At 46.3% G+C, this 71553-nt stretch overlaps 1 protein-coding gene and 7 non-coding genes across 8 annotated transcripts; 6 read left to right on the top strand and 2 right to left on the bottom strand.

Moving 5' to 3' along the window:
• The first annotated feature begins 24689 nt into the window (after positions 1 to 24689).
• Positions 24690 to 24761, top strand: trnaw-cca (transfer RNA tryptophan (anticodon CCA)). Its single transcript has one exon. It is a non-coding gene; the product is annotated as a tRNA-Trp (tRNA).
• A 201-nt stretch (positions 24762 to 24962) lies between these two features.
• On the top strand, positions 24963 to 25044 carry trnas-cga (transfer RNA serine (anticodon CGA)). Its single transcript has one exon. It is a non-coding gene; the product is annotated as a tRNA-Ser (tRNA).
• An 832-nt stretch (positions 25045 to 25876) lies between these two features.
• Positions 25877 to 25950, top strand: trnat-agu (transfer RNA threonine (anticodon AGU)). The gene has a single exon. It is a non-coding gene; the product is annotated as a tRNA-Thr (tRNA).
• A 1985-nt stretch (positions 25951 to 27935) lies between these two features.
• trnav-aac (transfer RNA valine (anticodon AAC)) lies at positions 27936 to 28008 on the top strand. The gene has a single exon. It is a non-coding gene; the product is annotated as a tRNA-Val (tRNA).
• Positions 28009 to 28464: 456 nt separating this feature from the next.
• trnaq-uug (transfer RNA glutamine (anticodon UUG)) lies at positions 28465 to 28536 on the top strand. Its single transcript has one exon. It is a non-coding gene; the product is annotated as a tRNA-Gln (tRNA).
• A 775-nt stretch (positions 28537 to 29311) lies between these two features.
• trnak-cuu (transfer RNA lysine (anticodon CUU)) lies at positions 29312 to 29384 on the bottom strand. Its single transcript has one exon. It is a non-coding gene; the product is annotated as a tRNA-Lys (tRNA).
• Positions 29385 to 29915: 531 nt separating this feature from the next.
• On the top strand, positions 29916 to 29988 carry trnak-uuu (transfer RNA lysine (anticodon UUU)). The gene has a single exon. It is a non-coding gene; the product is annotated as a tRNA-Lys (tRNA).
• Positions 29989 to 45640: 15652 nt separating this feature from the next.
• LOC133451755 (protein NLRC3-like) lies at positions 45641 to 54421 on the bottom strand. The gene is made up of 7 exons (XM_061730896.1): positions 54323 to 54421; positions 52723 to 52839; positions 52007 to 52085; positions 49780 to 49987; positions 47755 to 49537; positions 47379 to 47496; positions 45641 to 46219 (listed from the first exon to the last, which is right to left on the bottom strand). The coding sequence occupies exons 1-7, from the start codon at positions 54370 to 54372 to the stop codon at positions 45641 to 45643; spliced, it is 2934 nt and encodes a 977-aa protein (XP_061586880.1). The 5' UTR covers positions 54373 to 54421.
• Between the last annotated feature and the right edge of the window lie 17132 nt (positions 54422 to 71553).

Genomic DNA, 71553 nt, shown 5'->3' with positions numbered 1-71553 from the left:
AAAGAGCCCTGCCTGGCCTGATTTCTCTGGACCAGACAGGCTTTATGGCTGGAAGGAATTCGTCATTTAACACCAGACGACTTCTTAACGTTATCGACTCCCCCAACCCTGTCCTACCGGAAGTAATCATCTCGTTAGATGTTCTGGCCTATGTTAGGATTTCTGTTGTTTATTACCTTTGTAGCACCTTTTATATAACAATTGCCAACAGAAACGCTTCGCCACTTTGAATTGTTTATTGAATTATGTTTACTGTTACTGTATGTGAACTGGAAAAGAAAAAAAACAAATAAAAAGATTTGTAAAAAAAAAAAAAAAAAACATCAGACAAGACAGATCCTGCTTTTCGGAGCAAACAGAAAATGTATATGTCAACCAGGTACCACAATGACACAGAGTTCAGACTACGTCGCATACAACGCATTAGCCAGCACAGAGTAACCAAACTGGCCACAAATGCTGATTTTGGCCTCCATTACAAGTTGCAAAGATCACTGAGGATACAAAGAAAATACAGACGGCTTGTAACCCATCACCAGCAAACTCCCCAGCGTGTGATCAATCCTCTGACGGAAGGCAGCCATAGCTGCCTTCCGTGAAACCATTAGACATTGACCCACGTATGTTTGCCCAGTCTGTAACAGAACAATGTTTCCTAATCAGGTCAAGTTATGCAGAAGGGGCAAATATAACAAATACGCTAAAATGGCAGCAGCCTGCTCGACAGGAAACTACGTTCACTTTTGTGACACTGACTGCTCTTCCCCTTGCTCTGCTCGACAAGAGAGTTTGCAGGAGTGGATCTGCCACACTTGTGAAAACCACCTGAGCAGAGGTAGCATGCCACGGCACAGGGCTGTGCACGGAGCTGTTGTGTGTGTTCCATCAGAGGTACAAGCAACCATTAACAGTCTCCCAAGGCCCAGAAGTGAAGCACCGCTACTGCAAGTAAAACTAAAAAGACACACTAAATACAAAGGCTACCAGCATTTTTACACCATCAACATGAAGAATGTGCTAGCTGGCCTGTCCAAACTCAAACAGCAACATTCAGAGTACAAAGATGTGTCTATTGATGAGAGTGCCAAGATGAGTCAGTTAATGGAGAAGACTCACAGCACACACTGCAGCTGCTGTGCAGCCAGAGCAGGAAACGGACATGGACGTAGACCTAGAGGAGGATGAACCAGACCAGTCCAATCCAGCAGCTCAGGTGGAGCAGAGTCATCAGACAAAGAAAAGGAGGACCTGAGACCTGGTCTGGCTCTGGACACCTGCATGCAGCCACCCGACATTGCACAGGAAATCCTTTCGTATGGTGAAGGAAAATTCAGCATTGCATCCCAAGGCAACAAACCAGTAAGTTTATTTGCCATACCAAATTTAGAAGCCATGGCCTTTCCTGTGCAGTTTCCAACAGGAGAGAACACTCTAGATGAAGCCAGAACCGCCCGACTGTCCCCCAGCATGTACTTCAACACTAGGCTATTTGCTTTAGATACACGGTTAGCCAGTGACCAAAGCCGCCTTTTCTTTGCAGTTTGTCACAGAGACACACTTGGCTACAAACAGTATGAGAGGAGAGGCTTATTCAAAACAGAGTAAGATTCATGCCACCCCTCAGAGGCTCCAGCTTATTGGGACAAAACACTGAAGGATCTCAACGCCATGCTTAGGCAGATTGGGAAAACCGACATTCTTCCTAACGTTCTCCGCTGCAGAGATGAGATGGCCTGATTATATTTATGTTTATGTTCATGTTCTGGATCTCTGGAAAGCGTCTAGAGACAACATCTGTTGTATTAGACGCTATATAAATAAAATTGAATTGAATTGAATTGAAGTTGTAGAGCTCATTAAGGCTCAGCAGGGTGAGCTCGGGGACTTTTCGGAGCTCGATTGGAACGCCAAATGTGACATTCTGCGCAGCAACCCCATCACAGTTATGCACATGTTTGAAAAGAGAGTGGATGCTCTGATGAACATCCTCATCCTCTCACCAGCACAGCCCATTGGTGAAGGAGAGGATTACTTTCACTGTGTTGAGTTTCAAGCCAGAGGAAGCCCACACATTCACATGCTGGTCTGGATCAAAAATGCACCCAGGTTTGAAGAAGATTTAGACACCGGTGTCTGCAATTTCATTGATAAATACATAACATGCACGATGCCTGACCCAGAGACAGACCCAGAGCTGAACAAAATTGTATCCGAGGTTCAGGTGCACAGCAGGAACCGTTCAAAGTCTTGCAAAAAAGGTAAAGTTGCCTGCAGATTCGGCTTCCCTAAACTGCCCATGGAGGAAACACTCATCACCAGGCCAGAAGTAAACTTCACACCACCAAATACAGACGTAGACCCAGCTGTAGAAGCTGAACAACTAAAGCAGCATAGGCAGATGATTGCAAGGATGCAAAGCGAAGCCAAGACAAAGCTTAAGCCAGTCAGGGACTTGCTGATGAATCCAGACGCCTCAATCAGCAGCTTGTCAGACCTGTTCCACCAATGCAACATGACACATGACGAGTTCCTGCGCTGTCATTCGTCTGACAAGCAGCTATGTAGTCACGCTAAAGCGTGATACAAACGACTGTTGGATCAATAACTACAATCCAGATCTGCTGCGAGCCTGGAATGAGAACATGGACTTTCAACATGTTATTGATGACTATAGTTGTGCCATGTTCATGATGTCATGTGTGACCGAGCCAGAGCACGAGATGATTGACTTCCTCCACTCGGTCATCAAAGAAGTAAAAAAATCCAACGTTAATGAGCGTGATGAAATGAAGCAAATCATTCAGGCGTACGGTAAACACAGAGAGGTCAGCGCTCAAGAAGCCGCGGCGCGTGCTTGCAGCTTGCCTCTAAAGAAGTGCTCTCGTTCCGTTGTGTTCCTCCAGACTGCTGAGGACGGTCTGAAAATGAGTCCCCCCATCAGTAGAAAACATGGAACCAGGTTCAGAGGACGTGTGGATGTCGGGGCTGCCTGAAAAATACGTGGACAGACCTTTCGCACAAGGGTTTGAACTTGTGTCTCTGGTCATGTTTGCATCAGCTTTCAGGGTCGTGTATGGCAAGCAAACACAAGGCAAAAACGTCATTCCCCTCTGTGGCAGGGTGGAGTAGCTGCAGCCACTCAGGCTGACGGGACACAGGTGTGTCCCATCAGCCTCTCCACCCTGCCAGCCTTGATAAGGAGGACTGGGAGACTGCAGCTGGGTTCGGACTGAGAAGCTGCTGCAGAGAAGGAGAAGCTGCTGATCGTGAGGTGCTTGTGCACTGTGTCCTGGGTGTGTTCTTAATAAAAGGGATCTGCACAAAACTCCGTGTCCTCCTCTCTATCCTGTCGGTCGGGCCCCGTAGCACTCGCTCTGCTACATTGGCGCCCAACGTGGGGCCCGACGGGATGGAGAAGGGAGGCACGGAGCGGGCCCTGGAGGCGCTCGCCCATGCCATGGCGGACCTGGCCGCCCTGCTCCGTGACCAGGGCGAGCAGCAGCTGGTGAGGCTGGAAGCGCTCGTGGCCGCGGACCGACCCACCCCTGCGCCATGCTTAAGGTTCGCTGCAGCAGCGCGGGAGGGGCTGGCGGCGCCGCAGCTGAGAGGCCGGGAGGCAGAAGCTGCGGGCTGCCAAGTGACGGCTCCCGAGACGGCTCCCGAGACGGCAGGACCCCCGGAGCGGCCCACCCCGGCTCCACGCCTGAGGTTCGCCGTGGCAGCGCTGGTGGCGCTGCAACCGACCGGCCGGGAGGCAGTGGCTGCAGGTCGCCAGGCGACGGCTCCTGGGGCGGAGTCGGAGGCGGCTGCGGAGGCGGAGTCAGAGGCGGACCAGCAGGGCTGCGCCGTGGAGGAGGCGGATTGGCAGGTGGCACGGGGCCGCGGCACGGAGGAGTTTAGATATGATATTCAGATTTCCATGACTTCTGCAACAGTGTTTCCTCCAAAATCCTGGCTGGTTAGGAGGGTGTAGAAACCGCTAGCTCTGAGAGCCTCCTGACTAATGGAACAGGGCCTATTTTGTGTCTTTTTTTGCATAGTTCACTAACGCCTTTAGCTAGGATTCTGAAATTTGTATATGTTGTTTGGGGGCATCCCCTGAACAGACAGACATTAGTTTGGTGCAGATCAGACCTGTACTTTTCGATGGGCGGGGCTTTGAAACGTCACCTTTTCCAACATTCGAACGGACACCGTTGCCACAATATTTGGCCAAACCAAGTAAAACTCGACCTGTGGCCTCCATATGGGGCCTAGATTGGGCTTGCCAAGTCTCAACTCTGTGAACCTTCTGCAATGCCAACTAGCTCTGTGGAAGTCGTACAGCCACGGGACCAAAAGATCCTAGCAAAGGGCCTTCTGCACTGCAACATAGTCAAAAATCAGCTTCCCAGCTCAAAGCGTTAGTGAATTATTCCAAAAACACACAAAAAAGGCCCGAAAAAGGCACCACACACGGTGACCTTTGGCACTTCCGAAGGTCGCATGGGTCTGGACCTCGGCACAGTGGATGAGAGTCACCTCCTGATACAGAGTCTAGAATTTCAGCCTCTTAGCTCAAAGCATTAGTGAACTGTTCAAAAAAAGACACGAAATAGTCTTCGCAGACCGAAAAGCGTGACCTTTGACACTTCCGAAGGTCACACAGATCTGAAAATCCGCACAGTGGATGAAAGTCACCTCCTGATACAGAGTCTAGAATTTCAGCCTCGTAGCTCAAAGCGTTAGTAAACTGTTCAAAAATAGACACGAAATGCTGCTGACGCCCCCCCCCCGGATGTCCTTAACATGAACCTATTGTATTATTGAATTATCAAGGACACTTTCGTGTTTTTGTGTTTAGAAATGTTAAAATAGTTATATATAATAATAATAATAATAATAATAATAATAATAATAATAATAATAATAATAAATAATACATTTAATATTCTAAAGTCACACTTAAAAGTAACTCCACTTCTCTGTCACTCCAAACGAAAGACTCGTTCCGTCTTCATCAACAAATGACACGTGTAACTTCCAGTAAAGCCTGAATTATGGTCCCGCGTTAAATCGACGCAGAGCCTACGGCGTAGGGTACACAGCGATGCGTGCCGTACGGCGCGTCGCCGCATACCCTACGCCGTAGGCTCTGCGTTGGTGTAACGCGGGACCATAAATCAGCCTTAACTGGAAGTTACACGTGTCATTTGTTGATGTTTTTCCAGGATTCTGATTGGCTGGCATGATGCTCTCAGTGGCTTAGCTGAAACTAAAGGTTGATGTCTTTAGACACCGATTTAATTATCAATCACTTTTAATTAACGCTTGCTCACATTCACATTCTGTTTAATTTTGGAATAAATAGTTAAAACGATTTTGTCAAGCAAAGCGGACTGGCGTCGTCTCTATAGCAACGGTAGCTGAGGATTACCATTAACCACATCCGGGTCCCTACCTACTAACAACCAGCCCCGTGATTGGCTGAGACTTACCAAGCGTAAAAATCATTACTGGGCTACATTAAGTGGCTGGTAACTACTAGCAGGTTACTAGCCCCCCACTAGCCTACTTATGGGACTAAATAACGCCTCATTCAATGGGCTGACACCAGTCAACGGCCCACGACCGGGGCATCTGTCACGTGTCCAGGATCCCCCTCGTCACTATGACGTAGAGGGAATTCCCAGAGGGGGTTCCAGAATCTTGAAAGTCCGTGACTTGGTCGCAAAAGGAATAGTCAGAAAAATGTATTTATACAATTCAAGGGCTATTATTGTAATCCCTCTACGTTTTTGTACTTTGGAACAAGTAGGCAGGGTACGTTTTTATCTGAGAGGAGTCGGGAGTGTAGTGTTTGGTTGTCATGGTGATTTGGTGATTACTTGCCCTGGGCGTCAAGTAGTGCCGCAGCGTAAGCGTCCTTGTTGGACGCATCGGGGGTAGCGGAAAGGTGGGGGGAGGATATAAAGCGAGACAACGGCTACTAGTCCCCTATTTAAGTTTTTAAAATATATATACATCTCCCAAAAATGTCAGACAACTAGTAGGCTACAAGCCCTTTAGGACTACGCTTCCTCCGAACCGTCACCCAGCGGTCCTGACTGGCCGGCTGCTCGGGAGCTGCAGGGGAGCGGCTACCCTCAGCTGCTATGGGCCGGTCCGTCGCTAGCTTAGCCTGGTTAGCTGAGGAGGCTCTCGGACTATGGTTTAGTTGGCCGAACCGGACCTCTAACTGACTGAGCCTTGCCTTCAATCCTGCAAATAAACTACATTTTAAGCACTTACTGTTTTCACTAAAGGAGGCAGAGGAATAACTAAACATTTCACACACTGAGCAGCAAAGAGGTGAAACGGTGGGAGACGGAGAGGCCATGCTAAGATGCTAACAGAGGCTAACGGACAGAAAATGTATCGGTGATTGGTGACAGTGAAAGTTACGGAAGAGAAAATAAGCGAGTGTTGAAATAAAGACAGAACTGTACCAGATATAGTGATATTTTACCAGAAAACAATCTAAATTTTAGACAAAAAAAGTCGGGAGAGATCTGAGCCTGCACGCCGTGAGACGGCAGCAGACCGCAACACCAGGAAGTGACGCGATGCGTGACGCAATACGTTACCCAACCAGCACCAATTCCACAACAGCAACAGACAGCCCCAATCATGCACTTCTCAACTCCAGAGATCAAGAGCCCAACTGTTAATGCTTGGAACACCTTTGCACCTGAGGTAGAATTGGACAGCTTGGAGTGTGTTGCTGAGCGTGAACCCTTGGAGACGGAGCAGGAAGAGACAACATCTCCGACTATCAAGTCCACAATGATGGGAGGGGCTTCGTGCCAACAGTAGATGCACCAGAGTCCAGACTTCATGATAAAAATGTACCAAAGTCTCAATGAAACGCAGGCATCGATATTTTACGGAGTGCGTAAGTGGTGCTTGCAACGTGTCTGGGGACACGACCCAGAACCATTTCATTACTTCTTGTCAGGAGGAGCTGGCTGTGGAAAATCACGTGATGAAGTGCATTCATCAGGAGGCAACGAGGATTCTGCATGAGCTCCCCAGATTCATATCCCAGCATGCAGTGCTGCTGACTGCATTCACGGGCACAGCAGCCTTCAACATCTCGGCCAAAACGTTGCACTCCATCCTCAAGCTCCTTTATCCTTATCAGGGCCTTGGAAATGCACTTGATGAGGTCCGAGCGACACGGTCCAACGCTGAGAATCTCATCATGGACGAGATATCCATGTTTTCTAAAGAGATGTTTGCCTACGTCCACTGGCGGCTTCAGCAGATAAAAGGAAACAGGAAACCATTAGGAGGAATGTCTGTCCTTGCTGTAGGCGACTTTTACCAACGGCCACCCCTAGGTGAAGCCAAACCACTGTGTGTGTACGAAGAGACTGTGTTTGATCTCTGGAAGGATTACTTCACAATGGTCAACCTGACAGAGATCATGCGACAGAAAGATGATCTAGTTTTGGCTGAACTCCTGAACCGCCTCAGAGTGAAGCGAAAGGAAGATCCCCTGAGCAATGAAGACAGAGAGTTTCTCACACAAGCAGTGGTTGATATCAAGGATTGTCCAGCAGACTGGCTACACATCTACGCTACAAACAAAGAAGTCGACTGTCACAATGCTGCTACTGTAGCCGCCCTCCACAAGGACATTGTTGAAATTGCAGCCGGCGACTACAGAAAGGACTAGAGAACAGGCTGCATGGAAATTCTGTCTGAGAACATCAAAGGAAGCAAGAGAGACTTGCCAGATCACATAATGGCCGCTCAAGGAAGTGCGTTATGTTGATCAGGAATCTGGACATGGAGGACGGGAGTGTTAATGGGACATTTGGAACAATCTGGCACATTGTGATGACTGAACGTGACTCAGAAGCCGTGAGGCTGATTGGTTTGTAGCTGGACAATCCTACAGCACGACAGAAATTCTGTAAAAAGATCCAAGGTCCCTCAGACAACTTGGTGTACATGGAAAGATCTGAGGAGAACACGAGCAGGAAAGGAGTCATTCGACGTCAGTTTCCCATCAAGTTGGCCTTTGCATGTACAGCCCACAAAGTGCAAGGCAGGACCATGACGTTGACGTCGGCCTCAAACGTGTTTTGGAACCAGGAATGGCTTATGTTGCTCTGAGTCGCACAACTTCACTTCAGGGTCTCGCCATTACGGACTTTGAAGAGAAAAAGATATATTCTGACCCTGCAATCACGACAGCTCTGGAAAATATGAATCAAGCATCTTTCCAGAGTGCCAGACCACTGTTGAGTCTTTTTAAATCAATGGACCAAACTCTAAAGACTTTGACAATCATCCACCACAACACGCAAGGACTTCCATCTCACATTGTGGACCTAAAACTACATGATGAATTCGGACTTGCAGATGTGTTGTGCCTCACAGAGACACATCTGTCCGGGTCCTCTGAATCCCCAGGTTTCCATCTGGAGGATATAACATGTTCACAGCAGCAGACGGCTTTCTTTCAACACCTGTGTGAACATGGTGGAGTTGGTGTGACTGTAGCAGCAACGTTCAGACAGAAACTCGCAGATACATGTACGCTGTCACTGATTCAGAGTTTGTTGTTGTAAACATTGAGGCTCCAGTCAAAGTACTAATAGCCACTGTGTACAAACCTCAAAGTTTCCGGTTAGAACATTTCTCTCCAAACATGAAAAGTCTCTTGGACGCATTGGAATTGCTAAATCACCAGCCCATCATTATTTGTGGGGACTTCAATGAGGATCTCCTGGGCAAAGCAGCAAAAAGCCACACTCTCCCCAGCAAGGACCGGAAACCCCCCCAGCAATCACTGTAAACATAAAACAGCCCTCATGAAGCAAAGAAAGAAGCTTGCAAATACTGACGTATTCATGAATGAACACCTCACTAAAAAGAATGGCACCATTGCAAAAGAGGCTCGCTTCCAGAAGAAGCAAAAGAAAATACAATCAACCTGGACATGGAATTGTGCTGTGTTCATAAAACTGATCTACACCCGAGGAAGGAAAGATCATAAAGGTAAAAGAACTCAGCGACCTGGACAAGTACAAATAAGGAAACACTGATGACTTTACTAAAAAAACAAATGAAAAAAACTCTAAAACTACATGGATATTCTATTCTTTTTTTTCCTTCAATATGCAATACCTGAACTGAGCTTTTTATTTTTTTGCATGGACTCTTTCTCCATGACTTGCTTCCAAATGCATGGATTCTGCACGCATGTTTTTTATTCTTTAAGATGCGCATATCCTATTTTTCCCTCCTGCATGAGACAATTATCTGTTCTGTCTTTGTGTTGTGGACTAAATGTATGGAAGCATAACCGCACCGCGGGGACCGCACTGACTTTTGTTTAGTTTTTTCTACTCATCCTCTGGATGCTCTGAGGGATAACGGCGCTGCGATTAGTTTTCTTTGTTACTTTTCCCCTGTAGGCTACCCTGTGTTAATTTATTTTTTCCTTCGCTGGACTTTGTTTGACTTGTTTTTCTGTTTTTGTTTTTGTTGATGCGGTTATCAACCAGGCATTATTGAGAGCTAATTGTGACAAAATGTTGCTGTGATTTTCAGCGTGAGCCTCTTTCAGGACAGCCCACAGGAGCCTTGAAATTGTGTATATGTAGAATCATAAAAAGTTTGAATTACTGCTTTATTCCCAATATTTAAAATTATGTCTGTACCCTACACACATTTCCATTCACTGCAAGGCTTTTTCTGTCCTGAAATAAAATGAAAGAAGGTTTTCTTTCTTCCCCTATAGTGGCGATGTTATGTCCATCTATCCATGGACCTTACTAACTTGGTTTTTCCTTCTGACTCCTCTCTCCCCTTATTTTCTGTCCAACTCCACACAGTTTTTGGCTAACATGACTGATATTGAGATGCAAAGGATGGAGTCTGGTCTGTAAGGATCCTTCTTTGTGTCACACTAACTTTGTATTTTCCTCCAATCAAACTCAGCACAAAATGAAAATGATTCAGCTCAAATCAGAGAAATCCACCAGGTTTACGTGGTTATCTTGTTTCTGTCTGCAACCGTCTTTTTAGGATGGTAGATGTCATTGTTGCAGGTTTTGGTGTTCAAGTCTGTCAGGCACTCAGGCCGTTGAGACTTCTCAGCAGAGTTCCAAGTAAGTCTATTTGTTCAAATATTTATAAGAATTGTTTAAAAAAAACAGTCTCCTTTTTTCTGTTATTGATTTTCAAGACACACCAATTGAAAGTATATCTGGGAGAAAAGCCTTTGTTTAACATCTTATCCATCCAGAAGCTACACCTGGTAGGGAAGTTTGAGAATCTTTTCAGGAATCTTGCAATTTTAACCAATCACTGCAACTTTTCTGCAAATTTGATCAATAACCGTTGTATTAATAATGTTGATATAGTTTATCACTTATCACAGATGTGCTGTGTACATACAAATCAGATCTGTGTGTGTGCATTCCATTTATTTACATGACGTGGAGGATGAACTGCATTTAAAGTTATTCTATGCAACTTCCTAGAGCTAGCAAGATTTGAAAGTGGCACTTCCTCTAAGCCCCCTGCATTTAACACCACACGCCGCTCATTCCACGCTGTTTGCTGTTTGATTGCGTCACCACACGTAGTTATTAATGCCGCGTTCCATTTACCTCGGAAATCGGAACTGGGAACTGGGAAAGGCAGCCATCTTGGAATGGTAACTCGGGGGTGGTGAAGCTTCTCCCACTTTCCCAGTAGGAAATCCCACTGAAAATTCCCACTGGGAACTGGGAAATTCCGACTTCCGAGGACAAATGGAACGCGGCATTAATGTTGGTTTTTTCCCCACTTACAGGACCTTTTCTCTCCCTCCCGTCCGATGTTCCGGGACCTATATAATAATAGGATATTATTTATTTCTGCCACTTTATTGTGGTTTTTGTGGTGAAATGAGGAGGAATCATAGAGATAACTTCTCATGTCAACTAACTGGATCAGCCGTTCCTCATCATGACTGTTTCCTACAGCGCTTTCAACCGGCTTTCAACACGAGTGACAGGAAGAAAATAGAAGAACATTTAAATATCACAATATCCCACGGCCCACTTAAAGCACTGGTAAAAGGTCAATCCCGTTTTTTTAGACTTATTATTGTCGCATCCCACGGCACAACAGATAGACGGCATGTTGGAAGTCGGTCCTCAAGATGGCGCTGCGAGTACTGTGTGACGTCACATGATATCGATGAATATACTGGGGTCCGTGGCAGAAGGGAGGGGGGGAGGGTTACACTGGGACACTGTGAGCCCAGGAGGACCCGTGGGAAGTGAACACGTCGGGCTGCTGGAAGCGAGTGCGCGCATGGGACAGGGCGGGGGGCCGTGGTTTAAAATGAAGACTGATTGGTTCTTTCCCTTCCTGGACCTGGACCAATCCGTATCATTCGGACCGAATGGGCGGGGTTTAGAGGTGCCTCTTTCAAATCTTGCTAGCTGATCAGGGATCAGGGATTTGTTGCATAGAATACCTTTAACTTGCCTTGTTGTCCTTAATGTGGACACTTGCTCTTTTCTCCGCCTAGTGGATGAATTATGCTATTATAACAGATGTAATGTATCTAGCGATGGACGCTCTTTCTGGGGGGAGTTTGCTGTTTTTCATTGTCGTCACTTCCGTAAGTGCTGACTAAAGTCTTCCTCGTAGTTTAATGTTGAGCGTGAGAGGTGAAATAAACTCACCACCCTTAATGTTTCCCAACCAGCTGGTGTGCATTATCATGTTGAAGATGGTCACGTGACTTCTCTGATAGCGGGGAAGAAACCCCGGTAGAGCAGTTTGATCTGGATGATGATGACGTGACAATCAGGACCGTGATCATTTGGCTGGAAGACGTGGTGGACTGGAAACATATGTTTGAAACATGTGTTGCTTTGGGTAGATTAGACTATTCTTTTATCTACACAGGATAAGAGTGTACATAGATGTTGGCAGCAGACTGCCTGATGACGATTCCTTTTTGGCGAGAGTGGTAGCAACTGGCTTTACATCAGATGTCGTACTGACGTCACACAACTCACTCATTGGCTTCTTGTTGTGGCTCCAGTTTCATTTCAAGGAAAAACTTGATGCCGTGGTGAAAGGAGAGCTCTTCTCATATGTGGCCACAGTGATTGTTATGGCCGATGTCATCACCATAACCAGGTGAGATGTTGGTGTGTGTGGAAAAGTTACATGTAAAAAACTAACAAAATGGAGGCCAAATATAAGCTGCCTGGACTGTGGCTTTGTTGTACAGTAAACTGTTTGGCATTTGTGACTTTTTACAGATTTTTCTTTCATTGATTTCTTGTATCAACATTCTTTCCTATGTCCTTATTGCATTGTCACATATCTCCTTTAGCACATGTGCTCCTGCTCTCTGTATTGTCTTGCTCTGTTTTAAAACTCTCCAACTTCTCAGATGAAGACAAAGGCCCTGACTGTCTGCCAACACATCACCACTTTCTTTGTGGTAGAGATGGTATTGAAGTTCCTGACTTTGAAAGTGGCATATTTCATAGATAAAAGCAACCTCTATGACTCTATCACCGTTACCGTGAGGTAGAATTCAAATCATTAATACATAACCTCATGGTAATGACTTTTGATTTGCTTATTGATTTCTACAAATACAACCCTACTTCTCAAAAAGTTAGCATTTCTATGTGTAATAAAAACATCAACAGAACTTGGTGGTAAACAGGCTCCTTGTTGAAATCTATTGCTGATGCTCTAAACTTTGTGGCCATCATTGCTGTAGGAAGAATCTTTCTCCTCTCGTTCTGCTGGGCATTGTGATTGACAGTTTCCACATGCAGGTATGGACCAGTCACATGTTTCCTTCCTGTTTTACTGAAACCCTGAGTCAACGTGGTTTTTAAATATGGGATTCAGAAGCACCTGCATACACAACTATAAAACATTCCCTCTAAAAACCACGGTGAGGTCTGGAGACTCCTAACCCCCTCCAAATTCCTTTTGAAACACGTCAGATGGGTCTTGAGCTTCACCTGAGAAAATGTGCTTTGTCATTTCCCAGTTGTGTAGTTATCAACGATTAACTTCAGAGACTCAAGATGCTACTTGAGGAAACACTCCTGCTTTTCCACACATATTGTCACGGCTCAAAGACAGAGAACCCAAATGCACGACACCAAACACAATCAGAGTCCAAGAGGCTTTAATCAGGGTCAAAGGCAGGCAGGGGTCAAAACCGGGTAGTCAGGCAGATCAGGCAAACAATCCAAGGGGGTAGGCAAAAATCCAAAAACCGGAATCAGGCAGGGTCGCAGACAGGCAGGCAGGCAGGCAGAAAACTGATCAAAAATCGGGAACGCTGGAAAGTGAGGCACAAACACTCGACAATCTGGCAAACTAGAAGGTGGAAATGGGCCGGTATATGAGGGGAACTGCTGATGAGGGAAACCAGGTGTGGAGCTGGGCTGGGGAAGCACAGGTGAAGGGAATGACAGGAGAGTGAGTTAACAAGTAAAAAAACATATCCAACTGAGAAACCATGACACATATGCCTTTGTTTATGCTTTTCCAGGGTCTGTTAATAATGGATTTGGAGTCTTTGGATAGCCAGCAGAGTCCAGCAGTGATGCATTCGAGTCTTTGGATATCCAGCCGAGTCCAGCAGTGATGAGTCTTTGGATAGCCAGCCGAGTCCAGCAGTGATGAGTCTTTGGATAGCCAGCCGAGTCCAGCAGTGATGCAGTCGAGTCAAGTAAACAGGATGAAGAGAATACTGCTGGTATTCAGGAGGATGTAAGTTAAAGTATTGATTTTTCAACATTTACACACCTTTACAAGCTTGAGGTCTTGAATGGTACAAGAAGTAGATGTTCTAATAAACTCCCATAAATACATCTTACCAAAACTCACTTGAATTCCAAGAGGAGCTTGTTGTGTTTGTGTGGTTTTTCTTTTTAATGCATGTATTTATTTATTGGGATGATTTTGGACCTGCAGAGATCTTCAAGATGGATCCACAAGGCACACCAGTGGTATAAGGAGCGTCAAAACTGCTCCCTCTTTTTGTTTCCCCCATAATAGGGAAGTTGATGATGCTAATACAACATGACTGACACATTTACATGATGCTGAATCCAATTCCTTCAGCCAAGGGGGGTATGAAGACTGTTAGCAGCAGTGCTGGCGAGAGTGGTAGCAACTGGCTTTACATCAGATGTCGTACTGACGTCCCACAACTCACTCATTGGCTTCTTGTTGTGGCTCCAGTTTCATTTCAAGGAAAAACTTGATGCCGTGGTGAAAGGAGAGCTCTTCTCCAATGTGGCCACAGTGATTGTTATGGCCGATGTCATCACCATAACCAGGTGAGATGTTGGTGTGTGTGGAAAAGTTCAATGTAAAAACTAACAAAATGGAGGCCAAATATAAGCTGCCTGGACTGTGGCTTTGTTGTACAGTAAACTGTTTGGCATTTGTGACTTTTTACAGATTTTTCTTTCATTGATTTCTAGTATCAACATTATTTCCTATGTCCTTATTGCATTGTCACATATCTCCTTTAGCACATGTGCTCCTGCTCTCTGTATTGTCTTGCTCTGTTTTAAAACTCTCCAACTTCTCTTCTCTCTTCTTTGATTTGCTTATTGATTTCTACAAATACAACCCTACTTCCAAAAAGTTAGCATTTCTATGTGTAATAAAAACATCAACAGAACTTGGTGGTAAACAGGCTCCTTGTTGAAATCTATTGCTGATTTTGCTGAGATTCTATTATTTCTGCACTTCACATATTGAAATGTGGTTGTTTGGCCCTCAGTCTTGTGGAAAACGCATTGGTTGTGAACCCTGGTTGACTGTTGAGTATCTTAAGTCCAGTAAAATGTTTGTATTGATTACATTATTAGTATTATTTTGCTGTTGAAGAACCATTTTGTCTGTTGACATGAAACAACAAGAAAACCTGAACATTTCAGTTTTGTGTTAGGGAGTAAGGAGCAAACAGAAAGGTTTATCCGGCTCACATCGGTGCACGAAGATTTGTTCACGGGGGCCAGGAATAGTGCCAACGTGGCATGGAGGTAAGACAATAAACTAATATTTACATCTTGTATTTAAAAGTTAGTTTAATTAGCCCCAATCATATACAAAGGCTAAAATAAAAAGACAATCCAGTAGAGAAAAAAACACATCCAATGATTATTTGGGGGATTTTGTGTCTGTCTTGCTGTCACCTTTTCCAATATTTGTGTCCTTGTGTTAACATGATTGATTTGTGTTTCCCTTTTTTTCTCGTTTCTCTCTGTGTTGAGGAAAATTCTGAAGAAAATGGGCCTTCAGGGGAAGGTGACTCCCCTGCAGGCTAAAAAAAAGTGGGACAATCTAAAAAAGAAATATAAAGTATGTACATGAGATCTGGAAATTGAATTATTTGTTTTACCCATGCAAGTTAATAAACACTTGGCTGAAAAGTGTTGCTGTTGTTCACATGATGATGTTGTTCTCCGTATTAGGATTGCAAGTGTCCAGGGACAGGCGAGGGTGTGAGTGGGAAACCCACCGCTGCAACTTGGCCCTTGTTTGAAGTCATGGATGAGGTATTGGGACAGAGGCCTCTGTGCCCCCCCCCCCCCCTGTCCTGATTAACTCCATCCATGAGGACACACCGGGGCCAAGTGCAGCGGTGGGTGACCAGGAGGAGGAAGAGAAGAGGAGGGTAGCCGGCCAGGGCCTTCAGGAGCAGCAGCAGCAGGGAGGAAGAGGGGTAGGGAGAGCGACATTCTGGAGCTCATCAAGGAGGACATGAGGCTGCAGAGAGAGGCGGAAGAGAGGAGGGCACAAGAGAGCAGGGAAAGAACTGACAGACTTTTTTCGCCGCTCGAAAATTTTTTAAATAAATAGTTGCTGTTGTTTTTTTGTTGTAAATGTTAATTTGTTTAATTGTTAGGTTGTTAATTTTTAATTTGTTAATCAATTAGTTTGTTAAACAGTTCACTTTTTACATGTTAATTTTGTACAGTTTTTTATTTTTCCAATTTAAGTTATTACCTTTTAAGAAGTTTATTGAATAAAAATATTGTTATTAAAAATATAATTGTACACTTTATTTGTTACTATTTACAGATAAAGCACAACAGTAGAGATCAACTATTTACAATACAATAGAATACAATAGAAAACAATAGAACAATAGATTTACTTTGTTTTATTAGATTTGTCTGAACATTCACAACTATTTTAAGTACTATTAAAACAACTATTTACAGCTAAAAAAAAAACAAATATAAATGAATAAATACAAATACAAAAAATAATATATAAAGAAAATGAATATAGAAATGTGAATGTTGTTGCTGAGCAGGAGTCCGTGACAAGCTGCTGGGCTTGATGGGAGGCCACAATGACCTGGTGTCTTCTTCTGCTGGCAGTGGGACATCATCTATGGTCTCCAGAGTGTTTGGGGGTGCATGTCTCCACTGTCCACCGCATCGTCCATCAACTGGGTTTGCAGGGCTGACGCAATCGACGGCTGCCATGTCACTGAGATTTCTTTCAGAAAGAGGCGAGAATGAAAGACCGTGCATACAAAATACTACTTCACAACCTTATTTACATAAAAGAAATCCCATCACAAATTATTTCAACAAACAAATCTGTCTACAAAACAGTTTAAATAGGAATAATAGCTTTACAATGATTTCACCTGCCTTCTAAAGATAATCATGGTCACATGGCAACTCCTCCAGGGCAGACACCTCTGCAGACAGCTGGTCCCGCCACGGAGCACCGCTGACCCTCCAACCCATTCTCCCCCTCATCCTCCACAGACTCATCCTCCAGGGTCTCACACACAGAGCGGTCAGAACTCAGCGGAGCAGGCTGACTTCTCCTTCTGCAGAAGACTATTAAACTCTGTCCCCGTCTTCTGTCCTCCTTTAACTTTTCCAGCTCGATCAACAGATCCGATGTGATCAGGTTCGATCACAACATCGGGCACGTGAAAAAGGAAATGGCAGAAAGAGGTCTCACACTCCCGTTACTAAGTCCACTGCTTGATTCACCAGCGAGCACTGTGCTGCAAGGTTCTGAGGTGGGAATCTGTCACGAAGCTGGTTGTGTCCTGCATAAACTTCATCCGAGCAAACGGACTTAAACACCGGCAGTTCCAAGCCTTTCTCTCCAAGCTAGAATCAGCCCACGGAGACGTGCTTTACCACACTGAAGTCCGCTGGTTAAGCCGGGGCAGAGTTTTGAAGCGTTTTTACGACCTGCTACCCGAAATCGACGCCTTTCTCCTAACACAGGGAGAAACTGGCCCACAGCTGATCGACAGAATGGAAATGAGACCTCGCCTTTTTAACAGATGTGTCAGAAATTTTAAACGGCCTCAACTTGCAGCTTCAAGGCAATGGAAAACTAATTTGTGACATGTATTCCCACATCAAAGGATTTGAGCTTAAACTGGCGGTGCTTATTGGACAGGTGCAAAAACACGACTTTACCATCTCCCTAGCAACCCTCTCCCTGCCACTCAAAGCCTCTCAACTGAGAAACCAGCGGTTCCGTTCCCAACCGAGAAGTGCAAGGACGCACTGGAAACACTGAGGGCGGAGTTCGGTGTTCAGTTCCATGAGCTTCATGTCCCCGCTAAAGAAATCTGCATATTCCAGAACCCTTTTGCTGCCGACGTTAGCGACTCTGCCTTCTCTTCAGTTTGAACTGGCGGAGTTGCAGACCTGTGATGTGAAGGTTAGTGGTTAAGATTAGTGTTAGGAAAAGGAACGTGTCCCCGTAGACAGGAGGTGTCCGGTCTGTCCGGGCAGCTCCCAATGACGCTTGTTCACTCATTCATCACCATTAGGATGTTTTTAATTAGGAAGATGAAAAAGTGATTAATAATCAATAAAACAAATGTGTGCACAAAGAAACACTGGCTCAGATGTGAAGCACGTCTGCACTGTCCGAGGAGCGAGAGCAGAATGAATATGATATATATTAGTATAATAATATATTAATGTAAGCTCCTCCTGCTCTCCGTCACCGGCTCTTAGGTTACTGAAAATTGGTTTTAAATAAATGTTCAAATGAAATCACCAATGAATAAAAAAATGAATGTAACAAAAATGCTTTCCAAAAAGAAGGAAAGAAATCCTATTTGATGTTTTGAAAAAAAATCTAATAATTTTTATAAAAAAAAAATGAAAGGAATTTTAAACTCATTTAAATGAAAAAGAATTAAAGAACATTTTATGAAATAAAATAAACAAAAAGGTGTTTTTAAATCAAAAACAACTAAGGAAGGTGTGCCAAATGAAAACGTTTGGACCCCAGCGTGGCGTAGGAACGTCTGTCAGTGTCCGGTTTGTCCGGGTGGAAGGTTAAAACAAGCTTTTTTTGTGCTGAAAGAAAAAAAAAAAAGAAAAATAAATAAAATTTGTTGAAAAAAAAAAGTTATATTAAAGATTGTGTTTATTACAAGCTCTGCGTGACGTGTTTGGGTCCTGGAAAGAACCTTGTTCAGGCTGGCTGGTAAAGTTTTAGAGAGTATTAAGTAGCTCAGAGATTCTGCTCAGTTGTTCTCAAAGTGAGTGATGTGAGGAGCTGCTGATTATAGAATATAATAGAATAATATAATATATAATATATATAATATCCTGCTCCGGAGGGGAGGAGGCCTCCGGTTAGTCCGGCTGACAGAAAAAACTATACAAGTAAAAGGAAAAATCATTAAAATACAAGAGAAACATGCACAAATGAATAAGATAAATATAAAACAAATAAATTTAAATAAAACAGATAAAATAAAATAAATAATAAAATAACTAATTATATTATATATTAAGATGAAATGAATAGAGTAGAAAAACAAGACAATAGAATAAATGAAATAATTGAAATGAAGGAAAATCAGGTAGAGGAGAGGAAAATGAAATAAAATGTCTGAATAATGTGTGAATTGTTTCCAGTGTAAAGCAATAGTTGGGGAGAGAGAGATGCTTCCTCACCGACTACCAGCAGCAGAATGAGCTTCTCCTGCTGGCTCCGCCTTTTATACTCTCCTGCTGGCTCCGCCTTTTATACTCTCCTGCTGGCTCCGCCTTTTATACTCTCCTGCTGGCTCCTTTTATACTCTCCTGCTGGCTCCGCCTTTTATACTCTCCTGCTGGCTCCTTTTATACTCTCCTGCTGGCTCCGCCTTTTATACTCTCCTGCTGGCTCCGCCTCCTTTACCTTTTATACCTTGTTTTTAACATTTTTTTTAACTTTTCAAACATTCCCAATAATTTTGTCTTAACCATTTTAACCCCTTTCTAAATGTAATATATGTATGTATTTATGTATTTATTTATTTATTCACATATATTTATTATTTTGACTCTTCCTCAAAGTCCCTCATAGTGTACCAGGTTATTCAGCTTAAAACAAGCTTTTTTGTGCTCTTTTAGAAAGAAAGAAAAAAGATGAAAAATAAATAAAATTTGTTGAAAAAAAAAGTTATATTAAAGAAATCATTAAAATACAAGAGAAACATACACAAATGATTAAGATAAATATAAAACAAATAAATATAAATAAAACAGATAAAATAAATAATAAAATAAAAAATTATATTATATATTAAGATGAAATGAATAGAGTAGAAAAACAAGACAATAGTATAAATGAAACAATTGAAATGAAGGAAAAAAAGGTAGAGGAGAGGAAAATGAAATAAAATATCTGTGAATAATGTGATTTGTTTCTTATCCTTTATCTTATAATTTATCTCTTATCTTTTTATCCTGTAGTTTTTAATTTAAATTTTCTTGATCTTGATGTTTTATCTTTGTGTATGTGAAGCGTCTTTGAGATTTTTTAAAAGCGCTCTATAAATAAAATGTATTATTATTATTATTATTATTATTATTATTATTATTATTATTATTATTATTATTATTATTATTATTATTTATTTTTTATTATAATAAAATATAACTTAAATTAGAGTTAGGCTCCAAACCAGAGTTTACGGCCAGGGTCAAGAAAGGAAAGGGAGAGATGAAAGTCAGTTCTTTGGTGTTTCCTCTATTTGTTGTCACGACACAACACTGAGGTAAAAACCCCCACCAGGGGAGACACAACACTGAGGATAGATATATATATATATATATACACCGTGTAAATATATATATATATATATATATATATATATGTAACTGCTGTGTACCCGTCCCACCAAGAATCCACATTCAGGCTGGACTGGATGATGAGGCTTTTATTTTGGCAGCTGCAATGATCGAGACAATACACACACACAATGTGGTTAGCACCTCCACTGGTTTTCAACATCATTAGCAGCATGCTGGAAACTGCTAACAGCATATTAAATAAAGTGCATTTCAAAAGAAAAATCATAATAAATAATAAAATCGACATACATTTTAACAAGATACTTTTATCAGGTGATCGTATAGTGGTTTTAAGTTTTACAATAAATTTAACCAAACATATTTTTAAGTTTCATTTCAACCAACATCATCCTTTTTAAATATTTATGAAAATAGAAAAATATTATAACAAAAAAATTGGCAGTTAAAATAAATAACCAAATTGCCTTAAACCAGCAAACACATCAGACTACATGAATAACAGCAATGATATTGCTTAACAGTATGAGCCTGAAAATGTGACTTAAAATAATATAAAACGGAGCAGAACAATTTACCTGCAATGAGCGAGACAATACACACCAAAACGATGTGGTTAGCACCTCCACTGGTTTTCAACATCTATGATACAAAATACAAAGTTCGGCAAAACCAAGGTAAGTGACGGCAGAAACAAAACAAAAACACACCGAAATGGCAACTTGTTAGTTAGTTACATGACTGTGCATGGTAAAAGATTTATCATGTTAATTTTAATGCAGTTAATAAACCTTTTTGCAGAGCATCAAAAACTCGTGGCTCGGGCCGCTCGGTGGCGCAGTGGGTTAAGCAGCGGGCCATATACTGAGGCTACAGTCCTCCTCCTGCAGCGGTCGTGGGTTCGTATCCAGCCCGCGCACCTTTGCTGCGTGTCTTCCCCGTTCTCTCTCTCTACCCCTTTCCAGTCTGCATCTCCAATAAAGGGCCACTAGAGCCCAAAAAAACCTTTAAAAAAAAAAACTCGTGGCTTACCATTAGCAGCAAGCTGGAAACTGCTAACAGCATCCGGTTTCCGGTAATAAAAATAAGAGACCTGAACTTTACTTTGTACCAGCAGATGGCGCTGTTGGACTCGTCATTGCAGGACACATCCACAGATTATATAGATGTTTCCCTGCACCAACACAGCTGATTCTAATTAAAGGTCCTAATTAGCTTGTCACCAAGGTCTGCACAGTTCTGTTGATGACACAGGTACTTTTATCACGGTGTGCTGAAGCGAAATTCAATACTGAGGGTAAGATGGTTTCCTGATTGCTCAGACACAAACGAATTAATTAAAAATATCTATGCTTCATATAAGTGACCAAATATGCACTCATGTTTTCATAATGTTACCCAGTAACATTCGTTGTGTATTGTTTTGTATGTAATTGCTTATTTTATGGTGTAGAAAAAACGTTTAGCATGTTAGCTCGTTATGCTAACGGCTGTCACATAAGAACCCACTGACATTCTGAATGCTGTGTCTGAACAGGAGATGACCACAAGTTGTACTGTGTCTGAGCTGTGGTTGTGTGTCCCACTGTGTTTTCTCAGGTATGTTCTGTGCATATGTGCAATACTGTTTAATATTGTTTTTGCTGTTATGTCTGCAAAGTATGCAGACTTGGAGATGCAAGTAGCAATGACATTACATGTCTGATGACATTCCAGGGTTAGATTAAATAATTCTTAATTATGACAATGTTAGTATAGTGGGCAGTATCTGGGCCTGGGGTTCGATTCCCCGATGGAGAGACCAGCTATTTGGTACAATGGACATACATGACTGATACAAGTGAACAAAGGTCAATAGGATGAAAATGACTCCTCCACACACCAGTTGCCGTTGGCCTGCTAAAAAAGCTTTAATTGATGAAGTTTATTCTAAGATAAAACTGTGGATGTTCTGTTCACTCGTCAGTCCTGATCCAGAGGTCCAGCTTGTTAGACTCAGACCAGAGACCTTATGCATTTGCGACAAACCAAATAACCACTACACTACAGAAACTGTGCAGCAGGTTATTGATCATGATTCAATTCATTCAATCATTTAGTTTCTATTCCTCCTTAATCTTATACAAAACCATCTAGACAGGTATGTAGAGACATAGATAGTAGGACATTTTGCACTAGCTAGCTATAGGCTAGCTTTAGGAGCATAGCAACCTGATAACCGCCAGGTCTACACAGATTTTGACGTAGTCAAGCTGAACTTGAGATGCTCCAATTGTCTCATAATGCCAAGTGGACGAGAGTAGGTGACATAATCACCAGGTAGTTGGCTTCCAACTGCACCAACTCCTAAAAAATGGACACCTCCGAAATAGCCAATTTGTGAGCATCTACAATTGCGAAAAACTAGAAAATCACAAGTTTAGTCACATGTTGTCCTTTAACTGTCTGGGTGGTGTCCAGAGGAGACCAGACGGAAAACTGGTTTCTCATGAGACTCTTAATCTCAGGGTCGTGGGTTCGAGCCCCACGTTGGGCTGAAGTCACATTTATGAAGTTTGTTTGAAGTGTAGAGTCCAGGTTGAAGGCTAGCAGAAAGGAATCACCTCCACTGCTGTTCTGGTCACTGAGATGGATTTTATCTGCCAACAACGTTTAATGGAGAAAAAAAGGCTTGTTAAATCTACGATGTCTTAACCTCAGACAAGACTGTGATTTATAACTCATCCATCAGGGGCCTCATTTACAAAGAGTGCAATGCACAAAAAATGTCCGTACACCACTTTCTACGCTCGCGGTCTGATGTTCAGAAAGTTACTTGAATGTGAGAAGTTGTGGTGCTTCATGCACCGATCAATTCCGGCGTTTGCACATTTGTCAAGTTTTTTCTGGTGGCGACACTCACTGGCGATGCAGTGAAGTTGTCATGAAGTCACATGTGTCCCTGATGGTCTAATGGCTAGGATTTGGTGCTTTCACCACCACGGTCCAGGTTCAATTCCCAGTCAGGGAAGAAATGTCTGTTTTTCTCCTTCAGTTGTGTTTATTTTTTGTGCATCTGTCAGATGGTGGCTGCCTCACCTCTTCTTGATTCTCACAATGTATATATATATATATATATATATATATATATATATATATATATATATATATATATATAAGCCATATGTATACAACTTGAATACAACTTGAATACACCTTACGGTGATACTTGGACACGTCATCAGTGATTGACCCGGGGTCACAGGGTGTTTCTGGTCTTTAACAATCATACATCCTCCCGGGCGACCCAGCCGGGGGTGATCAATCCCCGGCTTGTGTCCAAGTAGCGCACCACAGATCCCCCCTACGGATCCACAGCACCACAAGGCCTTTTCTGCGGCCTCGAGGATGTTCTTGGTGGCTCTCCTCAACTGCAGTCCTCTAACTCCAAGGAGTTTGAGCACTCTCTGGAGTGAATGTCCTGCGAAACCTCTGCACTCAATTTCAACTGGCTCGCAGCGGGCTCTCCAGCCATTGCTCCGGCACTCTGTGGTGAGCTCAGAGTATTTGGCCCTCTTGCGCTCATTGGCCTCACCAATCCGGCCCTCCCAGGGGACAGTCAGTTCCAGCAGGACCACTTACTTGGTGGACTCCAAAGTTAATACCATATCTGGGCAGAGTGAAGTGGCAGCTATCTTAGCTGGGAACTTGAGTTTCCTTCCCAGGTCAACTTGGAGCTGCCAGTCACGAGCGGTAGCGAGGAGTCCTCCTGCGGAGTTTGGCTGGTGTTTTGCATTCTGCCCAGCTCTAACAAACGTGATTGACTGCTTCGGGGCGACCTGGGTCTTGCTGTTCTGTATCGCTGTACAGATGGAATCCACCAAGGATTTTAGAACTTGGTCGTGGTGCCAGCGATACCGCCCCTCTCCTAACGCCTTTGGGCAGCAGCTCAGAACGTGCTCCATGGTGCCCCTCCTCTGGCACAACTTGCACTCAGGCGTATCTGCCAGGCCCCAGGTGTGCAGGTTGGCCGGGCTTGGGAGGACGTCGTACACTGATTGAATGAGGAACTTTGTGCGCAGAGGTTCAGCTCTCCACAGTTCTTCCCAGGTGAGTTTGCGAGGTTCTGCATGCTCCCACCTTGTCCACGCCCCTTGCTCTGACATGCCGGCCATCTTGCTGCAGCGTTCCTCCTCCATCTCAGCACGTAACTCCTCTTGGACCAGTTGGCGCTTCTCCTTTCCACGAGCGTGGTCGTAGCGTGGCTTGGGAAAGCTGCCATGGCCTGCCCTCCCAGCTGCCATGGTTCCAACCAAGGTTTTATATATTTAGATAAGTCAGTCACACCTTGTTCAAACACTGGATGTAATTAAAAATAAATAAATGAACAAAGCTCCAAGTGTAGAACATCTCATATATTTTACATCTATTTTTCTCTGTATCATAGCAACCCACTGAACCCCTTGATGGACTGTCTCAGAACTTTAAAACATGGATGAAGCTTCATGAAAACAAGACGGAAGTTATTTGGTTTGGAAGGTGTGCCCGCTATGATCAGATTGGTGTACAACCTCAGAGGATATCAGAAAAGGCTCTGTGGTGCAATGGTAGTGCGTCTGACTCCAGATCAGAAGGTTATGTGTTCAACTCACATCAGGGTCATAATGAACCTTCAGTTTTGTTTTATCCATCCTCACGAGTTCACCAACCAGACAAACTTTAGCTGCAACAGAAAACTTTGATATGTACCTGGAATTATGCAAGTCTGCACAATCACCTGCCTTGAAGAAAGGAGGAACAATCTTTAAATAAAAGGAATTGCATTTGTTTATCTGATTCTGCAGATTCACACCTTTTAGAGTGGTTGTTGTGGCCGAGTGGTTAAGGCGATGGACTCGAAATCCATTGGGGATTCCCCGCGCAGGTTCAAATCCTGCCAACAACGATTCATGTATGAATGTTAATCTTAATCCTAATCTCAGGGGTGTGGGGTTGGGCTGAAGTCACATTTATGAAGTTTGTTTGAAGTGTAGAGTCCAGGTTGAAGGTGAGCAGAAAGGAATCACCTCCACTGCCGTTCTGGTAACTCAGATGGATTTTACTGGGTGAGACTGGTGACATCATCAATGACATCACATGTATTTGATGACAGTCCAGGGATGGATGAAATTATTTGTATTTATAACAATGTATCTGAAGCATGTAATTGATTTGTTGTTATCAAATGTAGCAACAGCGCCCTCTGCTGTTTATATTGAAACGTAAACATTTAGTTTAACATTCTGCAGTGTACAACATAATCTCAGGTATCTGAGACTCTATGGAAACCATCCCAATCTCATGCACAGTGCAGTAACATCAGAAATTATAACCGGTGTTGTAGTTTGTTAAGGATCTGGGGCCTCATTTATAAAAGAGTGTGTAGGGTTCATACTAAAAGTGTACGTGCGCTCAAAAGCCGAAAATGGCGTGCGCACAAAAAAATCCTGATTTATAAAACCGTGCCATCTGCGCGTAATGTTCTCTTTATAAATCAAAGTCCAGCTGGAAGGTTGCACACGTGTATTCGCCTCCTACCCCGCCCCCTACACCTCATCTGCTGAAACCACGCCCACAACTAACTCCGCCGGCTGGAGCGTCCGCCATTGTTTGGAAGCGGTGGATCGTGTGGCTGTTTCAACGAGGGACAGTAATAATGAGGTTTTGCATCGACATTTACCCTCATAAAAGGATCAGTACCAACAGCATGGACCCGGCAACTCAGGTCTTGTGTTGTGGGCCCTGTGGCTTAGTTGGTCAAAGCACCTGTCTAGTAAACAGGAGATCCTGGGTTCAAATCCCAGCAGAGCCTCTAAACTCAAATGTCTTGAGATGAGATGAGAGAGTAGCTAAACCAAAGTGTCCTCTAAAATGTGAATGTGAGTTAGGAGACCAGATCTAACTATCTGAAGGTTAGCATTAGCATACCGAGGAGAAGGTGAAATATTTAACCAACCATGTGGAAGACCAGACATTGGATACATTTTTCCACAAAGTCTGTGTTTTTTATCATTACAGGAGTGTATATATTTGTATATATTTAATTTATTTGATGAATTGTCTCTTTGTAGGCCATGGTCTCTGCAGGGTCTCATATGTAGAGATCTTTATGATTGTTCAGATGCTGCTGTGGTAAGTTTGTTCATTCAGTTGTTCAGTGGAACAGGTTTGTGTACTAAATATCTCACAGTGAGGTGGAATAAATAAATAAGGTGGGTTCATTCAACTGATACTTCAGTCATTCTAAAATGTGTGAATGAGTTTTAAAGAGACCTACCACCACCGACGTAGACACAACACCTGGGCCTTAAAGCTCAAATGAAGGTTCCCATGTTCACGTAGGACTGTGGCCCAACACACCTATGGAAACATTTACCGGTAAAATCATTAGTATTATTGATACCTGTACTGGTCTGGAGTGAACCCAATCGCAGCACAGATGAAGCAGGTTGTTGTATTTAAACAGTGTTTATTTGGAGGTTATAGCAGGTCAGAGCAGCAGCAGGGACTGGATCCAGAGTTGGATCAGTTCCTAGAGGATGTTAGCTGGTGTCGTGCAACAAAGGGAGTGCTGGTTCACTTATTACACAGTTATTCATAATTATAATTATAATAATAATGAAAATGACATATCAAATTGAATCATCAAAATGAAAAAATCCAAACGGGGCACAGGCAACTTATCAGGAAATAATAATAAACAGCACAATCAGTCTGAATGTAGCTGTTATTCTCTGCGTGCCAGACTGTTGCCAGGGTTGGTGCTATAGAATAAGAGTGAAGGAAGTCGTCACTACACACCTACAAAATACCTCTTTACTGCTATTAACGTTGTGATGTTATTGTTTGGACACATGCAGGTCACTCAGATTCAAGGTCTGATGCTCGACATCTGAGATACCGAGGTTTTGTATGAAAGCTTTGATTCTGTCTCTCTCCATTTGTTGTTTTTATTATCATGTCATACATGTTTCCGCCCAGTTTGGAACAGGGGACCTTTCGCGTGTTAGGTGAACGTGATAACCACTACACTACGGAAACAGACATGCTTTGAAAACGACGGGCATAAAAATAAAAGTCCTGTAAAAAACTCTGCTACAATTCTTGACAGTAAGATGGATACTGCAGGTTTTCTCCTGGCTGCTCTCAAAGACTCATGCTGATGTTAACCATTACACCATGGAACCCACTTCTGCTGTTACTGATAAAGTAAAACCAACCATTTTAAAATAAAGGCTCTAAATTGTCTTGTTCTAAAGATTCTCTCTCACACACACACACACACACACACACACACACACACACACACACACACACACACACACACACACACACACACACACACACACACACACACACACACACACACACACACACACACACACACACACACACACACACACACACACACACACACACACACACACACACACACACACACACACACACAGCTGACAGGTTGTTGTGGCCGAGTGGTTAAGGCGATGGACTAGAAATCCATTGGGGATTCCCCGCGCAGGTTGGAATCCTGCCAACAACGAGTAATGTTTGAATGTGCAAGACGACTGCCCAATTTGCAGTTATTAACCATATCCAGTACTGTCCTTCAAAAGTAATCAGTTGGATTCCCTTGTGGTACATTTTGTATTTTCTACCCAGCATGGTAATACCCATGGATGATTTTTAATTTTACCACAACAGGACAAATTATATGAAGTCATACATTTATTTCTAACATGAATGATTTGAAGATAGGATTTTTTTTCTCGTTACGCCCGCCATTTTCAAAGCATGCAAGTTTCTGTAGTGTAGTGGTTATCACGTTCGCCTAACACGCGAAAGGTCCCCTGTTCAAAACTGGGTGGAAACATGTATGACTTTGCAATATTATTTTGTTGATTTTTCTCGTCATGCCCGCCGTTTTCAAAACATGTCAGGCACTAGCTCCACCACCAGACCCCAGCAGCATCACCACCAGACCCCAGCAGCATCACCACCAGACCCCAGCAGCATCACCACCACACCCCAGGAGCTTCCACCACCAGACCCCAACAAAAACTCAACAACCTCAACAACCCGGCTCACCTGGAGTCACCCAAAGACCCGGCTCACCGTCCGAACCCGGGGACCCGCTTTTAAGCCCCCGACCGACCACTGGAGTGAAAGAGCCAGCCCTTGGGCCTGGAGGACCAGGGCCCTGGTACCCTAAACACCCAGACGCTCCTAGCACCATGGACAGCACTCTGTCAGATGCTCAGGCGCATATTGCTTTTCACTCATGTTCTGGTTTCAGGACCACCATAAAACCACAATAAAAGCTGAACAGGGTTCCATGGTGTAATGGTTAGCACTCTGGACTTTGACTCCAGTAATCTGAGTTCAAATCTCAGTGGAACCTGTCAGTCTCCCACACAACCAGGTACAAAGGTATCAAGGTTTTACCCACATGATGTTGTAGTATCAATCCACGAGGCTCCACCTCAAAAAACAACACGGGGAAATGGAAACATGGACACCATTAGACCTGCTTTAGGGGGCTGGAGTTACCCTAAAATGTCCATAAGAACCCTTAAATATGTGATGAATGTATCTAATATCATGAGTATGTTCTTGAATGATGTTTAAGCAGTTTATACAGTCGTTTTCAGCTAGTGATGCTAAGGATGGTCACTGATCAATACAAAGGATCATTTCCAACAGTTGTTTCCCTTCACAGTTCCAAACAAATCTGATCAATTTTAAGAGATAATCAGAAAGAAATCAGTCTTAGAAGAGATCTGCTTCATTCATATCTGAGAGAATTGTGCTGGGTCACATGATGTCATTTAAGCTGGTTAGTTAGTTGACAGAGTTGTAGGATTTTTGACACTGTCAGAAGATTTGAAAGGAACGTTATTGAACGTTATATTGAACGTTTCAATATAAACAGCAGAGGGCGCTGTTGCTACATGTGATAACAACAAATCAATTACATGCTTCAGATACATTGTTATAAATACAAATAATTTCATCCAACCCTGGAATGTCATCAGACATGTGATGTCATTGATGATGTCACCAGTCTCACCCAGTAAAATCCATCTCAGTGACCAGAACAGCAGTGGAGGTGATTCCTTTCTGCTAGCCTTCAACCTGGACTCTACACTTCAAACAAACTTCATAAATGTGACTTCAGCCCAACGTGGGGCTCGAACCCACGACCCTGAGATTAAGAGTCTCATGCTCTACCGACTGAGCTAGCCGGGCTTCAGGTGCTGTTTCGAGACGGTAGAAAGTACCGGGATAGTGAGATTTAGAAAAAGGTGAGTGAAACGTTGCGTGAAGCAGCATTTGTAGGAACACCAGACCAGATCAAGCTCCGCTGGAAGACGCTGAAAAAGGAGAACTACAGGACCAAGAAACAAAACGGTACCAGCGGGTCCGATTATCCGCCGTGCTGCTATAATAATTATTCTATATACCATTTTATATACATACATTTTGCTGAATCCCCACACAATCACTACCTCATGTCTCCTCTTCCCTGTATTTGGTAAAAATCAACAAGATTATAAATTGTTCTCACAGATTTCATCTCTCCACCGGCTGGGTTCAAATAAAACAAAACCTGAAGGTAAAGTGTCACCTGCAAAGTTTAAAGCAGAATTGAGCAGCATTTCCTGTCATGTTTAAGAGGAACAACCACTGAAAGTTCCTCCAGGACTTTTCAAAACCTCTGAAATGCCTTATATTTGAAAAAACATGAAGAAAAAGATGAAAAAAAACACTCCAAATATGACCTGAGTAGCTCAGCTGGAAGAGCATCAGACTTTTAATCTGAGGGTCCAGGGTTCAAGTCCCTGTTCAGGTGGATTAACTGCTGACAGCTATTTCTGACTGTTAAGTAATGACATGGTCCTTTTCAATATTCATCTTAAACTATTAAAAAAACAAATGGAGGAAAGACAGAAACAAAGTTCTCATGCGAGACCTCGGTATCTCAGATGTCGAGCATCAGACTCTTAATCCGAGGGACCTGCATGTTTCCAAACAATAATGTAACAATGTTAATGGCAGCAAAGTGGGACTTGTTCACTCTGAGCCAGGACAAAAACTAGTGAAAGTCTAGATTAAAGATAACGAGGAGGAAGCCGGAGAACAAGCTGCAGCAGAACAATGTGAGAGATGTCCGATCAGGGAGGAAGAAGAACAGGCTTCAGGCAGAAGGAGATCCAGATAGATGGAGGTCTCATCTTCCACCTCATTCATGGTTTTGCTACTGCTCCATCATCGTCTCCTACGGCACCAGGAGATGCTGGACCCGTCCACCTCCCACCTGTCTGTCTCTAGCATTCTCCTGGTACTTCACCGCATGTTTAGCTGAAACCCAGCTGCTATCTCCACTTCAACAAAACACAAACACCTTTTATGTGATTCTGATCAGAGTATTGTTGTCCATGTAGACATACGTGTTGACTGAGAAGAGAAGGGCTTTCAACAAACACAGCATTGACACAGCTAATAGATGACTGTCTAATGAATGTTGATTCTAAGAGAATTGTGGGGTCTGTATTGCTAGATTTTTCTGCCGCATTTGACATTATTGATCATAATCTTCTGCTTGAAAAACTCTTGTGTTATGGTTTTACCTTACCTGCATTGAAGTGGATAAAAAGCTACTTATCCGGTAGATCACAGAGAGTATACTACAATGGGAGTCTCTCAGATACCAAATATATTTACACTGGAATCCCACAAGGAAGCTGCCTGGGGCCTTTGCTGTTCACCATATTCACAAATGATATGCCATTGGTCCTAGACAGGGCCAATATAGCCATGTATTCTGATGATACTACTCTGTATATGTCTGCTACTAATGTTGAAGATCTGTCTGTAGCTCTCAACAAGGAACTACAATATATATCAGAGTGGTTGGTGAATAATAGGATGGTCCTGAACATCTCAAAGACCAAATCTATTGTATTTGGATCACAGCATATGCTCAAGTCAAAGCCCAAACTGTGTCTGCATCTGAGAGATGTGGAAATTGAGCAGGTAGATGAAACAAAATTACTTGACACTAGACAGTCAATTAACATGGTCCACTCATATTGAAAACATAACTAAGAAAATGGGAGGGGGATTATCGATGATTAATAGATGTGCTGAATTTTTAACTCCAGCATCAGCTGTCCAGGTCATACAGGCACTAGTGATATCCCACCTTGACTACTGTCCAGCTGTGTGGTCCAGTGCAGCTAAAAAGGACTTGCGTAAATTGCAAATAGTCCAGAATAAAGCAGCTCGCCTTGCTCTTAAATCCACTACTAGATCTAATACACAATCACCGGAAGCTGTCATGGCTGTTTGTGGAGCAGAGATTAGCTTCTAGTTTGGCTGGATTTTTTAGGAACATTTGTTCAAATAAAAAGCCAGAATGCTTATACAGAAATATTAATTACACTAGTGATAGACACAGACATAACACTAGACATGTTGCAATGGGTCGATTCACAATGCCTAAGCCGAGAACTGAGGCAATGAGGAACACAGTCATGTACAGGGCAATGACTTTCTGGAACTCTTTGCCAGCATGTATTACAGAAAAAATAACGATAAAAGGCAGTTTAAGAAACGACTGAAGGACTTTCTTATACACAATGAAAATATTGTAATTTAACTTTTAACTTTTTTTATGCTGTAATGAATTGTTCTCTCTTGCAATATTTGTATTTTTATTTTTAATTAAATGTTTTTGTATGTATTTTGTATGATACTTTGAGGACCCCAGGAAGAATAGCTGTTGCCAAGTGTAACAGCTAATGGGGATCCTAAATAAACTAAACTAAACTAAACTCTGTCTTCTCAATATCAGATCACTAACCAATAAGGCCCTTCTCATCTCTGATCTCATCACCGACAAAACTCTGGACATTCTCTGCCTCACAGAAACGTGGCAACAGCCGAATGATTTCACCCAGTTAAATGCAACCACCCCACCTGGCTTTTCCTTTTTTAGTAAACCCCGCGCCACTGGGAGGGGGGGGGGGCCTGGCTCTCATCTACCGTAACAACATAAAAGTCACTGCTCTCACTGTCCCCCAACACTCCTCCTTTGAATGCCTAGCTGTAAAACTCTCTGGACCAAAACCCATCATCATTGTCACCATCTACAGACCACCAAAACCCTCCGCTGTTTTCCTTACTGAATTCTCATCACTGTTAACATTTGTATGCACAATGTCCCCTACTGTTATCCTCCATGGCGACTTCAACATTCATATTGACGACCCATCCTGCACCCTGGCAAACGACTTCACATCACTCCTGAACTGCCTTGGTATCACACAACACGTCAACCTCTCAACACATAACAAAGGTCACATTCTCGATTTAATCTGCTGCACAGACATAACTCCCGCCAACCTGACTATCATGGACTTCCCCATCTCGGACCACAAAGCCATACTTTATGACATCCATACCCAACTTCACAAAATCAAAGAACAACGGATCATCTCCTTCAGGAACATCAAACACATCAACCCCACAGATCTCTCTACCCTTATCAGCTCCTTCCCCAATCCCCCCTCATCCTCCTCCCCTGCTGACCTGGTAAACCACTACAACAACTGTCTCTCCTCCTCCCTCACTGCCCTGGCTCCACTGAAAACCCGCTCAGTTTCATTTACCCACTCCGCCCCCTGGTTCACCCCCGACCTCCACCAGCTCAAAACCACAGGCCGTCGACTGGAGCGACTCTACTAAAAGACCGGACTCACTGTGCACAACCAAATGTACTCCGGCCACCTCCACCACTACAATAATGCACTTAATACTGCCAAATCATCATATTACTCCAACCTCATTAACTCTGCCACAGGAAACAATAGAGTCCTTTTCTCAACTGTCAACCACTTACTTCAGCCTCCAAAAACCCTCCCTCCAGACATCTCCACCGACCAGTGCACCGCCTTCCTGGACTTCTTCAGCTCCAAAATAAACATCATTCACCATCAACTGGCCTCAACACGCACTCCCACAAATGACCCACCCTGGATAACTACCACCAACCAACCTCTCTCCAGCTCTCTCACCAATTTCACTCCGGTATCAGAACACACCATCTCAGAACTCATTCGTAAAGCCAAAACTACCACCTGTCAGCTTGATCCCCTTCCCACCCTGCTTGTCAAAGCATGTCTGCCATCCATTTCCCCCATGATTACTGAAATAATAAACTCTTCCCTCACCACTGGAACTGTTCCCCCAATCCTCAAACTAGCTGCCATCACACCCACCCGAAAAAAACCCGGTGCAGACCCATCCGACCTCAATCACTACAGGCCCATCTCCAACCTTCCCTTCATCTCCAAAACTCTGGAAAGGGTGGTTGCAGCACAATTACAGTCCCACCTCAATTCAACTTTTCGATAGGAAATATTTATTGATCAATTTTAAATCTACCTTATAGGCTGTTATTAATAAATGTTATCATTAAGGGAGAAAAATAAATTCCATGACTTTTCCACAACTTTTGAGGTGAACTTATGTTTCCAAAACTTTTCCAGGCCTTGAAAATGACATTTTCAAATTCCATTTTTTCAAAACATATGAACCCTGATTTACCCAGGTCAGATTTGGCCCATGGCCTCTTAGGCTAAGTGGGCTGCAGGCAGGGCCACCGCAAGGGGTGTGCGAACCGTGCGACCGCACGGGGCCTCGCGCCCCAAGGGGCCTTGCGCTATGGCCCGTTTTTTTTTTTTTCATTTTTTTTTTTCGTTTTTTTTCATTTTTTCCCTTAAATATCAACAGTCACGTTCCATTACAGACCTAAATGTGTACTAGTCTGTGCATATCAATAAATATATGTGCAATTATGCGCGTGTCTGTTGTTCAATACAACTGATCAGACCAAGCGCAGACACAAGCTGCTCTGATCCACACGGGGGGAGTTGGAACAAACTGTCACACAATGTCGAGAGAACGAGACAGATTCAGGAAATTTCCATCAGGGAATGAAAAAAGAAAAAAACTAAAGAATATGGAAGAGTTTAATGCCTCTCTGAAAGGCTCGTTTGATAAATTTGTTACAAAAATCACAGATCCGACCGGGTCTCAAGCAGCAGTGGGGCCCCGCGTCGAGGCAAGAGATGATGATGAGGCAGGGGAAGGTATCCAGTATTTTGCTAATTGGAGAGTTAAAATTGCGCATATAGACACCCGATCCGACCTGAAAAACCCAAAATTTCAAGGGCCCCCCCCCCGGCCATTTTGCACAGGGCCTCGCAAATCTCCCAGACGGCTCTGGCTGCAGGTATGTCAATAGCAAACAGAATGAGACAGTGCTTTAAGTGGGCCGGTACGCACCGGTATGGAGTACCCACACTTCTCAATATTAGCGTCTGGCGTACCAGGACTTTTTACGGCGTACCGGGACTTCTCATGAGCTCACAGTACTCTGTTCTCTCCTTGCCATTTGGCTATACAGTTGCGTTGGCATGACAATGCGGCTAGGGCTGCAACAATTCGTCGACGTTGTCGACAAAAATCGATAATCAAAATTGTCGACAATGAATTCCATTGTCGACAATTGTCGCCAGTTGTGTTTTTCCAATGGAGTGAGGCGTCTCACTTCAATACAATCTCTATGTCTCAGCCGAGTGGTCGCGGTCAAACAAAAATGACGGCGTCCTGTACAGCAGCTGCATGTAACAAAACTTCAAAAGTTTGGGAGCATTTTAGCCTGAATACGGCAAATAAAAAGATTACTTGCAAGGTTTGCAAAGCATGCTTATCACGGGAGCACGTCGGTAATGCACGAGCATTTGAAGAGAAAGCACGTGGGACAGTTGAATGAAACGGACTCGCCTTGGTAAGATATTAAGCGTATTTTGGCTTTAAAGGAGAGCTTTAACGTCATGCCTGACTGTTCCTGACAAAATTATTTTAAATTAAATGCACGCAGACCGAAAAAGAGCCACCATGGACCCCTTTCTGCAAAAGAACCAGACGTGTAGCCGCAACAGGCGACTGCCCTCACTGATCAATACTGCAGCTGATCTGTGATATGAGCAGCTTTCATGGTTGATGGTGACGGGTTTCAACAAATGATACACCAGTTCAACCCAGAGCACGTCCTGCCATCCAGAACCCATTTTACCATCTTGATGGAGAAGAAATACAGGACGTTTTATTTTTATTTTTTTTATAATTTATTTTTTATATAACACAATTGCCTGTCCTTAAAAAATGAAAAATAATGGACAGAGGTTTATTTATTTATGGATTTATGTCTATACTGACTGATCACTGTGCCTGTCCTTGGTTTTAGATAGGACATTTTATTTACTTCTTGTATGAACAGCAGCAAAGTTGAATAAAATATCTTTTTTTCATTGATGTACCCATCTTTCTCGTGTTTATTACCATTTGCCACATAATTAAAGCAACCTCATACTAAATTTAAGAAAAAATTACTAATTATCCGATTAGTCGACTAATCGTTTCAATAGTCGGTGACTAGTGTTGAGGAATTTACCAAAACCATTTCAGAAGTCCGCTTTGTGTTATAGTGAGTTTTATTCAGCCGGCGGTGAGCGGATCTACACAGACCAGAGTCTGGTTGATATGCCGACCCCGAGAGATTTTACAACAGGGTTTTTATACAAGAGGCCTGTGATCTTCCAATTCGGGACTACCCCCTGAGTCAGGAAGTCCATATATGGTCCTCTTCTCTGCAGGGGCTAGAAGTCAAAGCCACTCCCACGGTGCCATCTCGGCAGGGATTCAAGACGCCGGAACTTGTGTGAGACAATAGGTCACAGACGAAAAGTAATTTACAGTTGCATGGATTCTGTGGCCAAATGTCCCCATCAGGCATTTGGCATGACTGTCATTAAGTTCCAAATCACCCCATGGGGTGCTCTAGTGTTCCAAGTCTGTTTGAGGCAACTTCCAGGTGTCGTCTGCAGGGGGGGTGGGTAGGGAGCTGGGTAGGAAGTTGAAGCTAACACAAAGGTGTTGGGTCCTAGTTCAAAGCCCTGCAGGAGGTAGGACTGCGGCAATCTGCAAGGCGTCGTTGTCCCTGCAGGGGGGCCAAGCTGTCACAATGCTTCATCACTAGTCGACTATTAAAATAGTCGTTAGTTGCAGCCCTAAACGCGACTGCCCCTCGGGAAACGTTTACTCAATAATATCATGTTGTTGGTCCTTGTAACTGCCCACATGTCAGTTTAATATTCTCATTTATTTATGTATTTTTTGGTTCCTACCTGCCCATTATTGTGCGGACGTATTGTTTGTATTTTTGTTTCTAGACAGTACCACTTTTATCAACACCACCTGGCAAAGCGTGGCAAGGGAGAGAGCATACGGATGGTTGTTTCCACACGCGATAAAATGAATGTAAAGATAAATAGTAACAACACTAAATACACAAAGAAGACGAAGACAGAAGAAAAGACAAGATTCAGCCCTTTTGGTAGTGTGCAGGCTACGAGGTGTGTTAATCGTGTGTCTGTGTAATTACATTAAGCTACAAGCCTGAATTTGCACGTGTATTTACATGATTGCTTGTTCACCTTAATTTTCTTTAGTTCTCACGGGTCGGTCGGTGACCGGGAATGAACCCTGTTTTTAAAACGAGCTCGGGTCTCATGTTTTCTACCGGGAGGAGCTACAGTCCTCCTAAATATGTGAATTTGCCCTTTTAAGTTTCACTACAATCAAATATTTTAGTCTAAAATAATAGACAGTCGAGTTAGCCATGCGGCTCCGTTCTAATGAGCTGCCTTATTTTTGGTATGAATTTACATTACAGCTGACAATGATGCCGCATCAGCTGCACAGAAAACGGGTGTGGCAATAATTACACGCGCTTTTGTCTGTGTTGACAGGAGTGGACGCAGCTCGTGGTCCGCCTGGACATCTGGCACCTGATGCGTCGCTTCGCGTCGGGTGTCACCACCGAGAGCCACGAGCTGTACCCCACCTTCATGAGGCAGCTGTCTTACTGCATCTTCCAGGTGGACCCCGAAGATGCCCACCGTCTCATCAGGGCAAAGCGGTCAGATCTGGAGGGGAGAGGCGGGATGGTTGGACTGACGGACGCCGAGGTGATCCGGAGGATCACCAGGGAGGAGTAGAGGCTCCACTGTCGGCGCAGGACGCGTGGGGCCGAGGACACGTCGCTCCTCATCCAGGACCTCCTGGACACCTTCGGCAGACCCGCAGGACGCAACACCCTGGACATCCCGCTCCTGGACGCTCTCCGCATCCAGAACATCTGGAGTACGCAGAGGTGCCACCTCAGCTGCATTCAGGTCCCCCCCGGTGTCCAGCTGTACACCCAGACCAGTTTAGATCGGTTCAGGACCCCCCGGTGTCCAGCTGTACACCCAGACCGGCACGCTGACCAAAGGGGGGGTCAGTCTCCCAGTCTACCACTACGCCAGGGGCTCCGCCTCCCTGGAGTCTTTCCACCTCCACCGGTTCATCCCAGGTACGTGCACTCGTGTCTGTCGTCAGGAAAAAAATGTCATTTCATACGAGCTTGAACCTGATTTTGATTCAAACAAATGTCTCCCCTTAGGAACGTCTGCTAGCGCCAAGTACTTTCAGGCGTTCCTGGTCGACGGACTGGTGAGGTGGAACGAAGACCGCGCAGCGGCGACTCTGGATGCAGCTGAGAAAGAACCTCTGCACTCCTACAGTGGCCACCTCAAACACGCCCTCATCCACGGCGACTACGTGGCCATCAGGGAGACGGTGCTGGCGAGCCCGAGGCTGATGACTCAGACTGAGATTCAGCTCTTTGAGCTAAATCAGCGGACTCTGTCCCAGTGGTAAGAGCTCCGACACTGAGCCAGAGTCTGTACTTGCATTCGTCTTGTAGTGAAACATCCTGATGTCGACCTGTCTCTGTTTGTCCAGGTTCAGCCGTCGGCAGAAGAGGTGGGAGAGGACCGTGCTGTGGCCACGGATCCTCTTCTTCCATCCAGAGGGCTGTCCCTGGTACAGGGGGGGCAGGGGCTTTGACTACAACTGGCCAGAGGAGCAGCCAGGACCCTCTTCCAGGGGCCTCCCACCACCACCTCCTCCTCATCCTCCTCCTCCAGGGGCCTCCCACCACCACCTCCTCCTCATCCTCCTCCTCCAGGGGTTCCGCTGCCTCCTCCTACACCGGCCGTGTCCAGGACCACGGTCTACAGGAGGAGGAAGGCAGCCGAGGCTGCAGCCGCCGCAGGACAAGCACCACCAGCAGCAAAAAACAGAAAGCCCATTGTTGTGCCCACCCATGTGCCCATGTGAACTCTGAACTTATAAATGATTATGAATTCATGATTGGGTGAACATTTTCAGACCAGTAAAGGCCGAAAGCCATGGTGTCTTTTTATGACCCCCAGTTTATAACCCCCTGCCGCATGCCGCATGGCCTCAGAACAAAGGGAGCAGTGGAAAATCCCCAGAGAAGAGACCCCCCAAAGTTTACGACACCTGGGGGTGATGAAACACTGTGAAAATTCCACTGAAACCAGCAGGGAGTCTGTGATCCACTGAGGGGCGGACTGGACTTACAGTAAAACCTCCTCCAAAACCTTTAAATACCAGGAGCGCCCAAAAGACTCTCTCTCTTCTCTCCAACTTCCATCGGTGAACAGCTGGATCCTCTGGCTCCGGGCCAAGATCCCATCTCCTTTCTCCCCCCCGGCTGGGGGGAGGCGGAAGGCCCGCAACGGACCGGGCCTGCGGGGCCCGCCCGTTGAAGCCGCGGTCCGCATTAACTCTTGGTCTCAACTTTTCATCCGGAGCTCCGACTCCCACCTCACGTGTCCCCGGTCCCTGGGAGCTGGAAAGGGGGGAGAGCCGCTTCAAAGCTCGGCCTGATCAAGGGTGAGACCCGTTCCTCTTTCCTAACTTCTCTCTCCGAGTTTCTCTTGGAAGGACCTCTGGCCAGCCTGCCCAGCGCAGACCGAGACGCATCCCGCCGCCCCGTCCGGGGCCACGCGCTCATCAGCCCAATGGGCACCCGCACTCCGAAGAAGTGGACCGGCCCTGCGCGCACCCGAGACGACGTGATAGCCTCCGACCGGGGGGGGAGCGCCTGCTGCTGCACGCTGCACCACCGTCCCCTTTTGATTCCAGAGTCAGGAGGAGGAGCGGTTTAATTTAGTTTAGTTTATTAAGAATCCCCATTAGCTGGTACCATAGTAACCAACTAGTCTTCCTGGGGTCCACAAAGAACAACAACAAGAATATAAAACAGTCAATCACACCATCCACAATATATCATACATTTACAAATACAATTATAAAATATCTGATGTTAAAACACTTAAGACAAACATTTAATAATTATATGAACCTAAAATTCATTTGCACTAAAACACACAACGGAACCATTCGACATACAGCCAAGTCAACATTATAATCTAAACTCTAAAATCTAAAATAAGATTTAAGTTTCTTTTTAAATACTTGTTTACTTTCTATAAGACAGAGATAGTGAGGCAGATTATTCCACAGGGTTATTGCTCTATAGACAAAAGATCGTGATAAGGCATTTGTTCTTGGGTGAGGCAGCTCCAGCTGACCTTTGCTGGACCCTCTAGTGTCATGGTCATGCACAGTACGTCTAAAAACAATATGTTTAAATAAAAAGTCAGGAGTTTTACTGATCAAGACAGACTTAAACATCACAGCTGTGTTTAAAGCTAACCTGTTGTTGTGCAACTCAGGTAGCTAAGCTGATCAGTTATCGAAGGCTTATTAATAATTGTATTCAAGAATTATTAATAATTAATAAAGTCGACTATTTATCAAATTGAATGACCAACATGACAAATAAAATCCTCGGGGCACCACCCTGGGGCCTTAGTCCAGGGAAAATGATAACTTAACAGCAGAATATCAGTCTCAAAGTAATTACTATACCCATTTATTAATTGAAGGAGTGAGATCCGAACCCTGGCTCTGCTCAAACAATCAAATGTGACCAAATTGCAGGAAACAACAAAAACCACTCATTAAAAATCAATCAGAATTTATTTACATACGGGTATCAAAGCAGATGTAAATAAATACCCAATAAATCCTGATGGCACACTACATTATTATAAAACCATTAATTAACTAGGAAAACATCAATAAGAATGAAATGAAAGTTAAATGCATGGAATGAAAAAAAGAAATCAAAGCAATAATAAAGATGATAAAGAACATCTACAGTTCAAAACATTTAAAGATGGCGAAACCCTCTTTAAGCCACGTGCAAATTTAGACCGGATGGTGATCCCGGCGTTTGAACCGTGATCAACTGCAGAAAACAACGACTACCAGATAATCAAACACGATAATGATAACAATGATGATGGTGTATGCAGTAATCTCAGTTCGGAACACAGATTTAGCTCTGAAACGCTCCAAATTACTGATAACTAGGGATCACGACTTCACACAGTTCTGAACCGCTCAAGTTCTACTGATCACTGCTCACGGCCTCACGTCTCCTCTGGTGCCTGCGGGCTTTGTTGACTGCGGGTCGCAGTCCTGCTGGGGGTTTCCCAGTCAGGCTCTCGCGTCCCGTCTCTTCCCCTGAAACGGATTAGACAGCGGCGGGGCCGCCTCGTGCCGGGCCGTGCTTCCGGACCAACGGAGGCTTCTCACGCATTTCTAGGCGCGGCGGGGGACCGGTCTCTCCTTGCCGTGCTTCCCTGCTCGCCGGTCGCCGACGCGCGGCCGTCCAGGCCCCAGGAAAGCTCACAACCGGGCGAGACGCCGGCCGTCCGTCCAGGAACCCGTTCCGATCCCTGCGCGGTCAGCAGACAGGGGCTCGGAGCGGGGAATGGGGCTTCAGTCGCAGTGTCCCAGTCTGATGGCCGAGAGCGCGTGGGCGGCGTGAGCTCGGATCTGCAAAACTTAAACAGGACAGAGTTTAGTGGGAGCCGGAGCCTCCCGGAGACCGTGGCTCCGTGGACCGCAGGTCCAACGGACCGGCCCGATCCGATGCGGGCCTTACACCTCCCCCCAGCCGGGGGGAGAAAAGGAGATGGGATCTTGGCCCGGAGCCAAAAGATCCAGCTCGGATGAGATGAAGTGGAGAAGAGAGAGAAAAAGGGAGCAACCGAGGGATTTGAGTCCTCCGCGTGCTGCGGTGACGTCGTCGGTGCCTCGTTTGCGATTGGATGCGAGCCGCTTGTAGGCGCCGCCCCCCCCCCCCACGCAAGGCATGCTGGGGGATTGTAGTTCATGGCACGGCGGCCTGTTCAAAGAGGCAGTACCCCCCTTCGAGGCCTGGCTTTTTGGGCTCCGCTGCGTCCGGCCCCCCCAGGTGTCGTAAACCCCCAGGGAGTCTGTTCCCTGGCAGAAACCCTGCTGATTCACTGTTTTGATCTCGGGCCATGCAGCGGGGGTCATAAACTCGAGCCAGGCCGCATTGGTCATAAACTGACCAGGAGGTTAGCAGCAGGGGTTATAAACTCTGACTTCAGGAAGAAGGGCCAAAGTCTGGCTTCACTGGTCTTCATAATCCTGAAATTGTTCATATACATTTATAACAGTCCACATGAGCATATGGGCGAGGCCCAACACTGTTTACTACTGTCAACCATGAGAGAGAATCATGCATGCGGTTAATATTTGATCTTGTAGAGCAACCCAATACCAGGCGTGCAGCCTTATTTTGGGCAATCTGCAGCTTTCTGAGCTCACCTTTAGCGGCAGATCCCCAGACCACAGAACAATACTCAAGGTGACATAAAACTATGCTCTGCACAATCTGACAACACAGCCCCCATCATCAAAGAATTGTCAATAGCTCTAAACCAGTCATCAGTCATTTTTATCAAAGCAGTAGACGTGGAATGGCTAGGTCTATAGGCATGCTGAGACCTAGTTATCAAATTATTCATAAAGAAATAATCATGAATCTGCATATATACAACCTTTTCCATGATTTTGCTCAGAACAGGAATAATGCTAATCGGTCTGGAGTTGCTCTCATTAAAAACAGATTTTTTATCTTTGGGTATAGGGACAACTTTAGCTGTCTTCCACAGCATAGGAGTTTTGCATACACATAAACATCTGGAGAGGCGGGAGACCTCTTGGATTGGGGACTCCGACCAAAGACCCGGCAGGAACACCTGATCGGCACCCGGAGACCCGAGGAGGCGTCAGGTTTTGAGACCTGGGTGTATTAGTTTAACTGGGAGTGTTTCAGAGCTAAATCTGTGTTCAGAGCTGAGATTACATTATCATCATGACTGTTGTCATTAATTTGTAGTCACCACTTTCTGCTAGTCATTCATGTTTTAAAGCGCCGTTTTGCCAGTTGATCACGGTTTAAACACCGGGATCACCATCCGTTCTAATTGCACGTGGTCAGGGCTGGGCCATCTTTAGATACCACAGCCACGTTTGCACGGCAGAGGTTCTTAATCATCTTTATCATTGCATTTGATTTCTTTTACATCCCATGCATTTAAGTTTCATTTTATGTCATTTCTATTGATATTTTCTAGTTAATTAATGGTTTTATAATAACGTAGTGTGCCATCAGGATTTATTTGGGTATTTATTTAAATCTGCTTTGATACCCGTATGTAAATAAATTCTGATTGATTTTTAATGAGTGTTTGTGTGTTGTTTCATACAGATTTTGGTCACAAACTGATTGTTTGAGCAGAGCCAGTGCTCGAATCTCACCCTTCAATTGTTATTCTGTAAGTGATAGTAAGATTTACTGTTCTGCAGAATAATCCTAATGATCTGAGACTGATTTTCTGCTGTTAAAAGTTATCATTTCCCTGGATTAAGGCCCAGGGTGGTGCCCCGAGGATCTTTTTATCATTTTTGATCATTCAATTTGATAAATAGTCGACTTTATTAATTATTAATAATTATTAATAAAATTATTAATAACCTTTCGATAACTGGACAACTTAGCTACCTGAGTTGCACAACACCAATATGCAGTACACGTGCTCCCAGTGTGGCCAGCCGAAAACGCCACACACGCATTGGGGGCACGTCGTACTGCGCTGCTGTTGGTGGCTTGGTTTGGCGGACTGGAAGGAGGAGATGAAGAAAAAAAAATGAGGAGGTGTTTGTATATAGTTTTTTTTGTTGTATATAGTTTGTACATAAATGTATATATTTGTTTATAACGTGTCTTGTTTTTAATAAATGTGCCTTGTTTCTCTTTCAACCTTGTTTGCAGGCCAGAGCCTCGGGAGCTGCGTTCTGGCCTGCGGTCCCGCCCCCCCCCCCCATCCCCGGTCATCCCATTGCTGCTTCCACCTGCCTACGTGGATGTCTGCTGTTGCTGCTTCCACCTGCCTACGTGGATGTCTGCTGCTGACGCCCCCTCTGGTCATCCCACTGCTGCTTCCACCTGGGCTGAACATTAAGACGGTGGAGGAGTACAAGTACCTGGGTGTTACCTGGAGGAGTACAAGTACTCCACACCTCAACAACAAACTGGACTGGTCACACAACACCGACGCCCTGTACAAGAAGGGCCAGAGTCGACTCCACCTGCTGAGGAGACTGAGGTCCTTCGGTGTGTGCAGGGAGCTCCTAAGGACTTTCTATGACTCTGTGGTAGCGTCTGCTATCTTCTTTGCAGTGGTGTGCTGGAGCTGCGGGAGCTCGGAGAGAGACAGGAAGAGACTGAACTGACTGGTCAGGAGGGCTGGCTCGGTTCTTGGTTGTGCTCTGGACTCTGCCGAGGCGGTGGGTGAGAGGAGGATGCTGGTCAAGCTGAACTCCATCATGGACAACCCTCTCACCCCCTACATGACACTGTGGGAGCATCAGCAGCTCCTTCAGCCAAAGACTGCTCCACCCGCGCTGCAAGAAGGAACGCTACCGCAGGTCCTTCATCCCCACAGCCATCAGACTCTATAACAAGAAACTGTAGCCACCCGTGTGCAATAAACCTGTCTCTTTAAAAGTGCAATAACCACTAATACCTCACGTATTTTTCGAAATATTTTATAAATATTATTATATTATAGTTTATTTGGTGTTTACTACTTTTTTTCTCTCTTGTACATAGTCTTTTTCTACTTTTTATATTGCTCTTTTTTATTCTCATTTGTTCTCATAAAAACAGGGAGGGGGAGGACAAGGTATCAATCTGACACCGACCCCCCCCCCCCCCCGAACTAAATGTCCTTGTCAAATGTATTTAATAAGTGTTGAATGTGCAGTGTCTACAGTGCTGTTAAAACCGTGAGGCGGGGAGTGCTGGGCCACGCGGAACAATGCCCCCCACGACCCGGACCCCCCGCCCCTTCTGCTGTGTGCGTATGCATCGTGTAAGGCGGGGAAGGAGGGGGAGCAGAGGCCGAAGCCAGGAGGCAGGACCAGCGGAGCCGGCCCTGGAAGGACGCCCACGCTCTCTCACTGGCCATCCAGTAGACGGGGGCCGGCCCTCCGAGCCGGGCCAGGGCCCCACCGTACCTCCACGGGCACCCCCGGTGCCGCCGGAGCCCCCAGGCGGAGGGGGAAATGGTCCAGCATTCCTCCATTCATACTGACAACATATGACATAGACACCTGAGAATGGTTCCACCCTGCCGCCGCGCCCACCCGTGCACCCCCCGGCCAGGGGAGGCCCGATCCCCGGACCCGGCCCCACCCCCCCGGGGCCACCCCGGCGGACACCCCAAGGGTCACGGAGTCCCCACAAACGCAGGGGCACGCGGCACCCGCCCAGCGACGGAGGACCAAGGCAGCAATGCCCCCCCGCCCACAGCCCAGCCCACATTCAGAAGACGCGCCAATCAGCGCAGAGCCTCATTATCATACCCCCCCTTCCCTTAGAATGGAGCACAGAAAAAGGGGTTAGAAGCGGTAAAACTAAAGACATGGCCCACAGGCTGAATTTCTGATTTATGTATAAAAAAACAAGCTTTAGATTGTTTTTAAGACATTCAAGGCCTGTTTAAAATATACATTAAATGCCGTAATATGTCCCCTTTAAACATGTTGCTGATGTTTTTACATGTTGGATGTTACAGTAATATTTCCATCTTCTCACTTCATTTTTACATCAACAACTTTGAAAACTGAAGGAATCAAATTAAAACAATCTGCTTAATCAATCAAACAGTATACAAACTGGAAACGTTGAATGTAAAATGGAAATGTTTAGATTTGAAGCTCAAACTTTCTTTCAGGGAAGAAACAAGACTTTAAGAATCTAAGCGGGAAGTCAAAAATGAAAACATTTAGAGACAGAATCAAGAATAAAACAAGAATAATGAGATAAAAATCGAATTCATGATCAAACATCAACAGTCCAGTAAATTATTTAATGGTTAAATGTGAAAAAGATCAAATACAATAAACCAAAAAACTAAAGATAAACAGTGATCATCTCCTTCTTCTTCATCATCACCATCATCATCATCACCTTCATCATCACTACCATCGTGGAGACACTGAGGAACCAGAACCAGAGTCCAAGTCCAGTTTCCAACAGAGACGGTTTCTCTGACAGGAGACTCTTGAGACTAAACTGGACCCAGAGACACTGAGGAACCAAACCCAAACCGGTACCAGAATCCAAATCCAGCACAGAGAGGTTCAGTGAAGGTGGTGTTGAAGGTGTGGAGGTGGATCAGTCTGTCAGAGACGACTTCATAGAAGGACAGAGTTCCAGCAGGAACGTCCACGTACACTGCTAGTCTGCCAGAGAATGGAGGTGGATGTGAGGAGGTGATGGATGTTTCCCTGTTATTGTGACGGACACGGTACCGACCATCTTGATAACAGTCGAGACTCCAGGAATGATTGTTTCCTCCGAACATACAGTCAGCAGAGTTTCCTCTCCTGCTGATTCTTCTGTAACTCACTGATGCAGAAACACCTCCGCTCCACTGGACCTCCCAGTAACAGCGACCCGTCAGAACTTCTCTACACAGCAGCTGCTGATAGTAATCAAACCTGTCTGGATGATCAGGATATGACTGATCCTCCTTCACCAACATCATCTTCCTGTTGTTGTCAGACAGTTTGATGTCGTTGTTGACTGTGTTTGTGTCGATGGTGAGTTGACAGGAATCTGATGGAGAGAACAAACAAGCAGCTGCAGTTATTATTGATCAGTTATTGATCACTGATGGACTCATGAACGAGTGAAGATGGTTGAATAAAAACACACTTACACTCCCATGGACCTGGTGTCAGGAATCGTTGTCCAGCAGGCTCCACCCTGAAAGGAGGACGGGGGTCAGACAAGTTCAGTCTCTTTCAGCAAACATGGACATTACATGGCTCTCACACACGGATGAAGGAACAGTCCAACACTTGGACAGATGCACTTGAATGCAGCATCTCTGAAGTCTGTCCTGTGGTCGTCACCTTCCAGCACAGTTTCAACACATTCTTTTCATCTGGTTTCATCTCTGCTGAATCAGCAGCAGGAGGAGACCGTGTCATGGATGAGTGAAGGTGCAGCTGTTATTCTGCTGTGATGGGCCTGAAAACCACCCTGCTGTGGTTCTAGGATGTTTACTGGGTCAAGAAAGGCTCAGAGTTGTGAAATGCATCTATCAGCTCTGCTGCAGCACCAGATGAGCTGCAGCAGCTCCGTCTGCTCAAAGATCTCCGCTCAAAGTGTCATGGAAAACATTCACACATTATATGCTTTGTAACAAAAGGCCAACAGCTGGAAGGAACAGGATGGAAGAGAGGGATATAAAACATGTAAATGCAGATGAAAGGGTCACATCTCTTTTGTAATGTATACCTTCCTCTAAGAGGACTAGTATCCACATGTCGGGTGCAGGAATCTGTATTTTACTCTGTGTAATTAATAAAAATGTCCACAACAAAATCCAGAGCCACAAAGATGATGTCCACAAAGACACCATGAAGAGTCCAGCACACTGATGTCCTTCTGTATTCCTACCTGAGAGTGTCCAGTCTCCAGCGGGGATCCTCCAGTCTAGACAGAAGCTTCCCTGTTGACTCTCCTGGATGGTTGTAGCTCAGGTCCAGCTCTCTCAGATGGGAGGGGTTGGAGCTCAGAGCTGAGACCAGAGAAGAACTTCCTTCCTCTGAGATCAGACAGCCTGACAGCCTGCAGACACACAACACAGGTCTGCTGCCTGTCCTCTGCTCAAGTGTCCTGCTGCAGACACGTTTAGCAGCATGTTCACTGGAACTGGAAAAGACTTGAATGAATCCTGACCTGAGAGACTCCAGATGACAGTGTGGACTCGCCAGTCCAGGACACAGATTCTTCAGTCCTGAATCCTGCAGGTCGTTGTTGCTCAGGTCCAGTTCTGTCAGACTGGAGGACTGAGAGCTGAGAACTGAGGACAGAAGTGGACAGATGTTCTCTGAGAGGTTACAGTTACTCAACCTGCAGAGGAGATTAAAGAGAGATCATGAGGTTATTTAAAAGTTGATTGTCATTTAACAAAGAAATAAATGATATAGCATCAATACATGCTGATTATTTAAACTATTATTTTAACTAATAAGTTTCCTGAGATGAATCATTGAGGAGAACTGGTCCCACATGAACCTGAACTTAGTTGAACAGTGAATTTAACTGGTTTCCTCCATGAACACAACATGTGATTGTAATTAAAACAGATGTGTCCGTGTTCGTCCTTACACAACTTTCTTGGAGGCTTTGACCACCGGCAGCAGCCTCAGTAGAACCTCCTCTGAAGCTGAGAACTTCTTCATGTCAAACACCTCCAGATCTCCTGATGACAGTAAGATGAAGACCAGAGCCGACCACTGAGCAGGAGACAGTTTATCTGTGGAGAGACGTCCTGACTTCAGGGACCGTTGGACCTCCTCCACCAGAGAACCAGCGTTCAGTTCATTCAGACAATGGAACAGGTTGATGCTTCTCTCTGCAGACAGATCCTCACTGATCTTCTTCTTGATATATTTAACTGTTTCCTGATTGTTCTGTGAACTTCTTTGTTTTGGTTCCAACAGACCACGTAGGAGAGTCTGATTGGTCTCCAGTGAAAGACCCAGGAGGAAGCGCAGGAACAAATCCAGATGTCCGTTAGGACTCTGTAAGGCCTTGTCCACAGCTGTCTGATAGAGGTCAGTCTCTGCTCTGGTTTTAAACCACCAGGAGGTGTTTCTTTGTTCTTCCAGCAGGTTGATTCCAGACTTGATGAAGGTCTGATGCACATAAAGAGCAGCCAGAAACTCCTGAACACTCAGATGGATGAAGCAAAAGACCTGGTCCTGGTACAGGCCGCTCTCCTCTCTAAAGATCTGGGTGAACACTCCTGAGTACACTGAAGCCTTTCTGATATCGATGTCACACTCTCTCAGGTCTGGTTCATAGAAGATCAGGTTTCCTTTCTGCAGCTGCTCAAAAGCCAGTTTTCCCAGAGACTCCACCATCTTCCTGCTCTCTCGACTCCAGTGTGGATCTGTCTCAGCTCCTCCGTCATACTTGACCTTCTTCAGTTTGGCTTGGACCACCAGGAAGTGGATGTACATCTCAGTCAGGGTCTTGGGCAGCTCCCCTCCCTCTCTGGTTTCCAGGACGTTCTCCAGGACCGTAGCAGTGATCCAGCAGAAGACTGGAATGTGGCACATGATGTCGAGGCTCCGTGATGTCTTGATGTGGGAGATGATCCTTCTGGTCTGCTCCTCTTCTCTGAACCTCTTCCTGAAGTATTCCTCCTTCCGTGGGTCAGTGAACCCTCTGACTTCAGTCACCATGTCAACACACTCAGGAGGGATCTGATTGGCTGCTGCGGGTCGTGTGGTGATCCAGAGACGAGCAGAAGGAAGCAGGTTCCCCCTGATGAGGTTTGTCAGCAGCACATCCACTGAGGTGGACTCTGTAACATCAGTCAGGTCCTCATTATTGTGGAAGTCCAGAGGAAGTCGACTCTCATCCAGACCGTCAAAGATGAACACGACCTGGAACTCTTCAAAGCTGCACATTTCTCTGGTTTCAGTGAAGAAGTGATTAACAAGTTCCACCAAGCTGAACTTTCTCTCTTTCAGCACATTCAGCTCTCTGAAGGTAAATGGAAGCAGGAACTGGATGTCCTGGTTGGTTCTGCCTTCAGACCAGTCCAGAGTGAACTTCTGTGTTAGGACTGTTTTTCCGATGCCGGCCACTCCCTTCGTCATCACCGTTCTGATTGGTCCATCTCTTCCAGGTGGGAGTTTAAAGATGTATTCCTGTCTAATGGTTGTTTCTGCTCCGTCTGGTTTCCTGGAAGCTGCTTCAATCTGTCTGACTTCATGTTCATGGTTGACCTCTCCAGTCCCTCCCTCTGTGATGTAGAGCTCTGTGTAGATCTGCTCCAGAAGGGTTGGGTTTCCTGCTTTACCAAGCCTCTCAAACACACACTGGGACTTCTTCTTCAGCTTAGACTTCAGCCGCTTTTTACAAACTGCAGCAAAAGAACCTCAATAAAAGTGGAAAAAAGCTCGATGAGCTGTGCAATATTGAGTAGAATCACTTTTACCACCAAAACACCTCTGTACATTCAGGATGTGGAAGTGACAAGAACATTTGGGGTCCTGGAGTTGTAATTACATGGTACCATGTAGGGGCGAATGTCGTGGCTGTTCTGTGAATGTTGTTTATCTCCTGATGCATTCTGGGTCATTTATCCAGCAGGTTAAATGTTCAGAGAAATCCTCTTACTGCTCTGCAGACGCTCAGCCAGCTCCTCCTGCTTCATTCTCCTCAGGAAGTTCACTGTGATCTTCACAAACGCATCTCTGCTCCTCCTCTGCTCTTCATCCCCACCCTGCAACAGATGCTCTAGGGATTCTGGGTAATCTGGACTCAGACCCTTCTGGATCTTCTTCAGCTCGTTCTTCACAAACATGACAATGTTGTCCTCCAGCAGCTGGAACAGAAGACCACATGAAGGAACCAATCAGACTGAAACCACGGAGACAGACATCAGGTCCATGATGGACAGACTGACAGTCCACTGGTCTCCAGAGACCAGCATGGAGACAAACATCAGGTCCATGATGGACAGACTGACAGTCCACTGGTCTCCAGAGACCAGCATGGAGTCAAACATCAGGTCCAACATGGACAGATTGACAGTCCACTGGTCTCCAGAGACCAGCATGGAGACAAATTGTTAAGGTTCGGTTTGCTGAGGACCCAAGTGCAGGAGCCAGGAGTTCACAACAAAAAAGGGTTTATTCACAAAAAGGCAAAAACAAAGCGCTGCAGAGCAGGATCAACAAAAAAACCAGGATGAGGAAAAACGACGAGGAGACATGGAGGAAGAACCAGTACGGCCCGACAGGGAACAAGGGAATGACAAGACCAGATATACACAGGGGATAACGAGACACAGGTGCAGAAACAATCAGGGCAAATGGGAAACAGGAGGGACAGAACTGAAACTCAAACTGGGGGGAAGTGTCAAACCCTGACAGTACCCCCCCCCTCAAGGGACAGATCCCAGATGTCCCAACAGTCACCCAGGGCGGGCGGAGGGGGCCCGGAGGAGGGCCCAAGCCACACACGGCCAAAGTTCCGGGGGCCGTCCTCGAGGCCGGGCAGACCGGCGAGAGAGTTCCGGAGGACGCCAATGGGGCCGGGCCAACCGGAGAGTCATTATGGGGGGCCAACCCCGGAACCAGGCACACCGGCCAGAGGGCCGTCCTCAGGGCTGGGCAGATCCATCCAGGATCGCCTCAGGAAGAGGAACAGAGATGGGCGGGACCGCCTGAGGAACGGAGACTGGCGGCGGGACCGCCCCAGGAACAAGGGCAGACAGGATGCGGGGCGCCGGAACAGGGGCAGACAGGATGCAGGGCGCCGGAACAGGGGCAGACAGGATGCGGGGCGCCGGAACAGGGGCAGACAGGATGCGGGGAGCCGGAACAGGGGGGCAGAGGATCCTCGGAGCTGCCTGAGTGGGGGCCCGGGTCCGTGGCGCTGGCTGCGGGGGTACCCGGGTCCTCGGAGCTGGCTGGGGGGGGTCCGGGACCATCACCGGAGCAGGGGCTGATGCGTCCGGGACCACCACCGGAACATGGGAAGGTGCGTCCGGGACCACCACAGGAACATGGGAATGTGCGTCCGGGACCACCACAGGAACATGGGAAGGTGCGTCCGGGACCACCACAGGAACATGGGAAGTTGCGTCCGGGACCACCACAGGAACATGGGAAGGTGCGTCCGGAACCACCACAGGAACAGGGACGGGTGCAGGAGCTGGAGCTGGAACAAGCTGGGGCTGGCGCTTACGCCGTCGTCCTTGCCTCCCCTGAGCCTGCAGGCTTCTGGGCCCACCCAGAGCCTGGCATGTCCTCAAAAAGGGGTCCCCATACTCCCCCTCCTCGGCCCAGCGCAAAAATTCCATCAGCATGAGGCGCTCTCCCGCTGGGTCCATCTGGTCAGTCCGTTCTGTTAAGGTTCGGTTTGCTGAGGACCCAAGTGCAGGAGAGCAGGAGCCAGGAGTTCACAACAAAAAAGGGTTTATTCAAGGCAAAAACAAAGCGCTGCAGAGCAGGATCAACAAAAAAACCAGGATGAGGAAAAACGACGAGGAGACATAGAGGAAGAACCAGTGAGGACCGACAGGGAACAAAGGAATGACAAGACCAGATATACACAGGGGATAACGAGACATGAGGAGACACAGGTGTAGACACAATCAGGGCAAATGGGAAAAAGGAGGGACAGAACTGAAACTCAAACTGGGGGGAAGTGTCAAACCCTCACACAAACATCAGGTCGATGATGGACAGACTGACAGTCCACTGGTCTCCAGAGACCAGCATGGAGACAAACATCAGGTCCATGATGGACAGACTGACAGTCCACTGGTCTCCAGAGACCAGCATGGAGACAAACATCAACAGAACAGATGGAGAAGCAGTTGTTGTTCATTACAGACCTGAAAGACGGAGTCCAGCTGTGTCTGATGCTGCTGGACAGACGGACCGCTGGGGGACTCTGAGATCTGCTGGTCCACTCTGTGGAGGAACCAGGAAGAATTAGCTCACATCATGTCTGTCCTCACAGAGACAAACACCAGCTGAAGGTCCATGAAGTCCTGTTTGGATGAGGACAGTCCATCAGAGGACTGGTGGTACTGAAAGGTTTACTAGTCCTGCTGATCCACTGAGAACATGTGACCTCAGTGAGAGCTCTGCTCATTCACACATTCACAACATCCAGTTCTGCTCCAAGAAACGTTAGAGATCAAGAAGACGGACAACTGATGGAGACATGAAGCAGCTGAGGAACTCTGGATCATCATCAGGATCAGTAAGAGGAACTCTGGATCATCATCAGGATCAGTAAGAGGAACTCTGGATCATCATCAGGATCAGTAAGAGGAACTCTGGATAATCATCAGGATCAGTAAGAGGAACTCTGGACCATCATCAGGATCAGTCCTCTGGAAGGTGAGACCTCCAGATGTGTCAACCAGAGGAAAAAGCTCCTGACAGGAGATGAAGATCTATGAGGAGGAATCTCAGATCACCATCAGGTGATGGAGGACCACAGGGGTCCAGGACTACACGATCTACTTAGGAAGAAACATGTGGACATTTCCTAACATGAGGACTGATTTAAATACATTTAATGTGTTTAAATACATCTCACCTCTCTGAAGAAGACTGTTGGTCTCCTTTAAAGGTAATTAACCAGCCCTTTGACCGGTCGCTCTTCAAGGACAAACAGCTGGGTTCATGTTCCAGTGAGTGTCTTTTCTGATGGACCCTGATAGAAGACAAAAGTTCAAAAGGTAAATATTCTATTTATATGAAAAATAAGTTACTCAGATAAAAATATTCAGTCTATTTAAAGCAGCACAATGTAACTTTCAGCTTTTGTTGAGTTTGCCGGCTCCTTTGGACAAAAGTGGTAGTGCTTTACCAGAAAGAACACTCCATTTCCCATGAGCACCAGCGCGTACTGCCGGAAAGATCCTGTCCTGTCGCTGCATTTGTTTTGTTCTGGCGCTTTTGCATTAGTCCCGCCTCCGCCCAGCTCGGCTCGGTACAGCCCCGTCTAACACGTTTGCACTAGGGGCTGAGGCGGGTAGAGCCGCTCCAAGCCGATACTATTTCTGTAACCATTCTGGCAAGGTTCTTTGCGGGCTGAGCCGGGACTATTTCTGACATCACCACCCTCCGTGCCACGTATTGGTCGGGGGGCGGGGCCGTCAGACGTTTGAATCAGGAAGCGGGAATCCATCTCTGAAGTGCAGATGTTCATAAACCTGGTGGCTGACGAGAGAATTAAAAAAGGGATGTAGACGGGCTGTTTTACTCTCAGCCGCTCCCGGCTCCAGCTGATTTCTGATCAGCGCCGACATGAACAAAGCGGTTGCGCAGTCGAGTACGTCACAGCAGCTTCACCCCAACCTGCCCACTTCTCCCCTGGCTGTGGAAAAACAAACGGGTAGAGGTAGAAGAGTGACGAGCCGAGTCGGGCCAAGTAAGTCCTAGTGCAAAAGTGCCAATAGTGAATGAAATAAGACGGGACGGACTTTCAAAACTACTTTTCTGTTTTCAGCGGTCGTTTGCAGGATGGATAGCGAAGAGCTAATGTATCTATTTTTGGCTAAACAATATAATATGACAATGTTGAAAATCACTAAGTTCAACTTGGTTTTATTAGTGAAGTCTCCCCCGCCCCCCTGTCCTGTTTCAGGGTTTATACTGCACCTTTTTCCTGTCACGTTTTTTAGAGGGACTTCGACATAAATTAGTAGTCCAACATACTTACTGACAAAATAAAAAAATACTTTATAACCTGTGACCTATATTCCTTATATTTTGCAGATCAGCCCTGCACAATTGCCTCCTCCGATAAAACTTTTATTTGCTTCGGTGTTTTCGCTGCTTCGGCCATGATACCAGCTTCTCCTGAGCTCTGCGCTCCACGCCCCGCCCAGCTTTGGTCTCCACTACGAATCAGGAAGGAGGGGGAAGTGACGTATGCCGTAAAGCAGTCAAAGCCGTAAAAATGTGTAGTTTTTTAGTGTGGAAGGGTTCCTACCATGCTCCTCAAAGTTACATAGTGCCAGTGAAGGCGATACAGACCCCTCAGACCATGACAGAGGTTCATTAAACCTGTTGGAAGTTGATGTACCATCACAATGATGATGATGAAATATTAGATTAAGCTGGAAAAGTTACATAGTGCTGCTTTAAAAAGCATTAGACATAAATCTTTGGCAGCGTTTGGATACACTCACCTATTTACAGCAGAATGTTGCTCTCCTTTGAAGTTCATATAAAAGTCCATTGAGTCGTCGCTCTTCAAGGACACACAGCTGGGTCCGGGTCCGGGTCCGGATCCAGATCCAGATCCAGGTCCAGGTCCAGGTCCAGGTCGATTCCTGTAATAATGAGGTTTGGTGAGTCTTGAGCTCTGACATGCAGAAGAGTCAGGACAGTTAGAGATGCTCATCTCACCTTTGAGCTTTGCTCCGACTCTCATGTTCCCCACACAGAGAGGTTTTAGAGGGAGGGACTCCCTCCTCTCCGTCCTCACACTGGTCCATTCTGCTGAATTCACGTCCACATCAGCTCACACACACACCTTCATCTGCAGAGGAAACACACATCAGCTCACACACACACCTTCACCTGCAGAGGAAACACACATCACTGGTGTTGGACAGAGATCAGCTGATCCTGCTCTGGTTTGTTCTTCTCTTTAGTGTTAATGTCACTAGAATGCAGTCAGAAACCAGTGGGAGGTGGAGGAAGTCACTGATACAGCCGTATCTACTGATCCGAGCTGCTGCTCTGAAGCTTTCTCTCAGAGCTATCTCATTTTCTGTGTCTAAAATTAAAAACATTAACTTCTATGAACAACAGAGTTTTACTGCACAAACAGGAAGTTGAAAAACTTAAACAAGCAGAAAGAGACTGGGCCTCTACGCGAGTCTGGTTCCTGTAAATGTGCAGAAGCTCAGAGGTGAAACTGTCCTGCAGAGACACGTGTCCTCCTCCTTCACAGCCTCATCACACAACAGTTACACAAGCAAACAACTTCCTCCAGGAAACACGCTTTATTTGGAAAGGCTCCACAGGAAACAGCAGTCTGACTTTAATGCTGGAGACGACAGGTTTATTCCAGGAAATAAAAACACCAAAGTTTGATCGATGAAGAAAACTGGCAGATCATCACAGTGTTTCTCTTCAATAATAAAACCAATAAAAATGTTGTCATTAACAATCATGTAGATTTGTCTTCTGACACAAGAATGATCAAAGTTTGCAGGTAAATCAGAAGTGAGAACGAGTTCCTACCTTCACCTGTTTGAGTCAAAGACAAAGTTCAGGAATGATGGTTAGGGAGCGGTGTAAGGCGTGGAGTGGGGGGTGGAGTGAAAACTTGTTTAAGAGGACGAGGGAGAAAAGAAGGCGAGAGGAGGGACAAGAGCAAAACACACAAGTTTAATCACTGAGATGAATCTGACGCGGCCACTGTGGCATAAACTTTTGATCCTGATTTTATCTCAAGGTGTGGTGGGTGTGAAACAAAAAGCAGGAAACTTCTGGGCTAATTTTGGGACGGATGCCAGCGAGATGTAACAGTGAAAATCCAGCCTAACCTCTGCTTTACTGGCATGTTCTCACAAGAATGCACATGTGTGTGTTGAGTGTGTGTACGTTTACCACCAGTGAGGACACACGGCCTTCAGCAGAGTCTGATCTCAACCACGGCCTCCTCTAGGACCGTCTTCTGTCCTGCTCCATGTCTGCTGACGAGACCCTTTATACTAAAACTATGTTTCCCATGAACCCATGAACTCAACACACCTTTAGAGGAATGCTTTAAGTCATTAAATCATGTTATATCTGTATGTTTGTCTGTGAGTGAGAATGTTAGAATAATTTAAAAAGTTATCAGAGGTATGGGTTACCCTGCTGGTGACCTAACATTACCTGAGGAAGTAATACATAAAATAAATGTATAAACTACAAAAAAACAGTCAAAGTGAACAGCTGACATCGTAATTTATCCAAGAAGGGATTGAGAATTGAAAATGACCTCATGTGGAAGTTCAAATGGGCCTAAAAGAGGCTCCAAACGGCTCAGAAAGGTGTTGAAGCGTCCAGTTGTCCTGCAGACATCTTCACTGTGAAGTCCTCGGGATTTCAGTGTTTCTAAGACTGGATAGCTGAAGAAATGAAAAGTCACTTTATTTACACTAATGGCACATCTTTAATCCTGTCAACTAGTACATGTAGCATACAAAATTACTTTAAAGTGACTTATTTTCCCCTGATATTCGTAATATCTGCAAGTAAAATTCACATTTATTGACTAGTAACATCGTAATGTGTTGGTTTTTTGTTGAGAAACATCCAAATACACATTCTTAACTTCCCTACAGCTCTGTCTGAGGTGTTGGTCTGTGAGTCAGTGACGTCACTCCAGCCTGAAACGGCAGCTAAAGCAGAGGACGACAGTTTTAACCACATGTAGCATCATGAAGCAAGTCGGGGCCAACATATTTTACAGTTTATACAAATATTAAAAACATGCAAACTGAAGCAGTAAATTAGATACTTATGACCACCTATCAGAATGAGAAAAGAAAAGGAAAATACACTTTTAATCCCAGTTTGATATATTTACAACTCTTCAAATATGTTAATGTTATAATATTTCTAGATGGAAACATTTTTGTTAGTTTGAATGTACTGCCAGATTTTCACTAATATAATTAAGAAAATAAATAAATAAAGCCCAGATGCTTTATGGTGAAGTTTGAACTGTTGGGCTCTATTGTACCTGAGGTTTTATTTTATTATTTATTTGTTTTATTAATAATAAGAACAAGGAACGATCTCAGAAAAAAACAAATTATACAGACTAACGTATAACAACAATCATACCTCAAGTGAAACAGATTGTAAATTATACAATTCAATAAAAATAAATTAATAAGTAATTTAAAAAAGAAAAGTGAATCATTACTTAAATGATATGGAGAGAGGGGTGAATACCTGAGAGAGTGGCTAATAAACCTTTTTTGCTTGAGGTTGATCAACTTTGTCCAAAGACAGCTTTAACAGAAGTAGTTCCTGTTTAAATACAGACCATAATGCTCCAGGGGAACGGATCAGAACCGGGCCGGGAGCTGGGCTAAATGACCGGGGCCTTTAAATAATAATAAAGCTCACCGTAGGTGAGACTAAGGGTTCAGGTAGGATAGCCGTTGTAGAATAATAAATCCTGTTTTAAGACCTTCGTCCAATTTTCCTAAGTTTCTAAACCTTTGGTCCAAGATTAGAAAAAAACACAAGTCGGTGGTTTGGCTGATATTCGTCCCAAGTACTGTGATGTCTTTATTGCAAAAAATACAATCAGACTTTACACAGGAGAGCGATTTGTGTCCGGACGTGAAAGGCTCTGCCGACCCCTCATCGGACCTCTCCTTATAAAGCTTACATCGACATTATCTGTACTTTACAAGCACCGTTCATATACGTTTTGCTCGAGACCCCTTTGAAGTTCTCTTCCAACACTTCGTCAAATATAATGAGCGTACTGACGCCGGGACCCCTCAATTACTATTATATTGGCTGATAATGACCCCAATTGATCAATCAACCGGCAGGCTAAGCATGGGAGATACTAAAACTGTCCGACGCGCACATTAATATAATAATCCACTGTCCAAACAATAAACTCAAGTTTAAAAAGGGGTTTACTATTTCAGTGCATCAATTATCACAATACAATCCAATACTTGTAATAAATAAGTGCAAAATAGCTTAAACAATGAGCAATCAATGAGTGTGAGTTGATATCATAATACAAAATGCGTAGTGCGGTCAACAAAGTATGCTCTCTCCCAGCTCACCCCACCTCTATAATCCAGCCAGCCTCTCTGCGCGAGCGGAAGAGAAACCTTATTTGTAGACGCCCAAAGGCCACCCACAGAGACACTCCTACGACAAGGAGCCACTGAGGTGCCTTCATTCATTAAACCCATCACCCAATCCAGTGCTCAATACTAATCCATTCGGCTCCTACAACTATCAGTGGTCTCATCCGCTCCTCCATGACTGGGCCTCTTCTCCAAGGCCATCGCCTCTCGCTGTGCTCCGGGGGGCTCCCCCTCCCTCTTATCATCTTTACTGGTACGTAAACTGGGGGTCTATTTCTCCTCTCTTTCTCTCCTTGTACTGACAATATCAACCATAGTTAAATGTTTTACTTAGTTTTTAAATGAATATCAAATATTTAAATGATTATATAAAAATAACCTCAACACCGTCGCCAAGGGGTGTTGACCAAACACAAGGGAGGCAGAACTTCCCTTTTCACCAGTTTATTAGGCTGAAGGAGTGTGTGGTCTGCAGAACAAAATAACACATCCATAGAGAACAGTTAGGCTATCTGCAATAAACATCTATACTAAATAATACTCTTAAAATAACACCAAAGTATCATAACTCTGTCCTGCTTTCATAATAACCTTACACAAAGTATTATTATAACAAATGTAGGCAAATGAATAAAATAAATACCACAATATTGTACATGTTTAAACCTTCTTGGTAATATAACTATAACTAAATAAACAGGTTTGTGTAACATTTATCCAAAATAAATTCAACAATCTGCCTCCAAATGATCACCCAATGTGGCAATATAATAACACTTTAAACAGGAATACAGGTAAAACATGTACTTACTTTTAGAAATACATGCACACAGGTGAACCAGAACTAATACTACTACTAACTAATAATCAAACTGGTAAAATTAAACTAAAACTAATATTTCTGCTCCGGTCTCCTTCTCTTCTCCTCCCAGGGACTTTTCCAACACAGCAGGTTCACTGCATGTGCAGTCAGTCCTGATTGGCTGCTGCCACTCAACAGCACATGAGAGGGTGATGCTCATGCACACCATGATCTCATGTCCACCATCACCTCACAGTCTCATAATTCAACAACAGCGGGGCTTACAAGTTTCACCACCATGGAGAGCAAATAAGTCACCAAGACGATCAACTTTGTCACCATGGAGATCGACTTTGTCACCATGGAGATCGACTTTGTCACCATGGAGATCGACTATATCGATGTTTATTCTGTAAACTGAGTTTTAGTAGCCCAAACATTGATTTAACAATAAATACCTGGTGCGTGCGTGTTCATTGCACCAAACTGTTTATTTTCATCAGAAAGTCCCTGGTTGTAGCTCTGCTGTAGAATCTCTGCTGATAATTATTCATAAAATTCTGGAAAAGGCAGTTTCAAGCCAGTTATGTGACTATTTGTATAGAAATGATCTGTTTGAAGTCTTTCAGTCAGGGTTCAGAATGCATCATAGCACAGAGACAGCACTGGTTCGAGTCACGAATTACCTCCTTATGGCCTCAGATAAGTGTCCATACTGGTTCTACTGGACCTCAGTGCTGCTTTTGACACTATAGATCATGGCATTTTACTGCACAGGTTAGAGCACGTTGTTGGGATTAAAGGGACAGCTCTACGTTGGTTTAAATCATATCTGACAGGTTCCAGTTTGTTCATGTAGATGAGGTTTCTTCAGAACAGTCAAGGGTCTGTTATGGTGTTCCACAGGGTTCAGTGCTAGGGCCAATCTTGTTCAGTTTATACATGCAGCCGTTGGGAAGTATAATCCAGAATCACGGCATACACTTTCATTGTTATGCTGATGATACGCAGCTCTACTTGTCTATGAAGCCGGATGAAACAGAACCGTTAGTTAAACTTCAGGCATGTCTTAGGGACATCAAGGACTGGATGTCCAGAAATTTCCTGCTTCTAAATTCAGATAAAACAGAGGTTATCATTCTTGGTCCAGAGCATCTTAGGAAGGGATTAGATGGTGTTGCGATGGCTTCCAGTGCAACTGTGAGAAACCTTGGTGTTGTTTTCGATCAGGATTTGTCGTTTAAACCATATGTCAATCAGGTTTGTAAAATAGCCTTTTTCCATCTCCGTAATATTGCAAAGATTAGGAAAATCCTCTCACAGAGTGATGCAGAAAAACTAGTTCATGCGTTTGTATCTTCTAGACTGGATTACTGTAATGTGTTATTAGCAGGATGTCCAAGTAATTTGCTGAATAGGCTCCAGCTGATCCAAAATGCAGCAGCACGAGTACTGACAGGAATTAGCAGGAGAGACCACGTCTCTCCAGTGTTAGCGTCGCTCCATTGGTTACCCGTAAAATTCAGAATCCAATTTAAAATTTTATTACTTGCGTATAAAGCCCAAAACGGCTTAGCTCTGCATTATTTGCAAGACCTGATAGTGCCTTATGTTCCTGTCAGAGCTCTCCGTTCTCAGAGTGCAGGTTTACTCGTAGTTCCTAGAGTATCTAAATGTAGATTTGGAGGGCGGGCGTTCTGCTATCAGGCACCATTACTATGGAACCAACTTCCAATCTGGGTTAAGGAGGCTGACACCACCTCCACCTTTAAAACTAAACTTAAAACCTTTCTGTTTAGTAAAGCCTATAGTTAGTGTTTAGTAAACCTCTAGCTGGTGTTGGTAAATCTCTAGGTAGTGTAAACTTTAGTGTGTCAGAGTCGCTCCTGTAGTTTCTTGTGCTGGCCCCCCCTTCTCCTCCCTTTTCTCTCTTTTGTCCTGCAGGTGGTCGTGGGTGGCTGTAGCTTGCATTACGGAGCACAAGTCTTTTCCTGACCCTGCACCCCAACCTGGGACTTGCTGATTGGGCCGGAGCTTCGGGAGCTGCGTGCTGGCCTGCGGTCCCCACCCCCGGTCATCCCGTTGCTGCTTCCACCTGCCTGCTGTGCTGCTGCCGTCCCTGACCCACCAGTCTGGCCCTCGGCAGGAGGGTCCCCCCTTATGAGCCTGGTCCTGCTCAAGGTTTCTTCGCTCCTAAAGGGGAGTTTTTCCTTGCCACTGTTTGGCTTAAGGTTTTTCTCCCACCAGGGGAGTTTTTACCTGCCATTGTTTATGTAATAACTGCTCGGGGTCATGTTCTGGGTATGGGTCTCTGGAAAGCGTCTAGAGACAACTCTGTTGTATTAGATGCTATATAAATAAAATTGAATTGAATTGAATTGAATTGACTTACATGTCCACTAGAGGGCAAATAAATGCATTCAAATGCAGTAATTTATGTGTCCACTAGAGGGCAAATAAATGCCTTTTAATGCAGTAACTTATATGTCCACTAGAGGGCAAATAAATGCTTTTTAATGCAGTAATTTATGTGTCCACTAATGGGGAAATAATTAATTTTAATGAAGTAACTTGTATGTCCACTAGAGGGCAAATAAATGCATTAAATGCATTAACTTATGTGTCCACTAGAGGGCAAATAAATGCATTTAAATGCAGTAAATTTTGTGTCCACTAGAGGACAAATAAATGCATTTAAATGCAGTGACTTACATGTCCACTAGAGGGCAAATAAATGCATTTAAATGCAGTAATTTTTGTGTCCACTAGAGGGCAAATAACTAATTTTAATGCAGTAATTTATGTGTCCACTAGAGGGCAAATAAATGCCTTTTAATGCAGTAATTTACGTGTCCACTAAAGGGGAAATAATTAATTTTAATGAAGTAACTTGTATGTCCACTAGAGGGCAAATACATGTATTGTGTAAGAATGTATAAGAATCGTAAATAATGTAGGATTTTATCATCACACAAATGTTTTGTTCTGGAAATTAAACGCACTAAAATTGACTGACTAAAATTGAATTTAAAACGGCACAGATAATATACAAAGCAAAGAATAATTCACTCCCCTGCAACATACAAAAACTGTTTAAGGATAGAGATGAATATGAGTTAAGGGGGAACATAATCTCAAACAACCAATAGTTAAAACAACACTTAAAATTATGTGTATTTCAGTTACAGGGCTTAAGTTGTGGAATAGCTTGCCAGATAATCTTAAACAAAGTAAAAACATTATACAGTTTAGAAATAGTTTAAAACAGACCATGATTAGTAAATACCAACAAGATTGAAGGATAAGAGGTCTTAGACCTGGTCCTGCAGGTCTTAGACCTGGTCTTGCAGGTTCTAGACCTGGTCCTGCAGGTCTTAGACCTGGTCCTGCAGGTTCTAGACCTGGTCCTGCAGGTCTTAGACCTGGTCCTGCAGGTTCTAGACCTGGTCCTGCAGGTCTTAGACCTGGTCCTGCAGGTCTTAGACCTGGTCCTGCAGGTCTTAGACCTGGTCTTGCAGGTTCTAGACCTGGTCCTGCAGGTCTTAGACCTGGTCCTGCAGGTTCTAGACCTGGTCCTGCAGGTTCTAGACCTGGTCCTGCAGGTTCTAGACCTGGTCCTGCAGGTTCTAGACCTGGTCCTGCAGATTCTAGACCTGGTCCTGCAGGTTCTAGACCTGGTCCTGCAGGTCTTAGACCTGGTCCTGCAGGTTCTAGACCTGGTCCTGCAGGTTCTAGACCTGGTCCTGCAGGTCTTAGACCTGGTCCTGCAGGTCTTAGACCTGGTCCTGCAGGTTCTAGACCTGGTCCTGCAGGTCTTAGACCTGGTCCTGCAGGTTCTAGACCTGGTCCTGCAGGTTCTAGACCTGGTCCTGCAGGTCTTAGACCTGGTCCTGCAGGTCTTAGACCTGGTCCTGCAGGTTCTAGACCTGGTCCTGCAGGTTCTAGACCTGGTCCTGCAGGTCTTAGACCTGGTCCTGCAGGTTCTAGACCTGGTCCTGCAGGTTCTAGACCTGGTCCTGCAGGTTCTAGACCTGGTCCTGCAGGTTCTAGACCTGGTCCTGCAGGTCTTAGACCTGGTCCTGCAGGTCTTAGACCTGGTCCTGCAGGTTCTAGACCTGGTCCTGCAGGTCTTAGACCTGGTCCTGCAGGTTCTAGACCTGGTCCTGCAGGTCTAGACCTGGTCCTGCAGGATCTAGACCTGGTCCTGCAGGTTCTAGACCTGGTCCTGCAGGTCTTAGACCTGGTCCTGCAGGTCTTAGACCTGGTCCTGCAGGTTCTAGACCTGGTCCTGCAGGTTCTAGACCTGGTCCTGCAGGTTCTAGACCTGGTCCTGCAGGTTCTAGACCTGGTCCTGCAGGTCTTAGACCTGGTCCTGCAGGTCTTAGACCTGGTCCTGCAGGTTCTAGACCTGGTCCTGCAGGTTCTAGACCTGGTCCTGCAGGTCTTAGACCTGGTCCTGCAGGTTCTAGACCTGGTCCTGCAGGTCTTAGACCTGGTCCTGCAGGTTCTAGACCTGGTCCTGCAGGTTCTAGACCTGGTCCTGCAGGTCTTAGACCTGGTCCTGCAGGTTCTAGACCTGGTCCTGCAGGTTCTATACCTGGTCCTGCAGGTCTTAGACCTGGTCCTGCAGGTTCTAGACCTGGTCCTGCAGGTTCTAGACCTGGTCCTGCAGGTCTTAGACCTGGTCCTGCAGGTCTTAGACCTGGTCCTGCAGGTTCTAGACCTGATCCTGCAGGTCTTAGACCTGGTCCTGCAGGTTCTAGACCTGGTCCTGCAGGTCTTAGACCTGGTCCTGCAGGTCTTAGACCTGGTCCTGCAGGTTCTAGACCTGGTCCTGCAGGTTCTAGACCTGGTCCTGCAGGTCTTAGACCTGGTCCTGCAGGTCTTAGACCTGGTCCTGGTCCTGCAGGTCTTAGACCTGGTCCTGGTCCTGCAGGTCTTAGACCTGGTCCTGCAGGTCTTAAACCTGGTCCTGCAGGTTCTAGACCTGGTCCTGCAGGTCTTAGACCTGGTCCTGCAGGTTCTAGACCTGGTCCTGCAGGTCTTAGACCTGGTCCTGCAGGTTCTAGACCTGGTCCTGCAGGTCTTAGACCTGGTCCTGCAGGTCTTAGACCTGGTCCTGCAGGTTCTAGACCTGGTCCTGCAGGTTCTAGACCTGGTCCTGCAGGTTCTAGACCTGGTCCTGCAGGTTCTAGACCTGGTCCTGCAGGTCTTAGACCTGGTCCTGCAGGTTCTAGACCTGGTCCTGCAGGTTCTAGACCTGGTCCTGCAGGTCTTAGACCTGGTCCTGCAGGTCTTAGACCTGGTCCTGCAGGTCTTAGACCTGGTCCTGCAGGTTCTAGACCTGGTCCTGCAGGTCTTAGACCTGGTCCTGCAGGTTCTAGACCTGGTCCTGCAGGTCTTAGACCTGGTCCTGCAGGTTCTAGACCTGGTCCTGCAGGTTCTAGACCTGGTCCTGCAGGTCTTAGACCTGGTCCTGCAGGTCTTAGACCTGGTCCTGCAGGTCTTAGACCTGGTCCTGCAGGTTCTAGACCTGGTCCTGCAGGTTCTAGACCTGGTCCTGCAGGTCTTAGACCTGGTCCTGCAGGTCTTAGACCTGGTCCTGCAGGTCTTAGACCTGGTCCTGCAGGTTCTAGACCTGGTCCTGCAGGTTCTAGACCTGGTCCTGCAGGTTCTAGACCTGGTCCTGCAGGTCTTAGACCTGGTCCTGCAGGTCTTAGACCTGGTCCTGCAGGTCTTAGACCTGGTCCTGCAGGTTCTAGACCTGGTCCTGCAGGTCTTAGACCTGGTCCTGCAGGTTCTAGACCTGGTCCTGCAGGTTCTAGACCTGGTCCTGCAGGTCTTAGACCTGGTCCTGCAGGTTCTAGACCTGGTCCTGCAGGTTCTAGACCTGGTCCTGCAGGTCTTAGACCTGGTCCTGCAGGTCTTAGACCTGGTCCTGCAGGTCTTAGACCTGGTCCTGCAGGTTCTAGACCTGGTCCTGCAGGTCTTAGACCTGGTCCTGCAGGTCTTAGACCTGGTCCTGCAGGTCTTAGACCTGGTCCTGCAGGTTCTAGACCTGGTCCTGCAGGTCCTAGACCTGGTCCTGCAGGTCTTAGACCTGGTCCTGCAGGTTCTAGACCTGGTCCTGCAGGTCCTAGACCTGGTCCTGCAGGTCTTAGACCTGGTCCTGCAGGTCTTAGACCTGGTACTGCAGGTTCTAGACCTGGTCCTGCAGGTTCTAGACCTGGTCCTGCAGGTCTTAGACCTGGTCCTGCAGGTCTTAGACCTGGTCCTGCAGGTTCTAGACCTGGTCCTGCAGGTTCTAGACCTGGTCCTGCAGATTCTAGACCTGGTCCTGCAGGTTCTAGACCTGGTCCTGCAGGTCTTAGACCTGGTCCTGCAGGTCTTAGACCTGGTCCTGCAGGTTCTAGACCTGGTCCTGCAGGTCTTAGACCTGGTCCTGCAGGTTCTAGACCTGGTCCTGCAGGTCTTAGACCTGGTCCTGCAGGTTCTAGACCTGGTCCTGCAGGTCTTAGACCTGGTCCTGCAGGTCTTAGACCTGGTCCTGCAGGTCCTAGACCTGGTCCTGCAGGTCTTAGACCTGGTCCTGCAGGTCTTAGACCTGGTCCTGCAGGTTCTAGACCTGGTCCTGCAGGTTCTAGACCTGGTCCTGCAGGTCTTAGACCTGGTCCTGCAGGTTCTAGACCTGGTCCTGCAGGTTCTAGACCTGGTCCTGCAGGTTCTAGACCTGGTCCTGCAGGTCTTAGACCTGGTCCTGCAGGTCTTAGACCTGGTCCTGCAGGTCTTAGACCTGGTCCTGCAGGTCTTAGACCTGGTCCTGCAGGTCTTAGACCTGGTCCTGCAGGTTCTAGACCTGGTCCTGCAGGTTCTAGACCTGGTCCTGCAGGTCTTAGACCTGGTCCTGCAGGTTCTAGACCTGGTCCTGCAGGTTCTAGACCTGGTCCTGCAGGTCTTAGACCTGGTCCTGCAGGTCTTAGACCTGGTCCTGCAGGTCTTAGACCTGGTCCTGCAGGTTCTAGACCTGGTCCTGCAGGTTCTAGACCTGGTCCTGCAGGTTCTAGACCTGGTCCTGCAGGTCTTAGACCTGGTCCTGCAGGTTCTAGACCTGGTCCTGCAGGTTCTAGACCTGGTCCTGCAGGTCTTAGACCTGGTCCTGCAGGTTCTAGACCTGGTCCTGCAGGTCTTGGACCTGGTCCTGCAGGTCTTAGACCTGGTCCTGCAGGTTCTAGACCTGGTCCTGCAGGTCTTAGACCTGGTCCTGCAGGTTCTAGACCTGGTCCTGCAGGTTCTAGACCTGGTCCTGCAGGTTCTAGACCTGGTCCTGCAGGTCTTAGACCTGGTCCTGCAGGTCTTACACCTGGTCCTGCAGGTTCTAGACCTGGTCCTGCAGGTTCTAGACCTGGTCCTGCAGGTTCTAGACCTGGTCCTGCAGGTCCTAGACCTGGTCCTGCAGGTCTTACACCTGGTCCTGCAGGTTCTAGACCTGGTCCTGCAGGTTTTAGACCTGGTCCTGCAGGTTCTAGACCTGGTCCTGCAGGTCTTAGACCTGGTCCTGCAGGTCTTAGACCTGGTCCTGCAGGTTCTAGACCTGGTCCTGCAGGTCTTAGACCTGGTCCTGCAGGTCTTAGACCTGGTCCTGCAGGTCTAAGACCTGGTCCTGCAGGTCTTAGACCTGGTCCTGCAGGTCTTAGACCTGGTCCTGCAGGTTCTAGACCTGGTCCTGCAGGTTCTAGACCTGATCCTGCAGGTTCTAGACCTGGTCCTGCAGGTTCTAGACCTGGTCCTGCAGGTTCTAGACCTGGTCCTGCAGGTCTTAGACCTGGTCCTGCAGGTCTTAGACCTGGTCCTGCAGGTTCTAGACCTGGTCCTGCAGGTCTTAGACCTGGTCCTGCAGGATCTAGACCTGGTCCTGCAGGTTCTAGACCTGGTCCTGCAGGTCTTAGACCTGGTCCTGCAGGTCTTAGACCTGGTCCTGCAGGTCTTAGACCTGGTCCTGCAGGTTCTAGACCTGGTCCTGCAGGTCTTAGACCTGGTCCTGCAGGTCTTAGACCTGGTCCTGCAGGTTCTAGACCTGGTCCTGCAGGTCTTAGACCTGGTCCTGCAGGTTCTAGACCTGGTCCTGCAGGTCTTAGACCTGGTCCTGCAGGTTCTAGACCTGGTCCTGCAGGTTCTAGACCTGGTCCTGCAGGTCTTAGACCTGGTCCTGCAGGTTCTAGACCTGGTCCTGCAGGTTCTAGACCTGGTCCTGCAGGTTCTAGACCTGGTCCTGCAGGTTCTAGACCTGGTCCTGCAGGTTCTAGACCTGGTCCTGCAGGTTCTAGACCTGGTCCTGCAGGTTCTAGTCCTGGTCCTGCAGGTTCTAGACCTGGTCCTGCAGGTTCTAGACCTGGTCCTGCAGGTCTTAGACCTGGTCCTGCAGGTTCTAGACCTGGTCCTGCAGGTTCTAGACCTGGTCCTGCAGGTCTTAGACCTGGTCCTGCAGGTCTTAGACCTGGTCCTGCAGGTCTTAGACCTGGTCCTGCAGGTCTTAGACCTGGTCCTGCAGGTCTTTGACCTGGTCCTGCAGGTTCTAGACCTGGTCCTGCAGGTTCTAGACCTGGTCCTGCAGGTCTTAGACCTGGTCCTGCAGGTCTTAGACCTGGTCCTGCAGGTTCTAGACCTGGTCCTGCAGGTCTTAGACCTGGTCCTGCAGGTCTTAGACCTGGTCCTGCAGGTTCTAGACCTGGTCCTGCAGGTTCTAGACCTGGTCCTGCAGGTCTTAGACCTGGTCCTGCAGGTTCTAGACCTGGTCCTGCATGTCTTAGACCTGGTCCTGCAGGATCTAGACCAGGTCCTGCAGGTCTTAGACCTGGTCCTGCAGGTCTTAGACCTGGTCCTGCAGGTTCTAGACCTGGTCCTGCAGGTTCTAGACCTGGTCCTGCAGGTTCTAGACCTGGTCCTGCAGGTTCTAGACCTGGTCCTGCAGGTCTTAGACCTGGTCCTGCAGGTCTTAGACCTGGTCCTGCAGGTCTTAGACCTGGTCCTGCAGGTCTTAGACCTGGTCCTGCAGGTCTTAGACCTGGTCCTGCAGGTTCTAGACCTGGTCCTGCAGGTTCTAGACCTGGTCCTGCAGGTTCTAGACCTGGTCCTGCAGGATCTAGACCTGGTCCTGCAGGTTCTAGACCTGGTCCTGCAGGTTCTAGACCTGGTCCTGCAGGTCTTAGACCTGGTCCTGCAGGTCTTAGACCTGGTCCTGCAGGTCTCAGACCTGGTCCTGCAGGTCTTAGACCTGGTCCTGCAGATTCTAGACCTGGTCCTGCAGGTCTTAGACCTGGTCCTGCAGGTCTTAGACCTGGTCCTGCAGGTTCTAGACCTGGTCCTGCAGGTCTTAGACCTGGTCCTGCAGGTCTTAGACCTGGTCCTGCAGGATCTAGACCTGGTCCTGCAGGTCTTAGACCTGGTCCTGCAGGTTCTAGACCTGGTCCTGCAGGTTCTAGACCTGGTCCTGCAGGTCTTAGACCTGGACCTGCAGGTTCTAGACCTGGTCCTGCAGGTCTTAGACCTGGTCCTGCAGGTTCTAGACCTGGTCCTGCAGGTCTTAGACCTGGTCCTGCAGGTCTTAGACCTGGTCCTGCAGGATCTAGACCTGGTCCTGCAGGTCTTAGACCTGGTCCTGCAGGTTCTAGACCTGGTCCTGCAGGTTCTAGACCTGGTCCTGCAGGTCTTAGACCTGGACCTGCAGGTTCTAGACCTGGTCCTGCAGGTCTTAGACCTGGTCCTGCAGGTTCTAGACCTGGTCCTGCAGGTCTTAGACCTGGTCCTGCAGGTTCTAGACCTGGTCCTGCAGGTTCTAGACCTGGTCCTGCAGGTCTTAGACCTGGTCCTGCAGGTTCTAGACCTGGTCCTGCAGGTCTTAGACCTGGTCCTGCAGGTTCTAGACCTGGTCCTGCAGGTCTTAGACCTGGTCCTGCAGGTTCTAGACCTGGTCCTGCAGGTTCTAGACCTGGTCCTGCAGGTTCTAGACCTGGTCCTGCAGGTCTTAGACCTGGTCCTGCAGGTTCTAGACCTGGTCCTGCAGGTTCTAGACCTGGTCCTGCAGGTCTTAGACCTGGTCCTGCAGGTCTTAGACCTGGTCCTGCAGGTCTTAGACCTGGTCCTGCAGGTTCTAGACCTGGTCCTGCAGGTCTTAGACCTGGTCCTGCAGGTCTTAGACCTGGTCCTGCAGGTTCTAGACCTGGTCCTGCAAGTTCTAGACCTGGTCCTGCAAGTTCTAGACCTGGTCCTGCAGGTCTTAGACCTGGTCCTGCAGGTCTTAGACCTGGTCCTGCAGGTCTTAGACCTGGTCCTGCAGGTTCTAGACCTGGTCCTGCAGGTCTTAGACCTGGTCCTGCAGGTCTTAGACCTGGTCCTGCAGGTTCTAGACCTGGTCCTGCAGGTCTTAGACCTGGTCCTGCAGGTTCTAGACCTGGTCCTGCAGGTTCTAGACCTGATCCTGCAGGTCTTAGACCTGGTCCTGCAGGTTCTAGACCTGGTCCTGCAAGTTCTAGACCTGGTCCTGCAAGTTCTAGACCTGGTCCTGCAGGTTCTAGACCTGGTCCTGCAAGTTCTAGACCTGGTCCTGCAGGTTCTAGACCTGGTCCTACAGGTCTTAGACCTGGTCCTGCAGGTCTTAGACCTGGTCCTGCAGGTCTTAGACCTGGTCCTGCAGGTCCTAGACCTGATCCTGCAGGTTCTAGACCTGGTCCTGCAGGTTCTAGACCTGGTCCTGCAGGTTCTAGACCTGGTCCTGCAGGTCTTAGACCTGGTCCTGCAGGTTTTAGACCTGGTCCTGCAGGTTCTAGACCTGGTCCTGCAGGTTCTAGACCTGGTCCTGCAGGTCTTAGACCTGGTCCTGCAGGTTCTAGACCTGGTCCTGCAGGTCTTAGACCTGGTCCTGTAGGTTCTAGACCTGGTCCTGCAGGATCTAGACCTGGTCCTGCAGGTTCTAGACCTGATCCTGCAGGTTCTAGACCTGGTCCTGCAGGTCTTAGACCTGGTCCTGCAGGTCTTAGACCTGGTCCTGCAGGTCTTAGACCTGGTCCTGCAGGTTCTAGACCTGGTCCTGCAGGTCTTAGACCTGGTCCTGCAGGTTCTAGACCTGGTCCTGCAGGTTCTAGACCTGGTCCTGCAGGTCTTAGACCTGGTCCTGCAGGTTCTAGACCTGGTCCTGCAGGTCTTAGACCTGGTCCTGCAGGTCTTAGACCTGGTCCTGCAGGTTCTAGACCTGATCCTGCAGGTCTTAGACCTGGTCCTGCAGGTTCTAGACCTGGTCCTGCAGGTCTTAGACCTGGTCCTGCAGGTTCTAGACCTGGTCCTGCAGGTTCTAGACCTGGTCCTGCAGATTCTAGACCTGGTCCTGCAGGTCTTAGACCTGGTCCTGCAGGTTCTAGACCTGATCCTGCAGGTTCTAGACCTGGTCCTGCAGGTCTTAGACCTGGTCCTGCAGGTTCTAGACCTGGTCCTGCAGGTTCTAGACCTGGTCCTGCAGGTCTTAGACCTGGTCCTGCAGGTTCTAGACCTGATCCTGCAGGTTCTAGACCTGGTCCTGCAGGTCTTAGACCTGGTCCTGCAGGTCTTAGACCTGGTCCTGCAGGTTCTAGACCTGGTCCTGCAAGTCTTAGACCTGGCCCTGCAGGTTCTAGACCTGGTCCTGCAGGTTCTAGACCTGGTCCTGCAGGTTTTAGACCTGGTCCTGCAGGTCTTAGACCTGGCCCTGCAGGTTCTAGACCTGGTCCTGCAGGTTCTAGACCTGGTCCTGCAGGATCTAGACCTGGTCCTGCAGGTCCTGCAGGTTCTAGACCAGGTCCTGCAGGTCTTAGACCTGGTCCTGCAAGTTCTAGACCTGGTCCTGCAGGTCTTAGACCTGGTCCTGCAGGTCTTAGACCTGGTCCTGCAGGTTCTAGACCTGATCCTGCAGGTCTTAGACCTGGTCCTGCAGGTCCTGCAGGTTCTAGACCTGGTCCTGCAGGTCTTAGACCTGGTCCTGCAGGTTCTAGACCTGGTCCTGCAGGTCTTAGACCTGGTCCTGCAGGTCTTAGACCTGGTCCTGCAGGTCTTAGACCTGGTCCTGCAGGTCTAAGACCTGGTCCTGCAGGTTCTAGACCTGGTCCTGCAGGTCTTAGACCTGGTCCTGCAGGTTCTAGACCAGGTCCTGCAGGTCTTAGACCTGGTCCTGCAGGTCTTAGACCTGGTCCTGCAGGTTCTAGACCAGGTCCTGCAGGTTCTAGACATGGTCCTGCAGGTCCTAGACCTGGTCCTGCAGGTTCTAGACCTGGTCCTGCAGGTCTTAGACCTGGTCCTGCAGGTTCTAGACCTGGTCCTGCAGGGCTTAGACCTGGTCCTGCAGGTTCTAGACCTGGTCCTGCAGGTTCTAGACCTGGTCCTGCAGGTTCTAGACCTGGTCATGCAGGTTCTAGACCTGGTCCTGCAGGTTCTAGACCTGGTCCTGCAGGTCTTAGACCTGGTCCTGCAGGTCTTAGACCTGGTCCTGCAGGTCTTAGACCTGGTCCTGCAGGTTCTAGACCTGGTCCTGCAGGTCTTAGACCTGGTCCTGCAGGTCTTAGACCTGGTCCTGCAGGTCTTAGACCTGGTCCTGCAGGTCCTAGACCTGGTCCTGCAGGTTCTAGACCTGGTCCTGCAGGTTCTAGACCTGGTCCTGCAGGTCTTAGACCTGGTCCTGCAGGTTCTAGACCAGGTCCTGCAGGTTCTAGACCTGGTCCTGCAGGTCTTAGACCTGGTCCTGCAGGTCTTA

This window comes from Cololabis saira, chromosome 10, assembly GCF_033807715.1.
Source record: "Cololabis saira isolate AMF1-May2022 chromosome 10, fColSai1.1, whole genome shotgun sequence".
Lineage (NCBI taxonomy): Eukaryota > Metazoa > Chordata > Actinopteri > Beloniformes > Belonidae > Cololabis > Cololabis saira.
This window is presented reverse-complemented; position numbering and strand designations above follow the sequence as displayed.

Bases quoted from the DNA above. Each gene is read 5' to 3' on its own strand.
- LOC133451755 (XM_061730896.1), bottom strand. From the start codon at position 54,372: ATGGACTTTTATATGAACTTCAAAGGAGAGCAACATTCTGCTGTAAAT. The intron at 52,840-54,322 runs GTGAGTGTATCC...GTCTTCTATCAG, and splicing joins CAACATTCTGCTGTAAATAG to GGTCCATCAGAAAAGACACT. The intron at 49,988-52,006 runs GTCTGTAATGAA...CTTCTGTTCCAG, and splicing joins AGCTGGACTCCGTCTTTCAG to CTGCTGGAGGACAACATTGT.